The sequence below is a fragment of the Juglans microcarpa x Juglans regia genome, chromosome 8D (genome assembly GCF_004785595.1).
Source record: "Juglans microcarpa x Juglans regia isolate MS1-56 chromosome 8D, Jm3101_v1.0, whole genome shotgun sequence".
Lineage (NCBI taxonomy): Eukaryota > Viridiplantae > Streptophyta > Magnoliopsida > Fagales > Juglandaceae > Juglans > Juglans microcarpa x Juglans regia.
In genome coordinates, this window is record NC_054608.1 from 5,129,375 (window position 1) to 5,201,463 (window position 72,089).

At 37.3% G+C, this 72,089-nt stretch overlaps 2 long non-coding RNA genes and 2 pseudogenes across 2 annotated transcripts; 3 read left to right on the forward strand and 1 right to left on the reverse strand.

The window, feature by feature from the left end:
* Window positions 1-19,272: 19,272 nt before the first annotated feature.
* Window positions 19,273-26,575, reverse strand: LOC121242141 (annotated as a pseudogene).
* A 19,711-nt stretch (window positions 26,576-46,286) lies between these two features.
* On the forward strand, window positions 46,287-47,550 carry LOC121243053. The gene is made up of 2 exons (XR_005936055.1): window positions 46,287-46,347; window positions 47,222-47,550. It is a non-coding gene; the product is annotated as an uncharacterized LOC121243053 (long non-coding RNA).
* A 3,645-nt stretch (window positions 47,551-51,195) lies between these two features.
* LOC121242995 lies at window positions 51,196-52,968 on the forward strand. The gene is made up of 3 exons (XR_005936038.1): window positions 51,196-51,371; window positions 51,749-51,809; window positions 52,684-52,968. It is a non-coding gene; the product is annotated as an uncharacterized LOC121242995 (long non-coding RNA).
* Window positions 52,969-66,473: 13,505 nt separating this feature from the next.
* LOC121242142 lies at window positions 66,474-71,462 on the forward strand (annotated as a pseudogene).
* Window positions 71,463-72,089: the final 627 nt, after the last annotated feature.

A 72,089-nucleotide genomic window follows, 5' to 3' on the forward strand; every position in this document is an offset into this window, starting at 1 on the left:
GTCCACGAACTCCTCCTCTTACACTTCTCACCATTGTGATCTATGAATCAAGTTTTTCCTTAAGTTAGATATGCTGCATTCATACAATCATGTCAAAATGTCTGAATAATTTCTGAGATAAACATGCTTATCATGTAGGAACAACTTTTATTTAGCTTCTACCATTTTTATTGTAGTTTGTGTGATAATTATGTTATATTTCTAGGTTGAAGAATATCATGTTGCGATAAAAGAAGATGATTCGAACTATTTCAAAATATAAAGAGTTAATATCATGGTTGATTACAAATTAAAACTAAAACCTTTGCCTAATGTTCCAATAAAAGAAGATGATTCGAACTATTTCAAAGTATAAAGAGTTAATATCATGCTTGATTAGAAATTAAAAACTAAAACCTTTGTCCAAGTTGCATGTACATGAAAAAATCATACGCCTAACCACCATGTCTCATATGGAAAAAAAATATGACCAAACCACAATGTCAGATATGGAAATACATAGAAAAATCATACAGGAAATCAGCCAGGAAAAAACTAGAACCTTTGCCTAACGAGGCAGTATTATGGACTATTAAATCTTATATATGCTTAAAAATCATATGGGAAACTACCATCCCTACTATCTCCCAAACCCCATCAAGACATCTCCAGCAACAAACAATTAATATACTGCTGACTTCATGGTTTTGTCCTAGTAAAGCAACCCACATGGTTTTTCTTGTGCTGGAAAAATCCCTCACATGCATCTAGTCGGCATGTAGTAATTATCAAAAACTACTACCGAAATCGTATTGGATAGGGAAGGATATATAATGCGAAAGAAACATAAATCAACCCAAAAATATACAGCTTTTTCCTTCGCCGATTGTGAAGTCCATCAGCCGCACCACGCTTTGAACTTGAGGCTAGCTTGCTAAATCCCTTCCTGTAAGCAGAGGACATGATTGCAGTATTTCTTCAAGACACGAGCAAGCTAAAATGGAAGGTGCAGTAAAGATATTTTTATCTACTATGGGTCGGTAGGGAGAGGGAAAATGTCAATGCAGCCCCTAGCTAGTCCAATTGTTTTCCCTCCACGCGAAAATGTGTTCCAGCCTCTGGTCTACTATTTTCCCTCCACGCAAATGTCACCTTTAGGTCCATACACTACTAGTCAAAGCATAGCTTTTATTAAAGCTCTTGAATATTTAATGAATGGGAACACAAAATGACTTTCTAGTGTAGAATTTCTTGACACGTTTGTCAAGCATGCATGGACTTTGTAATTTCAGCTTGACACGTTTTTTAATTTTTTTAATTTTTTTAATTGAGCAAATTAGTTATTAATCTTATTTGCTATAAATACATTTACTATACATGCATGCACGAACTGTTCATAAATCTACCATGATGTTGCCAGTGCACAAATTATTTATCAAGTAGTGAAAATATTAAGAAGTAAATTAAGGTAAATGTTAAATTTTGATGAATTTTTTTGTGCTTTTGCAGCACTTATTTTTTCAATTATGAAAATGAAACAATTCAATGCTATTTTTTTTTTTTTTTGAGAAAAAGCATATTGCATTCATTCATGATAGACATTAACAAACTAAACCTGAAACATACATTACAAGCCAACTACAATATTAATAGCTCCCCAATAAATAGTCCAATGCCACAAACCTCTACAGATCTAAAATTTAAAATCTTATATTTTGGACCCTGAGTGGAGGCGAATGGGATATAGCGCTCTCTTTGGGTCGCGCATGTACGTGGCTCACGTGCTGCTCTGCTCAGCGAAACTCTTCGCCCATCTGAAGGATCGGCGCCTTGAGAAACCTGCTGTGGGGTTCGTGATGGTCGCTAGACGCTAGAGAGCAATAGATCGACCTTCCTCCATACCCGTGATTGAAAAAACACCCAAAATGAAAAAAGTGTGTAAAAAAAATAGAGATGAAAGGAAGGAGAGATGAGGGAGGGAGGAAGGAGGGAGGAGCCGAAACTCCTCCCCCTACACTAAAGGAGAGATGAGGGGGTTTCTAGAGAGAAAGATAAGTTTGTCTCTCTAAGAAAAACTAGGGCCGGGTTCTTCATTGTTGTTATATTCAGTCTCATTAATATAGCCTAATATTCATTCTTATTAATATTATGTCTATTGTTACTTTGCATGTGCACAATTCAACACATAAGAATTAAAAATTAAAGTTTGATGACATGAAAATAATTGGAAATTTTTAACATGGTCAAAACTTTTTTAATATGGTGAAAATTTTTTAATTGAAAAAAATATTAGATATTAAGGTGAAAACTTTTTAATATGGCTTCTTAGAATCATGCAAATCCAAATTAAATATAATGATTAATTCAAAAGGAATCTTATACATATTTTAAGTGATTACTGATAATTAATAATTGATGTATGTCTCCCTCATGCCTTGACACATCTTGTTAATGTAATAATAACTTTGTTCGCATATTCTTGTGAATAACTCAGTACAATTGTGTTGTAATAAGTGTTAAAGTGTGTAAAGTGAAAAGGGGTCAAAACGGCTTGAGCAGAACACAAATATGAGGTTCGCTCGACATGGCTCGACATTTTGCTCGAGCGAAATTCGAGTCAGAGACTACGCTCGACATGGCTCGACATTTCGCTCAAGCTACAATCAAGTCAGAGACTTTGCATGACTACGCTTGACATTTCGCTCGAGCTAAATTCAAGTCAGAGAATTCGCTCGACATTCGACAAGTTGCTCGAGCTACAATCAAGTCAGAGACTTCGCACGACTACGCTCGACATTTTGCTTGAGCTAAATTCAAGTAATAGAATTCGCTCGACATGGCTCGACAAGTCGCTTGAGCTTCAATCAAGTCAGAGACTTCGCACGACTACGCTCAACATTTCGCTCGAGCTAAATTCAAGTTAGAGACTTTGCCCGACATGGCTCGACAAGTCACTCGAGCTAAATTCAAGTCAGAGAGTTCGCTTGATTCGGCTCGACAAGTCGCTCGAGCGAATTTCAAGTCAGAAAGTTAGCTCGTTTCGCTCGAGCCAATATTCTGAAAACCTAATTTTTCCTTAGGTTTTTAAGTGCCTCTTTCTTGGGTTACTATAAAAGGGAACTTTCTTGTCTTCCCTTTGGGTGGAAAATCAGAGTAAAAATAGAACCCCTTTCCAAGAGCATTTGAGAGAAACTTCTCCCCACATTCAAAGTTAAATATCTATTGGAAATGATACCTCCACCATATCACACTCAAGATAAAACACCGTTGAGTCCATTGGAGTCTATGGAAGGTTTTCGGAGCTACTGTTGCTACAGAGATCGAGAGGTTCTCTTGGGATGCTATAGATCTCTGGAGTTCCGACACTTATACGTGCGTGTAGAGATCGAGTGGGGCACTCGTGGTGTTGCAAGCCAAGTTTAGGAACTACAAAGATTTTGTGAGTGTCTCTATATTGGTTGTAACAATTAAAGTTTCTATGATGGATTTGAGATGGTGTCTTACACCCAGAGTGATTTTAGATTTTGATTTGGTTCTTCAAATGAGTTTCCACTTCGTGCCCAAATCTCTGTGTTGATTATTTGTGTGATTTGTTTCATTGTTTAATTGCAGGTAAATTGAACTACACCTATTCATCTCTTCTAGGTGTTGTGTTGAGTAGAACAATTGCTTTTTCAATTGGTATCAGAGTGGGTTCACTCTGCTAGGATTTAGTTTCTAAGTGTGATCCTGCTGTAGTGGTTAAAATGGATAGGTCTCAATCACTCACATCGCTACCATATTCTGATGGTAGCAATTATGCCTATTGGAAAGTTCGAATGAGAACTTTTAACAAATCCATAGATGAACCAATGTGGGTTTCCATGGTAAGAGGATGGAAACAACCTATTACAGTTTGAAGAACTCTAAGCTTCAAATGTTGACTACCAACTTTGAAGAACTCAGAATGATGGATGATGAGACATTTGATGTCTTTTATGCAAAACTGAATGACATTGTCAACTCTCGTTTTAATTCAGGGAACAAACTACATGTGTGAAACGTGTAAAATTGAGGCCACTCTTCCATATTTTGATGTGATTTCTAGACTTCAAAATTGACTTCATTAATGCTTGGATCACATAATGAAATATTAAACCTAATTATTTGAGAAGTCTGGGATTTCGCTCGAGCTAAACCTAAGTTTCGCTCGAGCGGGAACGTTTTAAAAAGTTCATAAACCCTGTGTCGTTTTGTTTTCCCCTCAGACCTGTTTTCTCTTCCTGCGCCGTTTCCTCTCCCCTTCTCAGTGCGATTTTCTCTCTTTTTCCTTCTTCTTCGTGTGGTCTCCATTGAATCTCCACCATTTGAACTTCACTCACTCACGGTAAGCCCCTTGTTCTACCATTTCCGTTTTATTCTTATTTTGATTTTCATACCATTTCATGGGGGCTACGGTTTCTACATGGGAGAATAGTTTTTAGGTTTTTGAAATGGGGATTTTTTGTTGGGCATTTTGTTGGTTTGTGAATTGGGAGTAGTGAATGTTTCTCTCACCATTGTATTTAGGAATTTCGGGAGTTATGCATGCACTAAACCTTTGTGTAACAAAACAAGCACACCAAGTGCTTGATAAAATGCCTAAGTGGGTCATCTTGTTGCATTTACATTGAATTGCATTTCTCCATAGCTTAAACATGCGTACATGTTCATTGTGGAACAATGGGGATTGCTTGGTTGGTATGTTTGTAAATGCCTATTGGTAATAGTTATAGTGTGTGGGAAGAACACCACTCACAATTGAGTGATGTTCTGTGTAGCATGCACTCCACATGGGTTCTCAAACCAAAATGGCACATTTTGTAGCTTACTAGAGTTATAGCACTTGCATTGGGCATGTTGCACCTAGTGTATTGCATTGAGCACATTAGTCATACGTTTTCATGCCCTAATAATTTTGAAGTTGTGCATGCACTATAATCACACATGGCAACACACGCACACTAGGTGTGTGATGAAAAGTCTGAATCATCCATTTAGTTGCATTTACATGGTTTTTTCCTCATGCATTGGGCAATTTAGTTGCATTTACATGGTTTTTACATGGCATGCATATGTATTGGATATTTTAGATCTTAATGGTCATTGTTTTGTCTACAGCCTAAAACCTTGTCTCGTCGTGTGCGTCCTCGTAAGGATACTCCCACCCTAGCCCAGGATCCCCTTGCCCCAGCACAAACACACTTCCACAATAAAGGGGCTCAGGATCTTTATGATGAGAATTTTGGTACACGCAACCTTATTATTGAGCGTGAGGTCTCCTTAGGTGAGTTAAATGAGACCATTGTGCCCCGCATTTTTGAATCCTGCCAATGGCTTGGCTTGAACATTGGTCTTCCTAATCCTTATTTGGATTTGGTGAGGGAGTTTTACTCAAATATCCATGACATTTCAGATGATGACTCCTTTGAGGTAAGTCTCCGAACCATCCATTTCTGGATAACCCCTGCCATGGTGGCCGACTTGTTAAATGCCCCTCGGGTATCCGACTCGGTCTATCTGTATTTACCACTCCTGCTCCTCTCGTGCCAGTCATCGCTTCATGCTTGACTGGGAGGCCAAGTAACTGGAATGGTAGGATACCCTTGTACACGATTTTGTTTCCACCTAACCACATTCTTCTTAGTCGAATCGTCCTGACTAAACTCTACCCAACGGCACATCATTCTGATCTCGGGTATGATCGGGCACTTCTTCTTTATGCCCTGATCAATGAGGTCTCCATTGATTTGGGAGTCATATTTGTCAGGTCATAATCGAGACATTCCGGTCCAATAAAGTCCGGACAGGACTACCATTTCCTTGTCTCATCACCCGGATTGCCTTGGCTCACTCTGTCTCACTTCTTCCTCATGAGCCTAGGATTTTACTCAAGGCTCCTATTGGTCGTAAGACCATTCAGCTTAGCCGTGCTCACCTTACCCTTCAACCTTTAGACATTGAGCATCATCCGGCACCTGCACTAGCATCTCAGCCGTCGAGCTCTCGGCCTTCGAGCTCCTCACCATCCACCTCGGCATCTCTAGGCGCAACCCCATTGACCGAGCCCAGTCTACAGATGGTGTTGGACTATTTGGTCCCCCTTGATGCTCGTCTTGATGGCTTCCAACAGACTGTCACACAACACTTCAACGACATTGAGGAGCTCCTCCGTAACAAGGATGATAGAAGCCAGTCAAATGGTGGTGATTGAGCCCCTTGCATTTAGTGACAAAAAGGGTGAGTGTTATGTAGGGGAGGGAGCATAGTGGAGCACATATGTAGGGGGAGTGATAATATGCTTTAGGGGGAGCACTAGTGAAAGAAAATTTGCTTTGTGAAACACAAGTTTTTTTTATCTACTATTTGTATTACATGCTTCATTGAAACTCAATGTCATATTTTCTTAATGAAGAATTTTTTATGAAAAGTGTGCTTGTCATGTGTATACTTGAATTTTTGCTTTTAACTATATTGATTACACATGTGTGAATATTTTGGTACGCTTACCTGTTTGTCAAGTGTGCAGAAATATCTCAAGTAACTTTATATGTATTTGGTAATCCTGAGTCGAGTGTGTCAGGATTAGGTCCAAATGTATAGGTTAGAGGTTTTGTCACAGAAATGCCAAAGGGGGAGATTGTTAATGTAAAAATAAGTTTGTTGGCATATTCTTGTGAAAACCTTTGTAAAATTGTGTTGTAACAAGTGTTAAAGTGTGTAAAGTGAAAAGGGGGCCAAAATGGTTTGAGCAGAACACAAACAGAGGTTCGCTCGACATGGCTCGACCTTTCGCGCAAGCGAAATTCAAGTCAGAGACTTCGCTCGAGATGGCTCGACAGTTCGCTCGAGCTACAATCAAGTCAGAGACTTCGCTCGACATGGCTTGACAGTTCGCTGGAGCTAAATTCAAGTCAGAGACTTTGCTCGACTACGCTCGACAGGTCGCTCGAGCTACATCCAAGTTAGAGACTTCGCTTGATTCGGCTCGATAACTCGCTTGAGCGAATTTCAAGTCAGAAAGTTTGCTCGACTTCGCTCGAGCCAGTGTTCTAAAAATCAAATTTTGCCTTACGTTTAAGCTCCTCTTTCTTGATTGTAACAATTAAAGTTTATATTGTGGATTTGAGGTGGTGTCGTACACCCAGAGTGGTTTTAGATTTTGATTCAGTTATTCAAATGAGTTTCCACTTCGTGAGCACATCATTCTGTGTTGATTATTTGTGTGATTTGTTTCATTGTTTAATTGCTTGCTTGTCAATCTTTTTTATTAGACCAGAAAAATTGAACAACACCAATTCACCTCCTTCTAGGTGTTGTGTTAGGTAGAACCTCTGTTTTTTCAGTTCTATTTAAATATTTGAAAAACCGTTTATGATTTCTAGAGAAGCAGTACCTATATTCAACCACTGACATAACACCATGGGGATGGCTTTTGTGTGAAAATGCTATAATGTTCCATATTAACCGCAACAATTTTCAGTAATTCACACAATAGATCTGGTGCAGCATTGTAAATACAAACCTCTGAAATACCACTAGTAGAACATATAAATTACAATATTCCATCTCTCAGAGACTTTGCTCGACTACGCTCGACAGTTCACTGGAGCTAAATTCAAGTCAGAGACTTTGCTCGACTACGCTCGACAGGTCGCTCGAGCTACATCCAAGTTAGAGACTTCGCTTGATTCGGCTCGATAACTCGCTCGAGCGAATTTCAAGTCAGAAAGTTTGCTCGACTTCGCTCGAGCCAGTGTTCTAAAAATCAAATTTTGCCTTAGGTTTAAGCTCCTCTTTCTTGATTGTAACAATTAAAGTTTATATTGTGGATTTGAGGTGGTGTCGTACACCCAGAGTGGTTTTAGATTTTGATTCAGTTATTCAAATGAGTTTCCACTTCGTGAGCACATCATTCTGTGTTGATTATTTGTGTGATTTGTTTCATTGTTTAATTGCTTGCTTGTCAATCTTTTTTATTAGACCAGAAAAATTGAACAACACCAATTCACCTCCTTCTAGGTGTTGTGTTAGGTAGAACCTCTGTTTTTTCAGTTCTATTTAAATATTTGAAAAAACCGTTTATGATTTCTAGAGAAGCAGTACCTATATTCAACCACTGACATAACACCATGGGGATGGCTTTTGTGTGAAAATGCTATAATGTTCCATATTAACCGCAACAATTTTCAGTAATTCACACAATAGATCTGGTGCAGCATTGTAAATACAAACCTCTGAAATACCACTAGTAGAACATATAAATTACAATATTCCATCTCTCAGAGACTTCGCTCGACTACGCTCGACAGTTCACTGGAGCTAAATTCAAGTCAGAGACTTTGCTCGACTACGCTCGACAGGTCGCTCGAGCTACATCCAAGTTAGAGACTTCGCTTGATTCGGCTCGATAACTCGCTCGAGCGAATTTCAAGTCAGAAAGTTTGCTCGACTTCGCTCGAGCCAGTGTTCTAAAAATCAAATTTTGCCTTAGGTTTAAGCTCCTCTTTCTTGATTGTAACAATTAAAGTTTATATTGTGGATTTGAGGTGGTGTCGTACACCCAGAGTGGTTTTAGATTTTGATTCGGTTATTCAAATGAGTTTCCACTTCGTGAGCACATCATTCTGTGTTGATTATTTGTGTGATTTGTTTCATTGTTTAATTGCTTGCTTGTCAATCTTTTTTATTAGACCAGAAAAATTGAACAACACCAATTCACCTCCTTCTAGGTGTTGTGTTAGGTAGAACCTCTGTTTTTTCAGTTCTATTTAAATATTTGAAAAACCGTTTATGATTTCTAGAGAAGCAGTACCTATATTCAACCACTGACATAACACCATGGGGATGGCTTTTGTGTGAAAATGCTATAATGTTCCATATTAACCGCAACAATTTTCAGTAATTCACACAATAGATCTGGTGCAGCATTGTAAATACAAACCTCTGAAATACCACTAGTAGAACATATAAATTACAATATTCCATCTCTCAGTAGTAAACCTTTCAATACAAAATATAGATCTCTGAAATACAAGTAGTACATCATACCAAGTATAAAATGTCGCTGGTATAAACCCTTCAAACCAGAATTTGGAAATATTATAGTTAAAATACATAGCTTGGACTGTATGATAGCATCACACAAGGTCAGCATTCAATAGATCAAAAACTTCAATGGAATTGATTACATTCCCTCACAACCTACCACTCCATGACTTAGTTTACCCCAAAGTGTCTTAGGCTGGCCATTTGTAATCAACAAAAGAAAATGGCAAACGTCTACCAGTATAATGCAGAATCCACCATTGTTGTTGGGAATAGTAGTATGAGACATCATGTAAAGAAATTTAATTGATTAGTCTCATTTCTTCTTTTCATCTTCAAAAGCAGCCAATAATTGGATAAACTACTCCCCTTTAATTTCTTTGTTAAGTTTAGTAACATGATAAAAGGGTGTATCATGCTACATGAAAATTTCATAGATCAGAAATAAATTACTCAAGAATTTGCTGACAAAAGAAATTCATTTGATAATATAACTGGCAAGCTAGGTGAACAATAGGATATGGAAGTAAAGATATTGTGCAGTGGGAACACCATTCATTATACTGAATATGGAAGTAAAGATATTGGATTTTTAGGAAAGAAAAGGACAACATACTCGAGGTTTCAGTCAAATGTCACCTTTGAAAATATCTCATAACCACAATGTTATAAATTCAAACATCTAATAAGAGGCATGTGTTCAAATATGCAAAATACGAGCTAAAATAATTGGGATATTTCAAGAGTGTGGTGTACAACCTGGATGCATAATCAACCTGAAGCTATATTATAAATAAAAAGTGTATCGAAATCTTAAACATCCTCAGCCTCTACATTAGTGTCTCCAAGTGAGTCTTCATCATCAATGGAAGCAATGGACGTGGTATCAGAGTTGTCATCTGTAGAATCCTCCAAGATGTCGTTTATAAATTCCCGGTCGTCAAGAATGTCATTATTTCCTACGGTTAATTCAGTAGCAGGAACAGTTTGTGGGAGAACATCTGGCCTTAGCAATGAGGACTGAAGGCCATTCTCATCAAACTCGACATCTCTATAAATGTCAGAAGACAGTTCTTCCTGATATACATCACCCTCGCTAGAATAATCTCCGTCATCATTTATCTCCAACTGGGGAACATCATAGACATTCCTATATGTGATTTCCTATACAATGTGCCAAGACCCACATAAGTTTGTGTCTTTGAGGTAAAAAACTTGTGACACTTGGCAAGCCAGTACAAAAGGATCGTCCTTATAAGAAGTTCGGGACATATTGACACTTGTAACATGTTCACTAACATGTATCCCCCGAATGGTATCACTAACATCAAACCAATCACAACTAAACAACCAGACACGTCGCCATCCCATGTACCGCAACTCCAATATGTCATTGAGAACACCATAGAAATTTATCATAGTTTATTGGTGTTCACTTGTAACTAGCACACCACTATTTTGTGTTCTATGGTTTATTTCACGATACTTTGTATGAAACCTTATACCGTTCATTATACAACCAGCATATGATGCCACCCAAGGGTCAGGACCAAAAGCTATTGCATAAAGATCATCAGATACTTGGTCAAGGTCCCCAGCACGAAGTGCTTGAATCTAAAATATTAACCAAAAGATGAGATGAAAATATGCCAATAAGTATGAGATAGATAATAAAAATTAATTTTGGGTAGATATAATATCATCTTACACGTTTTTTGAACCACGAAGGAAATTTAGTTTCATGCCTCATTTCTATGTTAGTTAGGCTCTGGTCCTTCAGAATGTTGTAGTGCTCCCTACAGGAAAAAAAATAATAAAATGATTTTGTTAAAAGCCATTTAAGCACAATATTCCATAAGACATCAAAGATTAATGAGTATGGTTGAAGGTTCTTACTCCAAGTATTGCTCAATTTCTGTGCAATTATTGAGGACGTACCATCTAACAGTCTTAAATAATTTTTTCTCTAGTTGTGTAGGAATTGAAGTCCCCAATAGGCGCACTTTCTGTGAAAAAACTGAGAAGGAAGCTACTTCGGCTGTTTGAGCACCGATATCAATGTTTCGATCCTCATTAATGAACCTAGTTGGTACATCATGCAGATACATCGAGGCAAATGTCAAGCATTCTACATGAATATATGCCTCCGCAATGGATCCTTCTGGGCAGGCTTTGTTTTTTATGTACCGCTTAAATTTGCCCAAGTACCTCTCGAATGGATACATCCACTTGTATTGAATTGGTCCTGCTAGGTCCAACTCACGGGACAAATGGATAGCTAGGTGGACCATTACGTCAAGGAAGCTTGGTGGAAATATCTATTCCATTTTGCAAAGATTGAGGACAATGTCAGTCTCAAGACGCTTCAATATATCTTTCTTACACGTTCGTGCACATAATTCCCTAAAGAAAGTGCTAAGTTCCATCAACGCCAAACGTATATCATGTCTTAAGTACCCGCCGATTACTGCTGGTAGTAGCCTTTGCATGAATATGTGGGCATCATGACTTTTCATACCAGATATTTTACAATCACTAACATTAACACACCTAGAAATATTAGATGCAAAACTATCAGGGAATTTAACTCCACTCAACAATGCACCAAACTCTTTCCGTTCATTTCCATGTAGCAGGAAATAGGCATGAGGAATTACAGCTCGATCACCATCTTCTTTCAAATGTAACTCTTTTCTTATACCCAGTTCGGCTAAGTCTCGTCGAGCATTGATATTATCTTTTGTTTTACTTTGAATATTCATCAATGTACCCAACACATTGTCAAAAATGTTCTTTTCAATGTGCATCACATTGAGATTATGCCTAAGTTTTAGAGATGCCCAATATGGCAGTTCAAAGAAGATACTATGTTTTGTCCAATTTAACTCCTTAGGAGTGCGTTTTCTTCTTTTAGAACCTTTGCCAAAATGCACTTGAGCCATGTTATTTAACTGATGCATTATATCTTCTCCAGACAACTGTCTAGGTGGCATCCGGTGATCTTCTCTGCCATTAAAAATTATCTTCTTTGTTCTCCATATGTGACTTGAAGGTAGGAAGCGACGATGACCCATGTAGCAATGCTTCCGACCATGTCTCAACCACATGCTATCTGTATCCAGGTTGCAACAAGGATATGTCAACTTTCCCTTAGTGCTTCACCCAGAAAGATTACCATATGCGGAAAAATCATTGATGGTCCACTGTAAAGCTGCATGCAATCGAAATCGTTGGCCAACCATCGCATCATACGTATCTACTCCATTTTGCCACAAATCATTTAGTTCGTCAACTAAAAGGCGTAAGTAAACATCAATTTCATTTCCAGGTGATTTAAGACTAGGAATTAAAGTAGACAACATGAAGAACGGGTCTTTCATACATAGCCATGGAGGTAAGTTATATGGAACCAGAATCACTGGCCAAATGCTGTATGGTTTACTCATATTATTGAATGGGTTGAATCCATCACTAGCAGACATTACGAGCATCTTTAGCAAACCAACGTTGCTCTCTATCAAATGTGGTCCACACCTCAGAGTCCACGGGATGCCTCAAAGTGTTTTCATCCCTCACCCTTTGTGATTGATGCCATCTCATGGATACTGCAGTTTTCTTGGACATAAATAATCTCTGCAACCTTGGCTTAAGTGGGAAATAATGCATAACATTTTATGGTACTGGTCGTTGCTTAGGTGTGGTAGACAACCACCTAGATGCCTTGCACTTAGGGCACTCTTGCTTGTTGGAATTTTCCTTCCAATATAATATGCAATCATTTGGACATGCATGTATTTTTATGTATCTAAATCCGAGGCCTCGCTCCAATGACCGTGCCTTATCGAAAGAGTTTGGCAAGAGTGATTGGGGAAAAGCAGTTTTCAATAGTTTAAGTAACATGTCAAAGGACTTTATACTCCACCCACCAATTATTTGATGTGGAGCAACTTCACAGTGAATGATAGTTTAGAAAATGTTGTGCAGCCATCGTAAAGTGGACGACGAGCATCTTCCAACAGTTTCTCAAAACTGGTTGGTCTGGGTTCAACAGAGGAGGGACCCGCTATATGTGCAGCCATGTCTTCATCAACACCGACAGTGGTAGCAGCATGAATGTCACCTAACATATCGTCTATGTCATCGATATAAGAATCGTCAACATTATCATTATCATCATCACTATTAATGTTCAGGGGTTCTGGCTCCCCATGAAATATCCAATGCCTATAATTTTGATCTATCCCAGTAATAAATAGATGTCGTTCGACCTCACTTATAGGTACGAACACCATATTACGACATCTACGACATGGACACATGACACGATTGTTTCCATGAACATGAGCTTGAGCCATTCTCAAAAACTGTCTAACCCCTTCGGCATATTCCCTTGAGCTAAACCTATCGGTGACATTCATCCAACTTTTGTCCATCTGTAAAAAATTAGACATGATCAGAAATTGGAATGTCATCGAGTATTAACTTCTAAACAAAATCCATCACACTAATTCCAACTCTGTACCATGTTTCTTCACTCACCTTCTAGTTCTTGATCATTAAGGAGGCTTAGACAGTTGAAAAGGCTTAGATTGTAATGTTCAAGATTTAGTCAAGAAGATACACGGACAAAATTCCTCAATTCGCACACATCAACTCTGGAATAGATAAAATACTCGCAGATTATTCTGACACGAATATAAACTTGGATGCTAGGAAATCAGTTTCAAACCTAGAAAATAATGATAGCTAAGTGTAAAATAAAAACTATGATTTAATCACAGAGTGTAGATAAAGCAAGGGAAATCAGTTCTAGCAATGAAACCAAAAGTATTAAGGCTCACAATTTCTCTAAGAAGCATTTCGGCAAATAGAGGCCATACAGATGTGTGAGTGAAATAAATTTATCTCTAAGAAGCATTTAAGCAAACACCTTCTGAGCACTTGTACGTATTTCCTTTCTTCACTAAAAAGAGAAAAAAAATTGAAATCGATTACATGGGCCTACCTGTAATCATTTCAATATGTTTGTGATCAATAATCTTCTGAACCATTGCCTATGATCATTCTTCTCAAAATAAAACTAACGATGGAATGACTTGGGGAAAATATTGGAATGATGTGAAGATCTTCCACAAAATTTATTGAAATAACTTCACTAGAAATTTAGTATGATAGATGCTGGTTTGGTTCAGCAGATTTGGGGCAAAGAAAAAATTTGGTGTAAATTTGGAGAATTTGCTGCCAACGAGGGTATATAAACTATAGCAGAGGAATGATCGTCTTGGACAACAAGGGGATAAAATCACGCTGCAAACTTTTTGTGTCCAGTAAAATTATGAAAAAGGACCAAATTTGGACGCAAAAAAAAAAAAAATGAAACGGTTCGTTTTCCTGGATCTAACTTTTGCGATGGAAATATGCGATAGCTTTAACTTGGACGCAAAAATATTATCTATTAGCGTCACTTAAGTATGGATGGAAATAATATGGTCGCCAAAACACTATAATCATATTGCGTTGAAATAAATAGTCGCAAAAATAAACATATCGTCGCAAAATACTCATAACAGTTCGTTGTTCCCAAAATCACCTTTAACGTTGGAAACTAGTGACTAAGCAAAATTGGACACAAAAAAAAAATTTTAGCGTCGATTTATGTATGGACGGAAATGAATTGGTCGCAAAAGCCCAATATTCTTGTAGTGGAAGGTATTACCTATACTAGACCAGTGGCCAACACAATACGGTATTAAAAAACACTACGTACATGACCAAGCATTCTCTAGCCCCGCCAGCAGAGGGCCATAGAGTTGGAACGAGAGCGTTATCGTCTCGTTTGAGCCTATTGTCGCCCAGAGACAACCTAGGGGACATCACATCAATTTATTACGCTTCTGAGTAACCAAATAAGCTCCAACAAGATAATGTCCCGTCTTGACTTAGGGTTGTGATACGCACGCACCCACACGTTGCAACCAGCACATTTATATAAACATAAAATGCAAAGATGCATGATAAGCCGTATACTGGATGGCAAGGTAGATCACTCAACAGACATGCATAAAACACAACAATCTCAATCATCCAGTTTCACAATTCACAATCACAACTATACATGTTTTCTCATCCTCAACTTCTGGACCAAGGCCCAATTCCATCCCAACTACAATTCAATTCCCAACATTTCATTAGCCCAAGGCACAATTCAACCAACCAGACTGCAGAAAAATGTTAGTGTAATAATATTATTCAAATCTCAAAGCAGTCGCATCGGAAGATTACTTACAACGCGGTTGGGCAAATTTCTGGATGATGGCATATGCAGAGGTGTCACCAAAAGTGGAGGTGCAACGGCTATACAAGGGTAGAACAACGGCTAAATGTGGGTTTCTGTGAAGGGGAACTTGGGTCTAAGTGCAAGTGGGTGGTGGGAGGGTTTGCTACAGCAGGGAGCACGGCGGAGCTAAGCATCAACTCACAGGTTGGGTGGTTTTGTGGGATGGAGATGACGAGAAAAGAAGTGTGGAGCTCGAGAATGGTTGCACAAACATAGGAAGGTGACTGTCTGCGGCGGCTCACGATGGTGATTGGGAGGAAATTTCTTTAAAGCCATGGGAAGGGAAACTTAAGGGTGAGGAACACGATGAGACCTTGATTAAGAGGAGGAGATGTGATTTTTGGTGTGGTTTTGGAGAGGAGAAGCTTGAACTATTTATAGCCCGAGTTGAGGGCTCAGTCATCGCAGCACCAGTTGCGACTGGTGGGCTTGGGCGGTGCGAGATCTCCACGAGACCACTGCGTGGAACTCCGAAGCAATCCACATGCAGTAGCGAACTGCCATGGAAGAGAAGAAAAGCTCGGTTGCAGGGGAGAAAGTGGGAGACAACAATGCGTGGCTCATAGGCTAGGGGAAAAAGAGACGGTGGTGCAGGCCGGAGTGGAAAGATGTAGCATCGTCAGATACGTGGCGTGGCGGCGAGGAGACAACACACATCAAAATGGAAATGCTAAGCGACACATGGAAATCCATGGAGGCTCGGAGTGGGATGAAAGGATACAGTGACAATTGAAGAGGAAGAAGAGTCTCTACATTGCAATGGTTCGATTGGAAGAGGTGGGCGGCATCATGGGTTGGTCTGCAGCAGGAAGAAGAAAAAAGAAAGAAGAAGAAAGGAGAAGGTCTCGCACGGCGCAAGGAGGAAGAGATGAAACCCTAAGGGGTTTCCTACCAATGTTTTGAATACCATACCGAAAGCCGTACCGATCAAGGCACTAGAACAAAACATTTCAGTACCGGTACCGTTTCGTGTACCATTTCGGGATAGTTGATATATGCATAAATTATATATATAAATATATATAAATTATATTCCAAAATAATAGTCTATATATGAATAAATTATATATAAATACATATATATATATATATAAATTATAAATAACATAGTCTGAATTAGGGGTCAAAAAATAAGCTTGTAGTTTGAAAAAATGAAAAAACAAAAACAAAATTGAAGGCTGAAATATAGGCCGGTACAAGCCAAAATTGAGATCGGTATGACCGGTACTGGCTGGTGGCCGATATTTGGGCCGGTACGAAACGTATATGGTATCTGTATTGGCCTAGCGGCCGGTACGGCAAATATCGGCCGTACCGGCCAATACGGTTAGAAACTGAAAAATAGTGTTTCCTACAGCTACGCTCGAAACGGCGCCGTTTTACTCGGCTAGGGGCTGGGCTCACAAGGCACACGGGCTGAGCCTTAATACACACACACACAGCCCAACAGAATTTTAAACACTACAAAATACTACAAAAGGCCCAAATTCAAAAGGAAAAGAATAGAAATGAAATAAAATAGAACATAATTACTTAAAAATAAGATGAAACAACCATCAATAATACTAACATAAAATAAATGCCAACAATAATTAAAATAAAACAGCCAATAAGTATAGGTAATTAACTAATTAAAAATGCAGTAATTAGGGATCTCACAGTTGGAGTGGAGGTTAAATTATTTAGAAGTATATTATTGCTGTTTTAGGTTGATATTGGTTAGGGAATATGTAGTATTGTGGCTGTCCAGTTTTGTCCTATGGTTGTTATTGGGTTGATTTTGTTAGATTGAGTTGCGGAGGCTTGGTAGTATGTTGCATGAAGCTCTTTTATTTTTTTTTTTCAAAATAGTTATAAACTTGTTCCTTTCTTTTATTATGAAGGTAGGATATTGGTTAGCTAGGTTATATACTAGTATGTGGATTTTAACTTGTAAACAAATATTTTCTGATTTAGGTTACCGTAGATAATACGTTGCAAGAATCAGATAAGTGGGGTTCTTGTGCTTGGTTCTATACGAATTGTTTAAATTGAGGTTTTCTAAAAATTTTGCATGTTTTGTTATGAAATCATGAGAACTTGAGAAAAATAATCTCGCTCGTTTATTTGCATTACTCATAAAATCTATATGAAAGAGAGAAAATGTTTTATGGTATGCATTGTGTACACATGAGCTTTATTTTGTCATGCTGTCTCTGAAATGTGAAAAAAAGCGATATTGAAATTCTAAAAATTTGTGCATTGATTATAAATATGTTCTGACTTTTGTTTTCAGTATGTAAGAATGATTTGAATATGTTTCGATACTTTGTTTTGTTTTGATATAACATATGAATACCTTTGGCATGGTGTGCTGATTTTGTATTTGACTCAGTCTCTTCTCTGCTCTATTTGGGCTAGTACTAATTTCTCTATCTCTGAGTGCTCCACTTTGGAAACAAAGCAATTTTATGTGATCTTTCCTGTGTGCACATTCGGGCTCCTAGATTAATAAGAGAAAGATTCACCTTTATCTCTGCCCGGTTTGGCCACAGGGAATAGCACAACTCTACCATAGGGGTTAAACATGATCTTTGCTTTGTGAGATACTCTGTTTTGATGTGATGATGATGCTCAGGTTATGTTATGCCAAAGTACTCTGGGTTTTATGTGTTTTTAAAACCATCGTTCTGTTACATTTGAAAACATGTTTTGTTCTGCATGCTAACTCTGTAAAAATTTTTGCCCTACATACTGTACTTCATAAATTCTCATGTTTGTACACTAGTATACGTATTCTGCTTACTAAGTTGTTGATAAATCACCCATTATCTTCATAATATTTTTCAGCTGATGTGGGGGTCCAACTAAGGACCAGGAATATGAAATGTGGGCATGACTAAGTTGAGGAGAGGGTGTCGGGTACCCTAGGGTACTACTATTAAAAGAAGGGATTATGATTTTTTTTTTAGATATATTTATGTATTTGGTTTAGTAGGACTTAAAAATTTATCAGTTTGTTATGTTGAGACTACTGGGAAATTATGGATCCCTTGATTTCTATTATTATTGCAGTGATAACTTTGTGGAGTTTATAATGTGTCTATTTGAAAGATATGAGATTGTTTATTGTTTATGAAATTTTTAGAGATTTTAGATGTGTTGGGAGGCATATTTTTAAGTGACAGATAATAATTCTCTGACTCACGCGGGACCGGGGTGTTACAAGTTAAACAAAGGGAAACAGTGCGAAATGAGAATGACTATAGTTAAGAGTGTGAATGGCTGCTTTGAATGATATTTAAGAAAATAAGCTTTCACTCTTAAGAATTTTACTCAAATTCAGTGAGACTAATGAGAGAGATAATATCATAAATATTTCAAAGTCTTGTAGATTTTTAAACTTTTGCCTTTTCCCTCTTTCTCCGTGTTTTCTCCCCTTCTATTCCATTTTATTCTTTTTCTGATAATATGTTACTGGCGGTTATTAGTTGTTTACTGTTAGTTGTTTTTTTATTAGAGGCTGGAATTGAATCTGCTGGTATAAGTTGGAACCAAGCCTAGCACTCGAAATGTATTTGGCTCTCTTGGTTGCTTGCCGGTTTTCTGAAACTTTTGAATCTTTTATTTCTTGGCTTAAAAACGAATTTTGTAAACCAGAGTGGCGCCTTTTAATCTATTGGCTTGTAGGCGACCATTCAGATCATTAATTAATTGCATGAAGTTTTGAGTCGAGTTGTATTTATTGGTCATTTTAAATGTCGTGTAACTACAATTCACCAAATAAGCCCAATGTGTTTCTAGTGCCATAATGTAATCACTTTCGTCAACTTGTTTCTAATGCTCTAGAAATGTTGGATCTTTTCTGAGAATCAAAATTGCCACACCAATAAATCACCCTTTTGTTTTTGTTTCTTCTGGCAAGTACAAGCAGGAAGAAAGCTGTAGATGAACTGGAAGAAAGTTTCAAATAATGCAGGCAAGGGAAGCCATATCTCCTTCAGAAAGGCAACAGTCTGGAGATCCTAGCTACTTGGTGAATGAAGTATATGATCTTGAAATTAAATTAACTGGCCTTCTCTACTCCGGCAATGGGATGTTGGCCAAATCCTCTCTGTAAGGGATCCGGTCAAGCTCTGATCCTGGCCGATCAGCACTGTATCGGCCATGTTCCATATTGTTTTGGGCTGCTGGGGTATCCTTGGTGGGTTCAATATATGTTATAGCAGTACTGTATTTTCGGAAGGTTAGGTAGATGACTGCTAGGATGTGGATGGCCATTGGGGGAAAACTATGATCCCCACGAACACATTTGCAACCTTTGGTAAATGGTTGTGTAGTAGCCAACCCACAAAGCTAGTGGTCAGCTAGTATATGTTGATCCCAATGATCCGGCCAGCCCTAGGACACATGAGACCACTACAATCTGCATGAATAAATATTTGTTCAGATGCTTCGACAAATGATCCACGCCAACAGACGTGATTGAGGATGACAAAATCTAATACAATGGTCATTTTTCATAATGAAAAGCTTTGATGTTATACTTGTAAATTTGCACTTGGAGGTTTTTGTTACATTGACCAGACATCACAAATGAGACTGAGCATATGTTGAGTTCTTGTGTGGTTCATCTCAATGTAATGGACAAAGAATTCGAAAAGAAAAAGAAAACAACTCACATATATTGAGTTCTTGCGTGGTCCCATCTTGGTGGTACTGCTACTGAATTTGAGGAGAGGGATAAGAGCAAATGGAAGCTCAACTGAGAGAATTATCTGCAAAACAGGTTAAATTTATTGCAATATGTATAGATTTGAGAATTGATATCAACATTTAGAAAGATAACAGTTTTAAGAGTTACAAACCGATGCTATGATGATGAGTCTGCCTGCACCTGAAGATCGACCATTGATGGAAACAATAAGACTAGGTGTAATTGCAATGCACCTAGTCATCAGGTTCCTAGTCCACTTATTCATCTTAAGGTCCAAAAAACCCTACAAATTAAATCAAATAAAACTAAATTAAATAGCAAATTTATTCTTACAGAGAATATATATTTAGGTACACTATTATTTAAGATCACCTGCATGATGAATTGCCCTGCATAAGTTCCTGTGATGGTGGAGCTTTGCCGTGAGGCCAGTAATGCAATGGCATAAATGGTTGAGCTTGACCGACCCAACACATTCTACATACATACAACAACCAAACAAAAAGAGATTTTTTTTGTCAAGAATTTATGCTTAATATTGATCATATGGAGTACTTAAAACAACTTCAATATTTGATGAATTTGAACCTTGAGAAGGAAAGAGGTCGAGTTAAGGTTAAGATCATTGCTACGATTTGCATTGTCATCTGTGAGGTTGTTGGCTGAGCAAACAACACCAGATAAAGAAACAACTGCAACATTGATTAGAAATGCAACAAACAATGCGAATCCGCTCTCTTGCAGGAAGTATCGACATGCATCCTGCAACAACGATATTACACCAATCATATTTTAATTGCAATAACTTATTCTAATTCTGTTTACCATTCTAACACTCCTCACCAACCAAACTCTACTCAATAAGTTGGGACCAATGCTATGATCATTGAAAAAGATTCCTTGTATACTTCTGCAGAAAAAGGAAGAAGAAACTCCTGCAGCAGCAATCAATGGCCATGGAGATTTTTATCAAGCATTCAGAATCTAGAAGTATTACATGTATAAAGAGATTTTATAAAAATAAGTTTATGAACTGACATTACTTAATGTCATATGTTTGATTTAATTTACTATAAAAAGAATTATATATATATATATATATCACATCATACATCATATTGCATCAGTTTCTAATGTTCATGATTTCATAAAATATTTTTGTGGAGCAAGCATTTTCTTTCGGTATCTCTTTCTCTCTATATAAGATCACAGGAGGGAGGGGATTGTACGGCATGACGAGGGCACCAAAGAGAGATTTATAACCTTTTTCAACTTAACATATCTTTATACGTGAGATCCACAATTTTTTTTAAATTCTCATAAAAAGTACTAAATTCATCTTAATATCTAAACATATTTTAAACTCAATTTAGATGGACTCACGTAACTTCCTCCACTACTTAACTTACTACTATTTATAAAGAATTAAGCTCAGCTCAACATCTAAATGCAGCTCCACTTCTTGTACATATTCTATACCATTCTAGGAATTAGAATTCGGCCAAGAACCGTAGAAAATCAAAATCCAGAGAATATTGCTTCTTATTGCTACAATATTGCGACTTATTCGGTTCTCTTCCTCGCTTCCGTCTAGAGTTTAATTATGGTCATTTTGCTCATTTATAATTATTAAATTTTTCGTTGCATTTAATTCCTAGCAGTTTCTCCCTTCCGACTTCCTCTCCTCCCCGTTTCTACTTTCCCTTACGTCTCTCAAACTCCCTCTCAAATTCTCTCATTCCCCACAACTGCTCTCCGTGCCCCACTTGCTTAGATGCCATGTGATTCCGTGGGGCCTCACCCCTCTTCCCATGTCAAACATACATACCAACCGTAATCTCCCTGTTTTTCATACATACCAACCGTGATCCTGCTCTGCACTCACTACTCTCGCTTGCTAACTTCGACCCGCTTCTTCTTGGCTTTCCATGAAAAACAGGGAGATTACGGTTGGTATGTATGTTTGACATGGGAAGAGGGGTGAGGCCCCACGGAATCACATGACTCACCATGAATGAGTTGAATTTCTTGTACTATTGCCTCGGCGCTTGAGGCCATAGAGACTCTTCTTCAGCTTGCAGATTAAGTGATCTTTTCCTAGAGATTCAAACCTTTTTGGCTGCTCCATATAGATTTCCTTCTCCAAATCTCCATGGAGAAAGGCTATCTTCACATCCATTTGTTCGAGTTCCAAATTCAAACTAGTTATCAATCGTTTTGACATCATCTTTACCACCGATGAAATTATCTCGTCAAAGTCGATTCCCTTTTTCTATTGGAATCCTTTGACAACCAATTTGGCTTTGCATTTTATCAGTTTTCCTTGGCCATCTTGCTTCAGCTTGAACACCCATTTGTTCTTTAGGGTTTTCTTTCTTTAAGGAAGTTTCACCAATTCATAGGTTTGATTTTTCTGCAAATAACTCATTTCTTCTTGCATGACCTGCACCCATAGGCTTCTATCAGCATGAGTTTGAACTTACTGGAAATTCTTCGGTTGCCTCTCATCAATAAGTAGAATATAGTTCAATTCCAAATATCTCTTCAACGAAATCAATAGGTGGTCTCTTGTCGAACTTCTTGGTTGAGCTTCATCAACCAAAGGAGGTTCCTCACCATATAACCCTTGTGGTGGTACACTATCTTCTAGTGGAGAGGGTTCTTGCTCCCCCTACTCAATACCCTGAGTTTCTTCTTTTGCTTCTAGATCCCGTTCCTGCATATCCTCATTATATGTAGCGAACTATAATGGTACATGATCTGAAGTATAGGAACTAAGCTTTCTTGGCATTAAGGAAGCTTCAGTTCCTATGTGTTGGTTTTCATGGAACATAATGTCCCTACTTCTGACAATTCTCTGTCACTGGATCCCATAACTTGTATCCGAATTCTTCATCTCCATATCCAACGGAGATACATGGAGTTGACTTAACATCGCGCTTCTATATGAGCTCCTTAGATACATGTGCAAAGGCTTTGCACCCAAACACTCTCAAGTGTGAGTAAGAGACATCTCTTCCAGATCACACCTTCTCAAGAATTTCAAATTCCAGTGGTGCTGAAGGTGATCTGTTGATCAAGTAACAGGTTCTGTTACCTCCCAATAACTCTTCTTCTATGGGACCACATTCATTAGAATGTACCACTCTCAACAACTCTGATCTCTCTTTGTAGAGGATTTAAACGAGACTTTCTATTGTTTGCCAAACAAACAGTACTCACAAGGGTTTAATGCTATCTCCGGTACTTGCTCATGTGTCCAAGTCTCTTATGCCCTAGATTCGGTGATGCATTTTCTTCCACTTCATTTAGGCTATCAAAACTAATCTACACGTAGGTCTTGTACGATGTACCGCAAATGTATCCTCGAGCGACAACCATGGTACCTTGTGTCAGCTTCCAAGTGCGTTTACTGAAGTAGCTGTCATAGCCCTATTGATCAAGGGCTGTCCCGGAAATCAGGTTGAGTTGAAAGTTAGGAATGTGTCAAACATCTTTCAACACCATGGTGCAACCAGTGTTTTTCACCATCTTCTTTCTTCAGCTTACTACTTTGACCTTGCTTCCTTAAAAACTTGCGGTAGTTTTTCTTCATGTGGCCTTCTTTGCCACAATAGTAACTAGGAGTGTAAATTTAAACCGAAAAACTGGACCAGATCGGACCTAACAGGACCCGTTGGTCTGATTTTGAACCGGTCTGGTCCGGAATTGGTTCCTATATTATGAAAACTGGCCGGACCCAATCCAGTTCCAGTTTCGTAGTTTTTGGGACCAGATAGGTTGGAAAAAAATATATAAAAATTAATTTTATATATATAAGTTTTATATATAATATATAATTATATATAAGATAATGTTATTATAATTTATAAAATAAAAGTTTAATCTTAATGATGAAGATTTAATTGATCATATGCTTTAAACATAAAAAATATATATTAAATTATTAATAACATTTTATCATAAGAAGTAACACTTTATTATATGTTTTTTACATTTTAAAAAACTGAAAAAGGGGACTGGACCATACCGAAAATAAGTAAAACCGGAGGTACTAGGAGGGTAACTGGGGCGTAATTGGTTTTGAAAAATGCAAAACGGGTACATGCTGGTTCGGTCTTAGATTTTTTTCAAAACCGGATTAGACCGGACCGGTTACACTCCTAAAGGTAACACTTCATGTTACCCATCTGCTGGTTATTGCTGGACCTTCCATGTGGTTGAGACTTCCCTCTGTTTCTGCTTCTACTTCTCCCTTTGTGATTACCTTGAGGCCTTTCTCTTCTCACGACGTCTGGCCTCCTCATTGAATAGGTATCCTTAACCATCGTCATGGTAAGTTTGCCATCTGGAGTAAAGTTACTTAGGGAGAGACCACCAGCATTTTTCAATTTTCTAGTAATGAACTGAGAAGTAGCAGGGCTTGTTCTTCATCGCCAAGATTCAACTTGACGGAGCCTAGTTGGTTAACTAGGTTTTGCAACTCACTAGTGTGCTCAACAATAGAGGTGTCATTCTTCAACGTTAAGTTAACAAGCTGTCTCATCAAGAGGGCCTTGTTTCGAATAGTCTTCGCTTGATACATATCCTCCAACTTCTTCTAGAGGACATATGCATCCGTCTCTTGGGCCACGTGGTGTACGACAATATGGTCGATCCATTGCTTATTTGATCGATAGTCTTCTTGTGCATCTTTTTCCACGCCTGATCTGTAACTTCATCTGGCTTTTCCCCTTCATTTTTAAAGGGGTCAGATAGATCTTTATAGTTCCAGAGATCCTCTATTTGAGGTCTCCAAAGACTGTAGTTTGAGGCAGTCAGATTTATCATGGCGCTCGATGCTGAATCCTCCATGGACTCAAATTGATTCTAAGTTCAAAGTGTAAGTACAGGCATATCAAGGTGGAATATCGTAAAACGGACAACACTGCTGTGTCTAGAACGCCTCAGATAGCACAAGGATGAGCAAAATATCAAAACAGGAACTCTGTCGGGCGTGCAGGGCGTGTACTGCATCAAAAAGCGTAGGCGCATGTGAGTCACGTGCTTTCTAGGGTCTAGATGTGTGGATCTCATGCACTTAACCCTCTCCTAGGCGCCTGGGGAGTGTGTCGAGAGTGGGCGCACGCTCCGATCTTCAGGTGGCGAGTGGGGCGTGTGTGGAGTGTGGATCGCACGCACTTGACCCTCTCTTGGGCACGTGGGGAGTATGGGCGCGTGGGGAGCATGTCGAGAGTGGGCACTCTCTCTGATCTTCAAGTGGCACGTGGGAGCATGTGCAACGTCCATTCAGCCTTTGGTTTACATAACTCTCTTTGTCTCGATGAGACGATCACAGTGGTATGCTCGAATTTGCAAACTAAGCAATTCACTAAAGACGAGTTTTCTACACAAAAAAAAAAAAAAAAAAAAACTCCTCCCAACAATCGCTCTGATACCACTTGTTGGGAAAATCAACATAGTGGAATGAATAAAAGCAAAATTAAAATAGCACACCCACGCACACAGTGACACCAGGAATTTAGCATGGTTTGGCAACTGCCTATGTCTACAGAAAAGAGCTTCACTAATAATAGTGGAACATAAGAAAATATTATAAAGGAGGAGGATCACACTCCACTCCACTCAACTCTCTTCTTTTCTCTCAGAGCTCTACTGGCTCTCTCTCCTCTCTTCTTCCTTGGTGTGTTTGAGGCCCTTGCTAGGATCTTCAATTTATAGGCAGAGGCTGGAGTGAATGGCATGAAGGATTGCAGTTTTCGGCACCCATATTCATCTTATGGCCAACAAATCCATGTGGTGAGACCACTGGGTGGGGAGACCACTAAGTAAGTGGGCGTGTACCCCATTAGAATGCTGAGTTTTCTGGAAAAATGATTTTCCCATTACTAATTATTAGTTAGTAGGATAGCATTAAGAATCTATGCTTTGAATTAATTATCAAATGCTTTCTTGCATGTAAGTAATTAGTTTTCTTGTTCTTGCTTCACTATTTTTTATGTTTTATTTACCTCATATTCATGACTTGCTCGAGCTTGCAAATCAGTCTACACTGTGACATGATACCATATATCCAAATGATGTCAACTTTTCAAATAAATACACACACGCGCGCGCGCGCGCGCGCACACACACACAGAGACTCACAATTGCTTGGGTCAAGATAAGCTAAGGAGACAAGGAATCCAGGACCTACATATGATAGAATCTTTCTCCATCCAGGTTTCTAGAACATAAAAAAAAAATCAGAAACTGTATTAATGATATTTGTACTCAATTGTTTATCCTCACAAGTTGGTAAGCTCTAAAAACATACAGAAGGTCAAAGGCCAAACTTAAAAAATTGAGAAATTTAGTTGAAAAAAAACTAATGAATGCATGGAGGAGAAAGAAAAGAGAGAGACCTGATGATCATTAGGGTCTTCGTCATGATAAAACTGTTTGTCATTGTTAGTAGTGATATCAGGATCGACAAAAGGTGGGACATCTCCCTCCATATCAAAGGCTGCTATACGGTTAGTCCCACCACCTCTTGATGATCGAATAAATAGGCATACAGTGTAACCGTAGGAGAGTTTTGTTGAGTGAATTGTGTGGCAGGATAGTAACACATGTTAATTCTTCTGTTGCGATCTTTAGATCCTTTGTTGAGATAGGATTTCACAAAATCTTTTTTCTTCTATTGAGGAAGATTTTTTTAGTATTCTTCAGCTTCCTATATTTCAAAATGGATAACAGTCTAACAAAACAAAAAAAAAAATCTTCTAATATTTGATATTAACGGCTACCGGGATGCAGACTTTGAGAAGTGGCCGTTTACTTGCTTTTTTTTTTTTGTTACGAAAATCTAGTACCTACCTTGGGGATCTCAACAAATAGAAAATCTAGTAGCTGTTGGTTTTTTTGTTACTAAAATCTAGTGGCCGTTGGGAGCTCCCGCTCCCATTTTTTTTTTTTAGTTTTCTTTTACTTAGTGATAAAGAAATATTGTTTAATAATATTATAAATTTTTTTCTTATTTTAAAGTATTAAAAAAATGATGTTAAAAAAAAATAAAAGAAAAAAAACTTTGAAATGGCCTAATGGAAGCTCTCAGCGGGAGGTGTAGACGCACCCTTGTTTCTAAAGTGGCTTATGAGGTAGCTCAGGACGTACGGCAGAAGGAGAAAGAAAAAAAAATCATTTCTTTTTATCGCTATACTTGTAGTGAAAATAAGATAGTGTTTTAAAAACATTATTTGAAAAATTTTCTAGACAAAAGAGATGTGTTATTTTTAGAGGAGTTTTGGGCTCAATAACATGTGCAGAGTTGATTCGAACTATACGAAAATCAGCTGGACTATTATATCCTCGACGGGACAAGTCAAGAAAAGATCTAACTCTCAAACTCCCTCTCAAATTCTCTTATGAAGGATGTGATGTGATAGCGAATAACTCTAATCACCTGTCCCGTGTACGCATCCTTCATAATCCCTTATTAAATGGAGCAAATCACTCCAATTTTGTAGGCATTATCTCGCTTAAGATGATTGTATCCAGCTGTGGGTTTTATCTCCAGCTCAATGGGAGTTATTTGTAACATGGTTGTGGTTACGAGCCCCCTAGTCGTGGGGTTCCTAACCCTAAGCATTGGGCTAACTTTCTTAGTCTTAGAGATGGGCCCGAAGCCCAAGGGATCCAAATATCCCCTCAAGTTACCCCACTAATTTCCTTTGTGCTGGCACATGGAAAATTAAATTTTTGATTTTTCATACTCACTTCCTACCCTTCTGGTTTAGGGGCACTCGTTTGTACTTTTGCCTCACCAGGTTGAGGCCTATGCTAGTTTCTGTTTTCAAGCCCATACTCTTTCTTCTTTGAAAAGACGTGGCTTACGTCAATCGTAATTGTTCCCACTAATTTAATTGTTTTCAAAAGAAAAGGCAACCGTCAGTGTAGCCAACCTTTGGATTTCCAAGAACCCTCATGATTACTTTCCCATATTTTCTTTAATCCGTTCACTTTTGCCCGTGCTTCCTCTTCCCACTTTTGTTCTTCTTTGTTCATCCTTTCTCTCCCAATCTTCTTCACACTTTTCTATTCGTGCTTCCTTCGCATCCACTTCTTCTCTTGCCTTCGTGTCATTCTCAAGAATTTCTCAATGGCTAGCTGTGGTTCTGCGAAAGCCTCCCCTCAATCGAAAGGTGAGTTCTCCCTTGCTCGAAACCTTGCCTCATTTGACGAACATTCATGGCGTTCGGCCTTGAATTTGGTTCACCTCATTGATTTGAGGGAGTCTTTCTGTATCCCTGAATCAGTGGACCTGACCATTCCAAAAGCAGGATGCGTTGACAAAGAGGGCTATGCTGGAGATGTGGCTCTCACAGTCTGTTCCCTAACTAATGGGTTACACCTTCCATTTATTAACCTTGTTCATGACATGTTGTTCTTTTTTAATCTTACTCCTGCCGAGCTCCACAGCAAGACATGGCGGGTGCTGATGTGTGCTAGTGTGGTTTGCCACCGAGTGTTAGAGCCTCTCGGGGAGAAGTACCCAGACTTGATGGTGAAAGAATTTCTTTCTTTCTATAGTGTGGTGTCTCTACCTGGTAACATTTGTAGTTTTCGTGTCCGTGGGCAATGCTTGGCGGCCTTTGAATGACGATATTCCAACGCTAAACAATGGACAAATAAGTTCTTCTTTATCGTTGGAAAAGGTTGGGAATACCCCGCCGATGAAATGCATGTGAAACATTACCCTACGAGGGCCAATTAGGGGCGTGTCCCCGATGTAAAAGTTTGTTGTTGGAGCTGATTGATAGTCAGCATTCCCGTATTGACCTTGTCCATGAATGGTGATAAGTGCTATTTTTATGTAATTTTTATCACTTTTTTATTTATGAAAAGTGTCATTTTCCCTTCAATACTATGGATTTTATTTTCTTTCTACATATTTTTATTTATTTTCTTGGATTTGAAGGAATGAGAAGCTTTAGTGCAAAAGGAGAGCATTTTGGTATAAAAGAAGAGACTACGGATCTATACCGGTGAGAGGTAGCAAGATCTGAAGAGAGTCGATGAGATTTGAGCGAGGAGCCTTGTCCCGTAGGCAGCAAAGAGATTTCTCTCTCCCAAAGGCAAGAAGACTTACCTCTCGGTTGGCGAGGAGATTTGCGACCAGAAGGCGTGTCTAGAAGGTGCGAAGACTTGGTGACAAGGCTCTAGGCAGTTGGATTGGGTGACTAGTCTAAATGACCAACTTAAACGACATCGTGGGCATCAACTAGAAAAAGTGAGAGGAGTCTTTCATCTAGGCTGGGAGTCTTTCCACTTGGTAGGCGAGGAGAGGGCCGTATAGTCTTTGTAACCTCCACTCCTGTTCATTTGTGACCTCCATGCCAGTTATATTCAACGCATGACATCTACCCATTGGGATAATTTCTCCTGACCGGGATCAATATGCTACTGACTGTCTTGAGTTCCGCAATCAATCTGTTGGTGTCCAAATCCTCCTAAACTCCACAATCCAAGCCACATATCATTGATCCATTTTAGATAACCCGTGATTCTTAGGATAATTCCTTTTACATTAACATTTATCTTTAGAAATTAACTTCCAGATTTTCAGGCTAGATTGTAGCTACATTTATCTTGTTTTCAGATTTGAGTTTTGACATTTATTTAATCACGTCTTGTGAATAGAGAGTCTAAATCGGGGTCTAAATCTGAGTTTAAGAATCTAAGCTTTAGAGTTTGAGTTTAGAGTTCTAAAATTTATTCTTCAAGTGTTCTTTCGAGAAGGCGGAACTAGAAGATAGAGGCAAGAGTTGCATGCTTCATCAGCAGATTTCAATAAAGAATACCAGTTTTATTCTTTTTCTTTTTAATAAACTAATTTTATTTTCTAACACTTTGATGTAGCCTAGCATTGAACACACAATTTATATTCCAAGTTATTTTATTTTTAATATTTCCATAATTGAGTGTTTTTTCCTTATTCTTAATACTTACAATTTTCTAGCTAACTATTGTTCGATCTTTTGGATTACAATGAGACTGAAAGGTGATTTGTGATTAAAACTCTAGGATTAAGCAACATTGGTTGAGTGAAAGTAGAGATGCTTTATTGCGATTAATGTGAGTTTCAAGAAAAATTCAAAAAATTTAATGAGTCTCTAATTAGTTAAATTCACATAGAGATATTGAGTTATTAGTTGGAGATATTCTTGATATTGTTCGAGAGAAAATATTGAATAGTTAAGGGATTTTTATCATCAACTTGGGATAATTGAGATTCTATAACAACGAAGAATAAATTGTGTGGGATTTGCTAGGTGAAATTAAATGCTCTAGATTTATTCTTATTATTTTTAAAATCTTAATTTTAATGTTCTCTTCTTCAGTTTAATTTAGATAAACCATTTTTCAAATTTCGGTTTTCCAAATAGTAATTAATTTAGTAAATTTCAATACTCAATAGCATAATTCTTCCCTGTGGGTTCGATATCCATTTCTTGAAAACACTTTACTACTTGTTACGATTCTATGCACTTGCAGATATATATTTTCAAGAAGAAATGGGCTAAGGAGCATGACCATGATGGTCTATGGTCAGATGACCTCCTTTCTCCTTCCAGTATAGATAGGTTTCCTATGGTGCCCAGTCGTGCCCATGTTAGGGGGCCAAACTCAAATTAGTTCCCTCCCTGCGAAAAGGAGTGCCCCCAAACTGGGGGCCAAAAGTAAAGCATCCCCGTGGTGAGGGTGCGAAGGCTGGTGATTTTTCTGACCCCACTGTGGAGGCGACGTAGGGAATAACTGTGTAGGTCGTGCCGGTTGTTTCCCCTGATGTAACTGTTCTTGGGGAGGTCATGCCGGTCGGTTCCTTTGTTAGGGTTCATTTGCTGTTGAGCCCAAGTCTTACTGACCTGGGCGCCTTGATGAATCAGGCCATCGAAGAACTTTCGTTGGCTTATGACTTAGAGCTGCCCCTGAGGGGTGAATCCGTGAGGACCTCTTCTTTTGAATTTCCTGTGGTTCCTTCGCTTGTTGATGGGAGTGACTTGAGTGACCTATATGTTGACTTTGCCTTGGGCATGTCTAGGAGAGAGGCTTCAGATGTTTCTGCCCCTGTTGCTAGCGGTGTTGAAATTAAGGCTGAAGGCGGGGACGCTTCCCCCTTTCGTTACCTACTACTGCTTCTGGCGTTGAGACCTCGCCTATGGATCAAGATAGGGTGTCCAATCTGTTGCCAAGGCCTTCATCGTTTGGTGGGGAAGGGAGTGCCACTCCAAGTGAAAGTGAGGTTTTGGTGGGTGGCCATGACTCTATTGGAGATGGCACCTCTGAGAAACATGTGGCTGAAGAGATGGGCCCCCAATGAGATGAGCTAGTGGGCAAACATATCTGCACCTAGTGTGATGGTGGTCCCTCTAGAGGAGAGTCAACGCCCGAGCTTAGGGCACCTGTGATTCCGGAACTGAGTTTGGGGCAGCCAGTGTCGACTAAAACTAATGTATCGGGGGTTGCAAGTTGGGTAGAGGATGTTGGGTCTCGCTGCTCTCCACCCCTATCTGAGGCAGTTGTGGAGATGGCCAAGCGCTTGAAGAAATTGTTATCTCTGATAAGGCTCTTTTCTATATCTTTGTTGGATGTGGGGTGCCTGTTTTATTTTTTACTTGTACTTATTTTAGTTAATCTATTGCTTGTGCAGAGTGTGGATGCTTTGGCATCTTGGATAGGGGATCAAAGGGCCTGTCTGGAGGAGGAGGGTTCATGAGTGGCATAAGTTCTCCTATTTTGCCAAGCAGAAGAATGATCGCCTTAAAGCCGAGAGGAACTATCTACAATGTTGCTTGGAGCAATCAAATGGCTATGCCCACTCCTTGGAGGCGGACCTTGATGTTCTTCGTGAGGAGGCGTGCAACTTGCGCTTTGAGCTTCTCCATGCCCAAACTCTCCACACCTGTGACAACTTTGCTTTGCACATGGCGGAGATGGAGAAGGCTACGACTAGGGCGGACTTGTTGCACATGAAGGGGCATTGGAGTCGTCGGAGCAAGCCCAAGCTAATGCTGAAGGGAGGTGCTAGGAGGTGGTTGCCGCATTGGTTTCTGTTGAAGAGGAGCATGCGAAAGTGGCTAAGTAGTTGGCGTAAAGGAAATATGTGTTCTGGCAAGAGCGTCGTGAAAAGGACGCGAAGATAGTTGATCTGCGAGCGAACTTGTTAAGTGTAAGTATGATAAGTACAAAAAGGAGCTCGAGGAGATAGACGCTCGCCAAGATCAAATGCTAGCATCTGTGATCAGGTTGGACAAGCAAGTGAAAGAGTTGCAAGCAGCATGGGAGAAATTTGAGTCTCAGTTGGTTGTTGCGAACAATGAGATTGTTCAGTTGCACCCTCAGTTGTCTGTCACATGGGTTGTTCGAGACCATGCTTTTAGATATGGTTATGGGGTAGAACTGGCTCGCCTGCATGTGCACCTGCTAACTAACCTTTGAACCATTTTGAGGGGCTTAAATCTGAAGGAGCTGGAGCCAGATACTGCCACATCTAGTATGCGGACGGCTTGGGGCGCAACATGATGCCTGATGCCTTCCCCCTTCCCCACGTTCATAGTGAATTATTTTTTATTTCTGAGGATGTTTGGGCTCAGTTTTGGGCTTTTATAACTTTTGGATGTTGTTCTTCAACACTTTTTCTTTTCCTTTGTGGCCCTCGAATTGGCCTTACCTTCTGTATGGGGTTTTTTGGGTTCATACTGTAAATTTTATACTATCTTGTTACTTTATGTACTTACGATTTAGGCATCTGTTGTAGATGTCCACGCATTTGGGCTTGTCTCTGGTGAATGGTTCATTGTCCATAGTTGGCTACAAGGTCATTTGGCTTCCACGCCATTTGGCTTGTCTTTGGTGGATGATTGTTTGCAAGTTTGAAAGTCGTGGGGTCTTCTGACCTCCACGCCCATTTTGGTTGTACCGCGAGCATGTAACTTGTCTTTCGATGGCTAACTTTGGAGAGTAAGTCATGGGGTGTTCTGACCTCCAAGCCGTTTTATTGGACCACGAGTATGTAACTTGTCTTTCAATGGCTAACTTTAGAGAGGGAGTCGTGGCGTCTTCTGACCTCCATGCCCATTTTGGTTGAACCGTGAGTATGTAACTCGTCTTTCAGTGACTAACTTTGGAGAGGGGGCTATGGGGTCTTCTGATCTCCACGCCCATTTTGGTTGCACCGCGAGTGTAATACTCGTCTTTCAGTGGCTAACTTTGGAAAGGAGGTAGTGGGGTCTTCTGACCTCTATGCCCATTTTGATTGCACCGCGAGTGTGTAACTCTTCTCTCACTGGCTAACTTTGGAGAGGGGGTCGTGCGGCTTCGGATCTCCACGCCCATTTTGGTTGCACCGCGAGTGTAATTCTCGTCTTTCAGTGGCTAACTTTGGAGAGGGGGTCGTGGGGCTTCTGACCTCCACACCTATTTTGGTTGAACCGCGAGTGTGTAACTTTTCCTTCAATGGCTAACTTTGAAAGAGAGGGTCGTGGAGTCTTCTGACCTCCATGCCGATTTTGGTATAGTAATGGATCAAATACTTACCCACTTTTATTGCCTTGTGTCTCGAAGAAAATATACATTCCAAAAAGCAAGAAACAAAAATTGTCTCTGAAATAAATGTAAATGCATAAGGAGATAAACTTTCTAAGGATTGAACCTTTTTAGGTGCTTGGCATTCCATGAATGCTGTAACTCTCTCCCCTCATTGTCTTTAAGCTGAAATGATCCTCGACGATTGGTAGCGGTCACTACGTAAGGCCCTTTCCAACGTGGACCAAGCTTCGCTTCATCCTGGGTGGTCACCCCTGTTTCTCTCAGGACTAGGTCGCTGACCTTAAATGACTTTGGTTTGACTTGTTTGTTCTAGACCTCTGCTTCCTCTCTTATCTCTTCAAGTAGGTCTAGTTGCTTGCCAAGAGCCTGATCGTTCTCCGCCTGATCCGGTATGTTGGCAAACTGAGTTCTGTGGGGGCGACCATTTCACTCCCAAACGCCAAAGTGAAAGGCGTCTCCCTTGTTGGGGTCTTTACTGAGGTCCTATAAGTCCACAAGACTCTTGGCAGCTCCTCTGCGCACTCGCCCTTCTGGTTGCCTAATTTCTTCTTCAAGATTCCGAGTAGGTATTTGTTTGTTGATTCTGATTGTCTGTTTGCCTGAGGGTGCCCTGGTGATGAGTATTTTACCTTTATCGCTACTTCCTGGCACCACGCCCTATAATGCACAAAATTGAACTGCGTCCCGTTGTCTAAGATTATAGTTGTGGGGATCCCAAATCTGCACATGATGTTCTTCCACAAAAACCTGGTTACAATTTTAGTCGTTATGGTGGTTAGGGCTTCTGCTTCTACCCACTTTGTAAAGTAGTCTACTGCTATTATCATGTACTTTACTCTGCCCTTTCCAGGTGTGAATGGTTCGACCAAGTCGATTCCCCACGGGGTGAAGGGCTATGGGGAGGTTGTGGAACTAGGGTGTATGTCTGGCATTGAGTGCATGTCTTGGCAAACTTTTTGGCGTCCCTAAAGGCGTTGTGCCAATAGTACCTTGTCCTTAGGGCTTTCCTTGCTAACGCTTTCCCACCCGAATGGTTACCGCAGACGCCCTCGTGTATCTTTGTCAGAACAAACTGTGCTTCCTTGGGTGAGATGCACCTTAGTAAGGGCATTGCGAAGCCCTTTTTGTATAAGATGCCGTTAATTTTGACAAACCGTGTCACATTCCTATTAATCTTCCTTACCGCCTCCTTCCCTTCAAGGAACTTCACTGTCTCCAGGTAATCTTCTATTTCGATAGCCCATTCTGGCATCCCAGGTCCTACCTGTGCTACTGAAAACCCAACGACTAGTACTTCGATCAGCCTCCTTTGTACCTTCCACATCAACTCTGTGTCATCCTTGGCCGATGCCGCCCTTGCTAACCTATCCGCCACTGAGTTGTCCACCCTTGAATTTGCATTATAGAGAAGTATTCGAACAGGTCGCGTAGTGCCAGTATCTACTTGAGGTACTTCTTAAGCTTTTCCCATTCGGTAACGTAGGCCCTTGTTACTTGGTTCACCATTATTTGGGAATTAGTTTTTACTTCTACCTCTTTGGCGCCTAGTGCCTTGGTGGCAAACAATCCTGCTATTAAGGCCTCATACTCTGCCTCATTATTGGTGGTTCTGAAGATGAGCATCGCAATGTAATAATGCTCTTAACTTGCTCTTGCGACAATATGTACTCCTATGTCACCCCCTACTTGGCATGCTGACCCATCAACGAAGACTGTCCAGGGTCGGCCTAGAGGGGGTGATGTGATCTCTGTTGGGAACCCACTGAACTCAGCCACAAAATCTGCGAGGGCCTGGCCCTTGACTACGTTTCTAGGTGCATAGTTGATTTCGAACTTGCTGAGCTCTATTGACCACTCGATTAGACTCCCAGAGGAGTCCGGTTTTTGTAGTACTCTCCCATGAGGACATTCTGTTAGTACCTTTATGGGATGGGCTTGGAAGTACGGTCGTAGTGTTCTGGTGGTTACTACTAGTGCAAACGCTAGTATATCAATTCGCGGGTTTCTAACTTTGGAACCCCGTAGAGTGCAACTTGTGTAGTATACGGGCACTTGATTCCCTTTTTCTTCCTTTACTAGGATGACAGATACGGCTTGAGGGATATTGCCAAGTATACGTACAAAATTTCCCCTTGATTGGGCTGCTTCAATAGGGGCGACTTGGTCACACTCTTCATTCCAAGGGTGTACCTGCCTTAAGACTCGAAAAAAAGGGAGGCATTTTTCCTTGGACCTCAACATGAACCTGTTCAAGGCTACTATTTTTCCTGCCAGGCGTTAAGTGTCATTGATGGTTCGGGGTGGCGCCGTATTCAAAATTGCCTCTATCTTCTCGGTGTTGGCTTCTATTCCTCTATGTGAGACTTTGAATCCCAGGAATTTGATCAAGTTCACTCCAAACATGCATTTAGCTGGTTCCACTTCATCCTGTATTTTCTTAATACTATGAATGACTCCTTAAGATCTGTTAAGTGTTGGGTGGCTTCTTTACTTTTCACCAGCAGATCATCTACATACACCTCCATAAATGTGACGCCCCCAACCTCTTTTGGGATGGAATGAAGACTTAGAGTGTTGGGACATATAACACAAGGTTACATACCCTCGTACATGACAGTTAATATGCAATGCATACTAATATGCAATATGCAATAATCGTAGCGGAAATAAATGTGAAAGTATAACTTATTCTAGAATAACTAAAAACATCACAATTTTATTAGTAATCTTCAAGTTTAAAAAACCAACATAGCATAGACTTAGTACAACTAAGTGTTAAAGTCAAATTATTCTCTTCATGAAATCTAAAGCATGAACGAGTTGGGCCATTAACATCAGGATTAAATCCGATCTATTCTCAAGGTCCGACTCCTTCTCAATTTGTTGGATCCAACACTTTATCTAACTCGATCTCCTCAAGACCTGACACAACTTCTACCATTCCAAGTAGAATGATAGTGGTCCCACAAGGGGTGAGATTTACTCTAAATCTCAATAAGTTGAACAACCAAAGTGCACAAAGATAAATTAAGCAAGAAGAATGATAAATATGCAATGCATGAAATGGAGAAACAAAAATCAGTATGCATGTGTCCCATCCAGATTCCTCAACATTTCAGAAAATGGAGACAGGTTTTTCTTCAATAAACATTTTTGTCATCAATTTTGAAAACATAATTTCATCATAAACTTTAATCATTATTAGCAATTCATAATTAACATCATAATGTGTGGTAACGTCACAGGTCCCCATATGTACTGTGAATACCTACCAGTGATAGTAGTATAACTCTCGTTGAAACTACGATGTCTATACACTCGTTCTCAATACATTGATAATTCAACATAACATTATAAAAATTATAACGCGTACACCTACAAGCGTTAGGTGTCATAACATGTTGATTTTGCTCTGGCATTCTTTAAAAAGGCCCATTCGAAACCTGTTAACTGTTTTTCGTTAATTCAAGGGTTAACACTCCATTCTTAAACAATCTACAGTGGACAGAGGAGTTTCATGAGGATAATTTTCTATCCTATCCTTTGGGGTCATGACAAAAATTATTTTTATACTATACTTAAAAAATATTTTTCATGACCTGTGCATATGTGACAAGCTTTCATGCAAAAATGACATTTATAGATGCAATATGCAAAGATGGCGATACATATCACATGTCATATAAGTATGCACTCAATGTATCATATAACATGATATTTTATGCCCAAAATGACAATTGAAATATGAATGAAACATTTATCAATAATTCATAAATAATCTATCAAGGTGTAAGTTAGAGACCAACTTACAAACTTCCTGAGTAATTTGAAAATAACAATGTAGAAGCTGAAATCAATTGCATACTAAGTTAGGATTAATACTTCTATATTTGAGGTTCAAAACAAAGGCTTCGAAAATTGGGTATTTATAAAAATACCCCTAGACTTTCAAAATTACCATTTAGGCCCTAAATTTTCACTAATTGCAAACGAACTCCAAATTTGACCAAATTTTATGGACATCATATTTTTGACATTCTAAAACCATCTATGCCCTTTTATTTTCAAAAATTAAGGTGGAACTTGCTTAAACAGTGCCAACCTGTGGCATTCATCTTAGTTGATGCCTAAGTGTGTTTTCAACTATTGATTCTAATGAATGCATGCATATGAGATTTTCTTTAATAAAAAATGATCACTAACATCTTTAATGACATATTTAAGGCTAATACTTGGGCAATCAAGTTCATCTCAACACTTAATAATGGCTAAAATATCCTTAATCACCAATATGTTGAAAACCGATACATGCTTGATGATCAAAATAAGATAGATTCAAAACCTACCATAGCATGCTTCTAACCACAATTTAAACCTTCTATAATCATGTTTATACAATGATAAATCATATCAAATCATGCTTAGGACATGCCATAGTTAAATTCTCACTTAAAATCAGTTAATCATTCAAATCATCTCTTAATTGACCCGGTTTTGAACTAAGCATGATAACCTTCTCAAAACTCAACCAGATTTCGTACCAACACTTGGAAAGAAAGTCTGACCTGCTAACCAAGATCAAAATCAAGAAAAATTATAAATTTCGTGACCTTCCAAGCACTCAAGATAACTTTGCATAAGATCACTCATGAACTTACCAAAAACTCACTTAGTTTCACTATTTTGATCTTTAAGAGGGAGAAGTGCTCTCAAGGTTCAAGAGGAAGCATGGAGTAGAGGTGTGAAGGAAATGAGGAGGTGAGAGAGGTATTTATAGGGTTCATGAGGGGTGGAGACGTTGGCCTTGGTGCAAGGTGATTGGGTGAAGTGAGAGGTGCACAAGTCTGGAAATTTTCCAAATTACTTCCATTGGCTTATGTCACCTTGTGCAGAGGGAATAGTGGCCTGAAACCACCATGATTTCCTTCCTAATGTAGCCATCATGGCCCTGTGGAGGTGTCTAGGTCCTGGCGCATGTTTTAGATGACAAGAAGTCACTCAAACCACTCTTGCAAACCGGCGGGTATAGGTGGTTTTATTTAGCAGATTTTGGACTTCGGTTTTGGGAGGGAAAAACTGAGTCAATTTCTTCATTATGGTCATGAAAACTCTTGGGGATTTGGTGGTGAAGGAGGTGGTATAGGGTGGTGGCTCAACCATGGCAGATGATTGGTTAAATTCCAACTCAATCGGTTTCTACACAAACTAGACTAAGGTGTACCCGGTTTGGTCATTTGAGTTGGTTTGTGTAGCCAATTTTGTCCAAGACTCAAACTGGGCTTGAAGGGGTCTCATGAAGTTTTTAAGGACCATATTATTCTTGGGGACAAGCCACAAAAATGTTGAAACTAAGGGCAAAACAGTCCAAGCATACAATGGACAATACACAAAGTCGATTGATGCAAGGTTTGGGTTTGATATGTCATTTTCCTTAATGACATGTGGGGAGTTTTAGCTAGGGTATTAGCAAGGTCTAATTATGATGTAATGATGTAATAATTCAAGAAAATTTGAATTAAAAGGTTTAAGAAAAGATTAAACACAATTAAGCTTCAAAGCATGGCTTAAAGTTCACTAACCTCAAGTATGATGGTTAATGGTATTAGCCAATTTTAAAAACTTAATTTGTGTACTTAGGGTATGATTTGGGCTTAAGAAAACAAATGGTACGGTGTATTATGTTTTCGGTCTCGAATGGTGAAATAAACTCAAACATGGCTTTGGGCCTAGAGGGCTTTAAAAGGGCCAAGTGTGTGGGTTCACGTTTTATGGGCTCTTGAGCTAGAATGAAAGGGGCCTCATTTCCAGACTTTTAGGGTTAAATAAAAATCTCAAGATCCACTAAGATGGACTTGAAAAGGTTTGACTTGGCCTAATTGGGCCATGGGTCCATTCTACACCAAGTTTGGCCCAAAGGCCTTATACCTTCCTTAAGCTTGGGTCAAGGCTAGCAACCAAGTCTTGAATTCCCTATAGGTTTGGTTCAAGGCTTCTTGGGCTAGTCCCATGAATGCTCTAAGGTCCTAAAAGTCTCACTAAATTCACTAATGGACTTACTTCTCTAATCCTTATTTTAATGATACTAAGTGTCAAGATTAAGGCTAACCTCACTATCAACTTTAATGTAAGTAATAACACAAAATTAAAAACCTAATCTAATGCGTTTAAGGGTTAATCGTAATGGTTAATTAGGCGGGGTGTTACAATAGTCTTCCTAATCTAGTGCTTGAACATCCGATTAACCAACCTCTAATATGTTGCCCCAACATTCTTTTGCCCGAAAGGCATTACCTGATAACAGTAGAGTCCTTTGTCAATTATGAACACTGTCTTCTCCTCATCTTCCTTATTCATCCTAATTTGATTGTACTCAGAGTAGGCGTTTATGAATCTAAAAAATTTATGCCCGACTGTGGCATACATGATGATGTCAATCCGGGAAAGTGGAAAACTGTCCTCGGGACAAGCCTTATTGAGGTCGGTGAAGCACATCCTCCATTTGCCATTGGCTTTTTTGACTAGCACTACGTTGGAGAGCCATCCAGGGCAGTGTGCCTCCCATACTGCTGCTAAAAGTCTATCAATCTCCTCAGCTATGGCCGTGTACTTCTCTGTGTTGAACGACCTCCTCTTCTGCTGTACTTTCTTTGCCTCTCGATTAATGCAAAGATTGTGCTCTATAATTGAATTATCGATCCCAAGCATATCTTCATGGCTCCAAGCAAATAAATCTCTGTGTTCAATCAACAGTTGCTTCAAGGCCTCTCGGTACTATAGTGGGAGCTTCGTACCAACTCTCGTTGTGGCGATTGGGCGGTCTGGGTGCAATTGTACCATCTCTGAAGGTTCATTATCTTCATCTTGTAGCAAATTGCTTTCATTCCTGGCTTCCATGTCTGGTTCCTTGTTTACCGGAGGTGGTGGCAGCGGGCACTCCCTTGAGCTACCTACCACACATACTATTGGCGCTCCTGTCTTCAACTCTTGGACATAACATTCTCGAGCTAATATCTGCTCACCTCAAACTTCGCCGACTCCCGCTTCTGTTGGGAATTTCATTTTAAGGTGGTACGTGGAGGTAACAACCTTTAAGTTATTGAGGGTAAGGCGTCCTAGTATGGCATTGTAGGACGACAGGACCTTGACCACTAAGAAGTTTTTCATGCTAGTAATTGTGTGGGTGCCTTGCCCTACTGTTATTGGGAGTGTGATGGCATCGACATGTTGAACAACTTCTTCTGAGAACCCTTTCAGTGGAGAAGGTGATGGTCGCAGCTTGTCAATGCTGATCCCCATTTTAGTGAACACGTCTTAGAAAAGAATGTCAGTAGAGCTCCCATTGTCGACTAAGACTCATCTGGTCGTTGTAATTGGCTATCAGCAATGTGACAATCAAGGTGTCATCATGGGGGGGGGGGGGGGGGGTACATAACCCCCTCACAATCCTCGTCCATGAACGAAATGGTTGGGGTTTTCTGAAAGATGTTGTGGTGCCGCCCCCAGTGAATCTACCTGTTATTGTGCGAATTTCACCTTAGGGGCCTGTTCTTGGTCCCTCTTGGGGCGTGGAGAGTTATTTCTTCTCTATCCCTCCTACTTCTTGTGCTTGGGCTTATGCCTCGCCTGTGCTCTCTCTCGGGATTTTCCTCCCTTTGCGGCCTGATGTAATCAGCCAGCATCCTTTCCAGCTCCCCACTTCTAGACATTTCTTCAACCCGCTTCTTCAAGGTGATGTAATCTTCAGTCCAATAAGAGTAGCTTTGGTGATAGGTGTAGTGGCGTTGGCCTATGCCTGGCGAGAGTTCTTCCTTCCTCGTGGTCCTACTATTCTCCTATATGTTGTGGTTATTATAGATCAGTCGGCGCCCCTGGTCTTGGTGGCTGGTGTATCGGTCACGTTTGTCATCTTGGTGGCTTCATCCATTTGCTTTTTTGTCTGTCTTTAGAATTGTTCTGGTTTCTTTTTTCTGATTTTGCCTCTTACTTTCTCGGTTCTAGCAAAGCCTGCAGTGTGTCTTTCGCGTTAACAAAATCATCTGCTTAGTCCATGAATTCCCTTAACGTAGACAGAGTTAGTCTAGCCAGCTCGGCCATGAATGGATTTCAAGGCCAGATTCCTCCCAAAAGTGCTGCCAAAGTGATCTTTTCATCCTGATTGTTTATGGTTAGCAGATAAGCGGCCGGCTTGCTGCGCCTTCTGCTCGCTTTAAACTGTGTGAGAAACTGCTTAGCAAGCTCCTCAAAACTGCCAATGGATCTGGGGTGCAGGGTCTCAAACCACCCCCATGCTATTCCTTTCAGTGTTAATGGGAATGATCGACAAGCCACTTCCCTGAGGAAGCTGTGGAGAGTCATGTGCACCTTGAAATTCTAAAGGTGATCAACAGGATCTTTAGATTTATCGTATAGGTCGATCTGTGGCACCTTAAACTTAGATGGTAGAGGAACCGCCATGACCTTCTCACTGTAAGGGAGGTCTGTGCATGTGAGGAGTTGCTCCACGAAAGAGGAACCGCCTATCCACTTCGTCATCTCCTCGTATTTATCCACCAAACTGCGCAGCTCATCATGAATTTTTTTCTTTTCTATTTCTTCACTATTAACCCCCTATGCGTTGTGTGCATCTCATTCAGGTTGACTGTTATGGGCTGGGAGATTATCCCTCTGTCGCTTTAATTCCTTGTTCTCTTTTTGGAGTTGTTCAACGACCTCTATTACTTGTTTCAATCATTCCTCTGTTTCTGCTAACCTTACTTCTACCTCCGTCATGCTCGTTCCTAGATCACGGTCGACCTCTGATCTAGTGACGATTGGCATGTAAAAATTACGTTGAGATATATGAAGATCCCACAGACGACGCCACTGTAAAAGATGTGTTTCACACCGCTAACCGTATGGATAACCTACAGTAGTGAAGAGATGGCGCTGATCGCCCTGGGTAAGCTCTGATGTTTAAGGCTTCGTTTGGTATGTAAACTCATTTTAATTCATCTCAACTTATCATTACAACTTTTTTAAATTCCAACAGAAAATATAATAAAAAATTCAACTTTTTCAAATCTCAAAATAATAATAATATTAAAAAATAATATTCTAACAATATTTTATCATCTCAATTCAACTCAACTCAGCTCAATATCCAAACGCAGCCTAAGTCAATAATAGTATAAAGATAAGTATATATAAAATGAAGATGGAAGATGTTTGTTACCTCTAATAGGTTATTTATAGAAGGATGTGACGTGATAGCGACTAACTCTAATCACCAGTCCTGTGTGCGCATTCTTCATGATTCCTTATTAAATGGAGCAGATACCTCCAGTTTTGTAGGAATTATCTTACTTAAGATGATTGTATCCAGCTGTGGGTTCTATCTCCAATTCTTTGGGAGTTATCTGTCATATGGTTGTGGTTACGAGCCCCCTAGTCATGGGCCTTCTAACCCAAAGCATTGGGCTAACTTTCTTTCTTAGTCTTAGTGATGGGGCCGAAGCCCAGGAGATCCAAATGTTCCCTCCACTGCCCACCAGAAAAATTAATTATTAAAATTAAAAGGAATGGATGCTTTAATTAATGAGCAAAGGAATTGTGAGGATAATGACTAATAATTATATATTATATATATATACATATATATAATTGCAACTCTGCCCACAGTTCCACGAATTATAAATGTAAAATAAACCAAAATGGAAGTCACGTACGCTATGGTTAATTCAAAGCAGATTGAACAGAATATATAATTTGAGTCTTAGGTTCCTAATCGTTTGAAATAAATATTAATGTCGTTGAAGACATGGTTTTTATTTTAATAACAATACTATTTTTATTAAGATCGAAGTTTATTTACAAGTATGTAATTTATTCGCATTTTTAACATCCTCAGTCACTATCTTGAAAAAAAAAAAAAACATCCTAAGTCAGTAATTTATAACATTGACGGTATGGATTCAATAATGATAGTACTCCTCAGTACCACTTCACACCAAAGTCTTGGTTATCCTTGTGCACCCACAAAGTAGTATACGGATGATTAGGCACTTTTCGGAAAATGAGGGACACAAATAAAGTTGGAAGAAGGTGAGAAGAGGAAAATGAGAAAATGAGATATAGAAGACGAAGAGACGAAGAGGAGAGGAGTTGAGTTGCGGCCGCTGGAGGAGAAAAATGAGGTTACCTGAAGTTTTTTTGGGGCGTGCGGGTACCCATGCTTGCTCCACGCCTGTTTTTTTCTTTTTTCTAGTTTTAATTTGCCTACCTATTAGGTAATATCCGGCGGATAGTCCACCTGATACTCAGCGGATGCTGGCGGATGGGCTACTGGTCCCGCCCACCCAGGCCTATGGTGCGTTCGAATGCAAGTGGTACGTTCGGAGTTTGTTCGAACGTTAATCGTTTAATCGTTCGAACGGTTTGGTCATTTGAGTGTGAGTACGTTCGAACGTATAAGCCTATGTCCGAATGTTACTATAGAATTTTATGAATTCATGTTCAAACGTTGGTTCGAATGTGAACCAACGTTCGAACGATTTTAATTTACATTCGAATGTAAATATCAGAAATACTAATTTCATAAAATGTAAAAACATAATACCAATTGTATCATATTACATACCATCAATTAACAAGTAACAATGTCTTATAAAAGGATAAAATTAGATATTAAAACTAGCCCCAAATACTGATAAAATTTATTTCTTCTTTTTCCCTCGTCCACCGCGATTCTGTTGCAACGACATAACACGCTCCATTTGCACCATCATCTCCCGTTGCACTTGCTCTTGCACTTCACTACGTATTCTTTCCTCCTAGTCTCTCTGTTGGTCCTGCAAACGCGTCTCTAAATGAGACTGTCGTTCTAAGAGATACTCTAACTCTTGCTATCTCAACCTCATATACTCATTCTCACGCCGTGCAACTTCTAAATCTACTGTAAGATTATTAATTTGTGAAGCCAATGAGGTTGAGGAAGATGAACATCTATACTTGATAGATCGTCCCAAACATCTTGCCATACTAGACTGCGGCCCGAGCACTTGCGTGAATATGTCTATGTCACTAGGAGAGGATTCCCCAGAAGCCAACTGCATCTCCATCATTTTTGCCTGCAATTTGAAAGGTAATGATCGTAAATAATTAGTAACGTATTAAAAGAAATAGAAATAAAAAATAAATTATTCAAATGTTACATAAATAATTTATTTAACAAAATTAACACTGCTAACATAATTATCTGCAGCGACAGGATCCATTCATGTAACACCCCGTATTTTAGTGTATTTTAATGAATGAATTATTTTTATTGATTCAGAATTTATTCTCTTGATTTAAAATTATTAGATTTTTAATTAGGCTATTTTTATGATTTTTAGTTTATGAAAGTTATTTTTTTTAAAGTACTTTCTTTAAATTAATTATTGTTATACGTTTAAATTTCTTCTCAAATTAAATTAACTTATTGTTGGGTTTAATTATTTATTTTCAATTTAATCACTGCGTTTGAATTATTTTATTCACTTGCAGTTTTAAAATCGTTTCTGTTAGATCATTTTTATGACTCAAGATGTGAGGATTGAACCTCATTTCTTTTCCTACATTTTCTCTTTTCTCTTTCTTTCTTTTTCTTTTCTTCTTTTCTTTTCTTTCTTTTCTTCTTCCTCTCCTGGTTCCTTCCCGCGCACGCACGCACGCCAGCCTTCTCTCTCCCTCGGTCCGATTCTTCTTCCCCTCCCAGCGCCGCCGTGAGCCGACGGTGACCGACACCGCCCGGCCCACCGTCTTCCCCAGCCGCCGACGAAGCCACCCCTCCATTTCCAGCCCCAGCCGCGCCGCCGTTAGCCACCACGAGCCCATTGAAGCCGCGGCACCTCTTGTGCCGTTGCGCCGCCGTCGCACCACCATTGGCCACCATTTCTTCACCACTTCATCCTCGACCTCCAAGCAACCCATTGGACCCAACCCCACCTCCGATCCGTCACCGGTGAAGCACATCCAACTCGATTTCCTTTTCAAATATTTTTGGCCTGAAGCCACCCTTTGCGCCGCCACCCACAGCCAACCATCACCACCACTATCTTCACCGACACCCTTATGCCCTACCCTATCAATCTCAGGTATTCGTTTGCACCCGTTGAAAAGTGGGTATCTGTGACCCACGGCCATAGTGTATTTTGCACTGTTCTGCAGTTGTTTTTCCACTTCTTGTGCCTCCGTGATCCTCCAAAAATTATTATATAGCACTGTAACTATTTTCCAAAGAATTCTCGTGAATTTAATGTATTTTTGCACTAGCACATTACACTGTATTTAATTGCTGATTGGTTTTGCCGGACTGAGTCCGAGGAGTAACGGGGTTGATTGGATTGGGTGATGGAGTTGTTAGTATGATTGGTTTAGACTATGGGATTTGTTGGCTGTTCGGGTTTAAATATTAGTGTTTTGTGTATGACGTGGGTTGTGGTGGATATTGGTGATTTTAGGAAGTAATGATATATTTTGGGATTATGAAGGTTTTAAGTTTTGAGAAATTTAAAATAGGTTATTTAAGAAGCTTAGCTTAAATATCGAAATATGTGATCTATTGGAAACTTACAGAAATTACGTGATTATTTTTATAGGTGACGATTTATAGTCGACTCGACATTTTTGAGGAAATTTTTGAAAAAGTTAAGTCGTCCAGGTAAGCGGTGTTCCTATGCTAGATTTGCATAAAAAGAAATGAACTGAGGTTGGTTTGTAAAAATGTGCATGTTGTTTTAAAAAGAAAAAGTGAAAAACAACCTTAGTATATGTTTTGCATTCCCTCATGAGATACGTATGAAAGAGAAAAGAAATGTTTTTGACATGAAATGTGTAGACATAAGCAATATCTGACATGTTTCTGAAATATGCAAAAGAGCGAATATGATATCATTGAAATTTTTATGCATGTGATATGAAATGATTTGGATATGTTTTTGATCAAATAGAAATGATATGAATATGTTTCGCACGTGTTTTGATATGATATGGATATGATAAAACTTTGGCATACTTATCTGTTCTGAATATGGTTATGATATGATGATACTGTTCACGTGATATGGTTGGTACCACCATGCTATGATATGAGTGCACCCACTTTGGAAACAAAGTGGTCTTTTTACGTGTTCTTTCCTGTGTGCACACTCGGGGCTCCGAGATTGAAAAAGGGAAAGTTCACCACATGATACTGCCTGGTTTGGCCACCGGGGATAGCACAACCCTACCACGGGGGTTAAACATGGTATATGATATGATATGATAAGATGAAAATATTCAGTTATGTAATGCCAAAGTGTTTTTGAATATGAAATGGATTCTTAAATATGAATTGTTGATTTTGAGTATGAAAAGATTGAAAAGTCGCTCTGATTTTCTGATAACATGTTTTTATGAGATCTGCATATAAAAATAAAATGTTTTTGTTTCTACATACTGAACTTTCTAAAAAGGCTCATGTTTACATACTAGTATATGTTCTCTGCTTACTGAGTTGTTGATAACTCACCCATTATCTCCACCATCTTTTTCAGATGATTTGAATGTTTCAGTTGAGGATCAAGGATATGGAGCATGGGTGAGAAGAGTTAGAATGATGGTTTAAGCATAGAAGATTTATATGAGTATTGAAAGTTTTCATTCAGTAAGCTTGTTGGGTTCTGATGTTGTGATTTGTTTGGAGATTGATGTTTATATTAAGACTTTGTATTGTCTTAGAATAGTTATTCTGGAGTAAGTGATGTAAATATATGAGTATTTTGTGCGATAGAGAAAAATTAGAGTATGTACTATGTGGAAGAAAAATGATTTTTAAGTGACATGAGTTAACTCTCCGGACCCTCGGGGACGGGGCATTACAGTTGGTATCAGAGCCAGGTTTGAGATTCTGCAGACTATAAGGTGAGGTTTTGGATATCTGTTGGTTTAAGGAGTAATTTCATACTTAGGGTATAGAAATTTGAGGACAACAAGCTAGATGATTATGGAGAAATTCCAGGTTTGAGATTCTGCAGACTTTATGGATTGAAGTTTTAAGAATTTAAGGTTTTAGATTTGATTGGTTTATTTTGAAGGCTGTAGGACATGACTTGGAGATCTAGATTTCAATGTTTACATAAGTTTGAGCGAAAGCCAGGTTTGAGGTTTGCATACTATAATAAGATGTTTGATGATATTTAAGGTTTTAAAATTTTGAAAGCACTAGGACATGATTTTAAAGATATTCGGTTTGAGCTTTTGCATACTCATATTGGATGGCGTACGAAATCTGAGGTTTTGAATATCTATGGGCTAGGAAGTTAACTCAGATTGGAGGTATGGAAATTTGAAGATTATAAGAGATGATTTTATTTGTTTTTAAAGTTTTAGAATCCGGCAACATTTTGGAATATATTCTAGGATGTTTGAGGTCTTAGATGATGTGGGTTTTAAAAAGAAGATTTTGAAGAGAACTAAGGCTTTAGATTTTAAGAAATGACTTTCTTTACATTTGGAATTTTAGATTAGGTAGGCATACTTTGTTGACTATAGGTAAGGATCGTTTATAAGATGTAAGGTTTATATTTTTGAAGGTGCATATAAGTTCAATTGTACGATAAGTTTGAGGTTCTACAGACTATAATATATAAGGTTTTGAATATCAATTCGGTTTAGGAAGTAATTTCATATTTGATATATATAGAAATTTGAGAACTAAGACATGATTATGAGAATATTTCAGTTTTGAGGTTCTGCAGACTAAAAACATTTAAGTTTTGGATATCCGTGGGTTTAGGAAGAAACTTCAGATTTGATGTGTAAATTTGTAAAGAATAAGAATTGATATTGTAGATATTTAAGGTTTTTAAATTGGCAGACTTTATGATTGAGTTTTGAGATTTTGAGATTTAGGGATTTTAGATTCGACAAGCTTACTTTGTGGATTATAAGAGATAATTTTTATAAGATTTAAGGTTTAGATTTTTGTGGTTTAGATTCTAAAGATGTACGAGACTTTATAGCAATGTTGGGTTTACAATATTAAATCGTAGGAAGAACTATATGAGTTGGTTAAGATATAGCTAAGAATGGGTAAAACCATATTTGCGGTACCAGAAAAGTTTAAAGGTTTAATTTGAAATTATTATTTTTATTTTTATTTAAATTGAATTTATTTCATTTTATTAGATTTGATTTTATTTGAAATGAAATTATGTATTTTATTTATTAAGTTTATTTTATTTTATATTATTTTGTTTTAGGTTATTTTGTTCGTTTAGTTCGAAGTTGAAAAGTGAGTTAATGATTAAGTTATGGCAGGAAGATGGTATGACTGAGAATGCTAGTGTTAGGTATAAATATTTAGTGTAGTTGGCTTGAACTTTTATTGACTTGGTTTGCTTTTGTAATCTTGAGGCATGAAGGGAACAGTTTGGTTTGGATGATCTCCTTGGGGAGTAGGATAATTGAGGTTTTTGATTTCGTGGAGATTTGACATGAGCCTTTAGAATAGGAAGTTGTAAGTTCAACAAACTTTTAAGGGTAGATTTACGAGAATTTTACCAAAGGTTTAAGGTTTTGCAGACTTTAGGAAATGATTTGTTATCATTTAATGTTTTAGATTTTGAAAGCTTCGGGAGTTGATTGTTTTATTTTTGGATATAAGTTTGTCAATTTTACAGATTTCAAAAGGTGATTCTTTTATAATTTAAGGTTTTAGAATTACAGATTTGAAGGACTGATTTATAATAAGATTTAAGTTTTTAATTTCGCAGGCTTGGTGTGCTAGCTTGATTTATTTTGGAGGTTGATTAGTCTGTGACCGTAAAAATGAGATTGATCAGAGTTGAGTTATTGATATAGAGATTTTCAAGGAGATCATTTCTTTGGGGATTGAAGGTATTGATCTAGTTTGGATAATGATTGTTATTAGTTTGGGGTTATAACGGCAGGTTTTGGAATTTGATCCGTACCAAATTTAAGGATGATAGTTGGTGTAGATTTAGGAGGGCATTCTTGGTGATTTTGAGGAAAAAGTGTAATAATTTTTGGGAGATCAAGCATTTCTCTACCAAAATGTGGTAAGAGTTTTCTGGTTAGTAATTATGGAGTCATCTTGTGCTCGATGGTGTTGTTTTTATGAGGACATAAATTTTATGCATGTGGCGAATTATTAAAGGGCGCAGCAGGATCATAATATTTTGGTTGTAATTAGGAGTTCAAATTTTGTGCTTATTTTGAGGAATTAGTAATGACTTGAATTCTTGAGACGATACTTGTAGTTGGAGTTTAATCACTCAGTTGTACCAATTATATTATTGATGATTCACTTTGGAAGTGGCCGTTAGTTTCCCAAGGGTAGAATACAATGAAGGTTTGGAAATTATAACGTAGGAGTCGATTGAGGTTAGTATAGATTATCGAATAGAGCTATTAATCATTGGGATTCTTTGGGTGTTGTATTAAGGCTCTTGTGGAAACAAATGAGATTTTGGATATCATAGCCACCCTAGGAATACTGGACGTGATGTGCCATTGGGAGACTAATACGAATATGATGGAATCGCCTATAGGAATAGACCTGAGAGAACATTACTCATACTTGTTGGGAGTTGTTGATTGTATGGTCTTTTCGAGTGTGTTTTGAGTTGTATCTTGTATCCTGCGTTAACGTGAAGTTTGACCATACAAATTTCGAGGACGAAATTTTTTTAAGGGGGGGAGGATGTAACACCCCGTATTTTAGTGTATTTTAATGAAGGAATTATTTTTATTGATTCAGAATTTATTCTCTTGTTTTAAAATTATTAGATTTTTAATTAGGCTATTTTTATGATTTTTAGTTTATGAAAGTTATTTTTTTTAAAGTACTTTCTTTAAATTAATTATTGTTATACGTTTAAATTTCTTCTCAAATTAAATTAACTTATTGTTGGGTTTAATTATTTATTTTCAATTTAATCACTGCGTTTGAATTATTTTATTTCACTTGCAGTTTTAAAATCGTTTCTGTTGGATCATTTTTATGACCCAAGATGTGAGGATTGGACCTCATTTCTTTTCCTACATTTTCTCTTTTCTATTTTCTTTTTCTTTTCTTCTTTTCTTTTCTTTCTTTTCTTCTTCCTCTCCTGGTTCCTTCCCGCGCACGCACGCCAGCCTTCTCTCTCCCTCGGTCCGATTTTTCTTCCCCTCCCAGCGCCGCCGTGAGCCGACGGTGACCGGCACCGCCCGGCCACCGTCTTCCCCAGCCGCCGACGAAGCCACCCCTCCATTTCCAGCCCCAGCCGCGCCGCCTTTAGCCACCACGAGCCCATTGAAGCCGTGACACCTCTTGTGCCGTTGCGCCGCCGTCGCACCACCATTGGCCACCATTTCTTCACCACTTCATCCTAAACCTCCAAGCAACCCATTGGACCCAACCCCACCTCCGATCCGTCACCGGTGAAGCACATCCAACTCGATTTCCGTTTCAAATATTTTTGACCTGAAGCCACCCTTTGCGCTGCCACCCACGGCCAACCATCACCACCACTATCTTCACCGACATCCCTAGGCCCTACCCTATCAATCTCAGGTCTTCGTTTGCACCCGTTGAAAAGTGGGTATCTGTGACCCACGACCATAGTGTATTTTGCACTGTTCTGCAGTTGTTTTTCAACTTCTTGCGCCTCCGTGATCCTCCAAAAATTATTATATAGCACTGTAACTATTTTCCAAAGAATTCTCGTGAATGTAATATATTTTTGCACTAGCACATTACACTGTATTTAATTGCTGATTGGTTTTGCCGGACTGAGTCCGAGGAGTAACGAGGTTGATTGGATTGGGTGATGGAGTTGTTAGTATGATTGGTTTAGACTATGAGATTTGTTGGTTGTTCGGGTTTAAATATTAGTGTGTTGTGTATGACGTGGGTTGTGGTGGATATTGGTGATTTTAGGAAGTAATGATATATTTTGGGATTATGAAGGTTTTAAGTTTTGAGAAATTTAAAATAGGTTATTTAAGAAGCTTAGGCTTAAATATCGAAATATGTGATCTATTGGAAACTTACAGAAATTACGTGATTATTTTTATAGGTGACGATTTATAGTCGACTCGACATTTTTGAGGAAATTTTGGAAAAGTTAAGTCGTCCAGGTAAGCGGGGTTCCTATGCTAGATTTGCATAAAAAGAAATGAACTGAGGTTGGTTTGTAAAAATGTGAATGTTGTTTTAAAAAGAAAAAGTGAAAAACAACCTTAGTATATGTTTTGCATTCCCTCATGAGATACGTATGAAAGAGAAAAGAAATGTTTTTGACATGAAATGTGTAGACATGAGCAATATTTGACATGTTTCTGAAATATGCAAAAGAGCAAATATGATATCATTGAAATTTTTATGCATGTGATATGAAATGATTTGGATATGTTTTTGATCAAATAGAAATGATATGAATATGTTTAGCACGTGTTTTGATATGATATGGATATGATAAAACTTTGGCATACTTATCTGTTCTGAATATGGTTCTGATATGATGATACTGTTCACGTGATATGGTTGGTACCACCATGATATGATATGAGTGCACCCACTTTGGAAACAAAGTGGTCTTTTTACGTGTTCTTTCCTGTGTGCACACTCGGGGCTCCGAGATTGAAAAAGGGGAAGTTGACCACATGATACTACCTGGTTTGGCCACCGGGGATAGCACAACCCTACTACGGGGGTTAAACATGGTATATGATATAATATGATAAGATGAAAATGTTCAGTTATGTAATGCCAAAGTGTTTTTGAATATGAAATGGATTCTTAAATATGAATTGTTGATTTTGAGTATGAAAAGATTGAAAAGTTGCTCTGATTTTCTGATAACATGTTTTTATGAGATCTGCATATAAAAATATAATGTTTTTGTTTCTACATAGTGAACTTTCTGAAAAGGCTCATGTTTACATACTAGTATATGTTCTCTGCTTACTGAGTTGTTGATAACTCACCCATTATCTCCACCATCTTTTTCAGATGATTTGAATGTTTCAGTTGAGGATCAAGGATATGGAGCATGGGTGAGAAGAGTTAGAATGATGGTTTAAGCATAGAAGATTTATATGGGTATTGAAAGTTTTCATTCAGTAAGCTTGTTGGGTTCTGATGTTGTGATTTGTTGGGAGATTGATGTTTATATTAAGACTTTGTATTGTCTTAGAATAGTTATTCTGGAGTAAGTGATGTAAATATATGAGTATTTTGTGCGATAGAGAAAAATTAGAGTATGTACTATGTGGAAGAAAAATGATTTTTAAGTGACATGAGTTAACTCTCCGGACCCTCGGGGACGGGGCATTACAATCCACTCACTATGCTCATTAGTGTGAGCAGCAGCATAGACATAAATGAGGAAAAAGTTTTCCGGATCATCACGTTTTTAACAAAGTGACATTAGAAATCTTAAAAATATAATTTTAATACTCCAATAAAAGAATATCAGGAAAATAAATGAATTCTATAATTTTTTAATTACTATTTTTTAGCAAGACGGTGGAATGACCTTGAACCGGCACGATGGTGGACAGTCAGAGCGGATCTATTCTATGCATTTGTAGAACTCAAGTGTACAAAATATTTTAAGAATGTTAATTGTAATATGTATACATATAATATATAGAACGAATATGAATGTAAATAATTAAAAGATATAAATGTAAATACCTGATAATCTGGAGATACGAAAAGATCACAACACTTTCTCCAATCATCTAACTTCATCTACTGAAAATGAGACTGCGCAGCCTCTTCCAACATCTCAAATTTCTTGAAGTGGTCATGACATCGTCCTTTGTGACATCATAATAGTGTAGCTATCAACTCATTCACGGTTCTCAAATCCTCGCTATAGCCAAAGTCAAGGTCGAATTCATCCTAACAGAGAAATCAAGTCAAAAATATGATATACTAATCTAGGTGAAAAAAATGTACTCTCAAAGTAAACTCACCAGCACACGACTTCGAATGTGCTCCTTAATCTCATTTGGAACATCTCGCCATGAGCGCACATAAAATGAAGCATAAGCTCGAACTACTGTGCCAATATAGGAGGAAAGCGCTGCTGCACTATCATCCACTCCTCCAGTGGAATTATCAGGAATTGTGATCTTCAGTTTTTCGTGCCTTTTATTTTTTTCAAGAGAGATACCACGTGTATAACCACGACGGCAACGTACAGATACGTCAAGTACATGATAATAGATAGTATAATTATAAATTATATAGTTATTGAGACAAAAGTATTAACTATATGATTAATTATCAACGACAATATTTTCTTACTGGTAGGTGTCGATTGGCTGTTGTTCTCTTCTGTATTAACTTGATCTTCAGGAACAGATTCCTCGAGTGGGAAGTCCTCAATGGGTTTAGGATTTGGACTTAGCAGAGGCACATTTCTTCGTTGTCGTTTTGGCGGGCATTCTTGAGAATAATTAATTATATCAAAGGAAATTAATTAGAAGAAATTATGAAAATTCAAGATATTTTATAGTCACCTGTATGAATTAAATATTTAGTACTTTTATTCTTCATCTTCGGATGAATTTTCCATGCTTGTTTCAGAATCTCCATCAATAACATCTTCATCATCATCATGCACCTCTTCTTCATTGTCCTTATCCACCTCCTGTCTGGATTCTGATTCGTCTTTATATTCTGACTCTTCCTCTTCTTCTTCCTCCTCACTTACTTGAATTGTATGATCATTTAATATAGACGGGTCGAGATGGATGGGTGGGACATCATCTCTACACAAGGGGAGCAACTCGAGTGCACCGAGGTTAACAAACAAGTTAATACCCTCTTCATCTTCCTGGTATGCCTTTACAATCAGAGTGTCATGATCTTCATCTCCACTATTCTCATAATTTGCACTCGTTCCTGCTTCATATATATTTTGAGGGATAAATTTTTGTACGACTCGCCAAGCTATCTCTCCACTATCTTCATCAGCACTTTTCATTGAATCAATCAAGTAATAAACTTGGGTAGCTTGACAAGCCAATACAAATGGATCATCTTCATACCATTTAGATGCTGTATTGACACTCGTAAAGTGATTATCCCTATGTATCGAAACCCGACCACCGCCTAGATCCCACCAATCACATTTAAAGACATATGTTATACACCCACCCAGATATTTCAATCCGATAATATCACGTATGACACCATAATAGTCAATATCATCTATTCCACGACTCCCCTCGACCAACACACCACAGTTTTGAGTCTTTCTGTTACGTTCACGGTCCAGAGTATGGAATCTATAACCTCGAACCGTGCATGCAGTCTATCGAAGTGCTCTATTTAAGGGACCACGGGCCAATGCATACAATTCAGAAGAAATTGATCCGGGATCACGAGCACGCTGTTCCAAAATCTAAAAATTGAAATAGTATATATTTATTATTTCATTATCCAAAGTTAAAAATTTTAAAATATAACATATATTTAATTTTAGTTCATACATGTTCTTCAAACCATCCGGGAAATTCTTCCTCGTGTTTTGCCTCTATATTTTCTACGCCTTGCATCCTAAGTTTGTCCACGTGCTTACTGTTATAACATGTTGCAAAAAAAGTATATTTTGAGCACAACAATTATAGTTAATTTTAAGAAAACTATAATTATTCGCAACATAGAATGACATACTTGAGATAATCATCAATCTCCCGAAAATTATTTAGCACATACCACCAAACTTTACCCAACTCTTCGTCAATTAAATCGTAGCCTGTTTGTGCACCCAAGGGTTGTACATTCTGGGAAAACACTGATAGCTCATGAGGAGGCAGAGCAGCAAGATCAGCATTTCGCTCCTGACGATTAAATCTTGTCTCAACACCACGAAGATATAGAGAGCAAAATGTTAACCATTCATCGTGTATATAGGCCTCTGCTATTGAACCCTCAGCTCTAACTTTATTCCCAACAGTGCGCTTCAGTCAACTTAAATATCTTTCAACTGGATACATCCAACGGAACTGCACTGGTCCACCCAAAAGTACCTTTTGCGGTAAATGTATTGCTAAATGAACCATAACATCAAAAAATAATGGTGGAAAGATCTGCTCGAATTTACATGTATAGTAGCAATGTCTTCTTCCAATTTCGACAACACATCTCGATTTACTGCCCGAGCGCACAAATTTTTAAAAAACATACAGAGTTCAGATATGGCGACATGTACATTAGATGTGATCTTCCCACGAATTCCCACAGGTAATAACTTTAGCAAAAATACGTAATAGTCATGATTTTTCAATTCACTGATTTTCCAATCATCAGGACTCACGCATCTACCAATATTTGAAGCATAACCATCTGGCAACTTCACACCTTACAACCATTTGCAAAAATCCATCCTTTCCTCCGTGGTCATCGTAAAACATGCATGTGGCATGACCACCCTATTGCCTTCCACCCGCAAATGTAGATTATGTTTAATTCCCATTCTCTCAAGATCTTTTCTCGTCTTGATCGTGTCTTTTGTCTTTTTGTTAATACTCATCAATGTACCCAGTATATTATCACAAATATTATTCTCTATGTGCATTACATCCAAACTATGTCGCAACATGCATGACGACCAATACGGCAAGTAAAAAAAAAATACTACGCTTTGTCCAATTCAATTCTGCTGCGCCTTGTTTTCTCTCCCCTACTTTTGCCAAAATTGTTCACTTTAACATGTTACAGTTGTTCCACTATCTCTTCCCCAAACAACTCTTTTGGTGCAATTCTATCGTCTACTCTCCCATCAAACTTAGCATATTCTCTTCTCCATGCATGATTTGCTAGTAGATAACGTTGATGACCCATGAAACACAACTTCTGAGAATATTTTAGCCACTCACTAGCAGTTTCTTTATTACACATCGGACATGCTAACTTCCCTTTCGTACTCCAGCTGGAAAGATTCCCATATACTGGGAAATCATTTATGGTCCACATTACTGCAGCATGCATCTGAAAAGATGTCGACATGGATGCATCATAAGTTCTAACACCTGTTTCCCATAACTCTTTCAGCTCTTCAATCAACGGCTGCATGAATACGTCAATGTCATTCCCAAGTGATCTCGGGCCAGGGATGAATAAAGTTAACGAAAAGTTTAGGGCCTTCATGCACCTCCATGGTAGAAGATTGTACGGAATCAATACTACGGGCCAAGTGCTATAACTTGTACTCATATTCCCAAAAGGGTTGAATCCATCTGTTGTGAGTCCCAGGCGCACGTTCCGAGCTTCTATCCCAAACTCTGGATATTGATTATCGAAAGACTGCCATGCAAGTGAATCAGCTGGGTGCCTCAGATATGCGTCATTCTTAATTCTTTTTTCCTCGTGCCACCTTATATCTTGAGCTATTTTCTTAAACATATATAGTCTTTGCAACCTAGGTTTCAAGGGAAAATGATGCAACACCTTAATCGGCACATTTTTCTTACCCTAACACCTCGACTCTCCGCATACAGGACATGCTTGTTTTTCCTTCCAGAACAAAACACAATCATTCTTGCATGCATGTATGGACTTGTACTCAAATCCTAATCTCTTTCTCAACTGTTTCGCTTCATAAAAGTTCTTGGGCATTGCAGACCCTTTGGGAAGCACCTCGTTAAATAAATCCAATACCATGTTTATTGCTTTCGTCGACATCCCGCACAATAACTTAATGTGAAGCAACCAAACAATAAACGACATTTTGGAATGTTTTGTACAGCCTGGATAAAACTCACGCTTCGCATCTTCCCACATTGAAGTGAAATTATCACAATCAGTCCCTTCGCCACTTGAGGCATTGTCGTCAACCTCATCCATAAACATCCATGCTCCAATGTCACCCAACATCTCCTCCATCTCATCCTGCTCATAACCATCATCCATGTGCCGTAAATAATTGTGATGATCGACCAATACATTTGCTGACTGTTCATACCGCTCATCATGCAATACCAATCGGGTATACCCCAGATCTATACCATTCACAAATATATGACTTTCTACTTCATCCAATCCTATCGCACACAAATTTTTACACCCTCGACATGGACACTTAATGTAACCACGACTATTAGCAGAGGCCCGTGCAAAATCAATTAAGGTTCTTACTCCACGTGCATAGGGTATGTAATCATTTCCAAGTCTATCGCCCAGACGCATCCAAGTTTTGTCTATTTCTAAAAGCATCTATCTATTAATAATACGTACATAGAAAATTCACATGCATGTCATGCTCCAATACGAAGTTGCTTTTTTGATAAAGTAGTTGGTCCTATTCCATTCGAGATTATATTATCCATATTGTACAAATCTCGTCACTCTATTACTTTCTATGTTAGTAGAAATTTCAGCAGCACCTCCCCATAGTTCTCCAAGTACACATGTTCAAATAGAGGGATTGTGACCTTACGAACAGTATACCCGAAAAACAGAAGAGGAAGACACTGAAACTTCATATTAAACGTGGAAAGTAAGAGTAACAAAAATGTACAATACAAATAATATAATATCAAACTATCCACACTGGACAATTCAGGAATTAGTGGACATATAAATGTACACTAATTCCCAAACGGGTCTAAGGTTATTTATGCAATGTCACACTCATCTATAAAAAAACATTACAAACAATATCTTCATGCTCTGTATCTAGATTGTCAAACAAATAGTATTGCATGTTATATTGTTAAACTAGAGAGAGATAGAAGAATATATTCACAAGTTTCGTATCATGAGTAGATGCGAGGGAGAATGATCTTGAAGAAATATCTATATTTTAGTCTAATTGCTTAACTATCATAGACTCTCCAGTCCTGACAACTCACAATTAATAATTGTCAAGACCGGAAGAGAGTAGTCAAGGCCGGAAAGACTATAACAGTCAAGCAAATTGATAGACATTTCTTCAAGATCATTCTGTCTCGTTGTTATTATATAATTGTTATTATAATTGTTATATATAATTTTAAACGTTATTATATAATTATAATTATTATCATTCCACAATTATAATCTTAATTGTTATACTTAATTGAGTGAGTTATTTATTTATATAGACAATAAGTATATAATATTTATATAAGCATTTATTTGATCCTTATTTACTTACTCTTTAGTTTATAATAAATAAGTATATTTATTCCAACTCTACTTATTTGATAGGTACAAAACTTTTTTATTGAAGAGTATTTTAAAGGTTATAATATAATTTTAATTATTATCATTCTTAAAGTATAATTTTAATTGTTATACTTAATTTCAAATGTTATAATATAATATTAATTATTATAATTCTTAAAGAGTTATTTTAATTATTATACTTAATTCCAAATGTTATTATAACATTTTAATTATTATCATTCTTAAAGTATCATTTTAATTAAGTTATATACTTTTTTTTTCTTTTTTTTAAAAGCAAGTTTTATACTATAGTTATAATTAGAATAATAATCATATACTAACTAAATTAGTATGAATATATTATATATACTTATTACATATTAGATATTAAATCTCATATTAAATGTTTTTAATCTTTACTTAAATTAAAATCCTAAATTTATAATTTTCTTGTCAAAGAACAAATTTAAAAAACATAAAAAAATTATTATATAAAAAATTCACATAAATACAAAAAACTAAACACAATATATTTCTAACAATATAAACATATATTCACACAAAATTCACAAATAATAATCATAATTATTTTAAGAGTAAGCATAAAATGATAACAGTATGTATAAACATATTCCTAAACTTGAGTAAGCAATAACCATGTATTAACAAAACCTAAAGACAACATATTTCTAAACATGTTAACATATTCAAACAAAATTCACAAATAATAATCACAATATTTCAAATCCATATCACAACATATTCACAATAACTCACAAATTATTCACAAACAAAATTGACAAATAATAATCACAATATTTCAAATCCATATCACAACATATTCACAATAACTCACAAACTATTCACAAACTATACAAACATTAATCACAATATTTCAAAAATAATCATAAAATGTATAAACATATTGCTAAAGTTTAGAAATATACCTAGCACTCACAATATCCTCTTACAAATTTGAAACTTCCAACTTGCCAAAACAATCAATCCTTCAAAAAAATATAACACTAATTTATTATTTTGTATTATATAACAAAAACACAATACAAATATCATAAAATTAAAAAAAAAAAGACAAAAACTCAATATTTTTTTCTTACCAAAACTCAACGGGACTCTCACTCTAACTCTTGCTCTCCCTAACTCACGTCCCTCTCTCACTCAACTCTCTCTCACTCAACCCTCTCTCTCTCCCGCAGAAGACTCTCTCTCAACTCTCTCTCTCTGTCGTGCACGGGAGAAGCAGAAATGAGCCGCTTCCTCCCGTGCGTGAATTCATTAAGTCTAAAATTATTAGATCAGACGTTCGAACGTTATATTATCCCACTCAATTTTAATATGGCATTCAAACGTAAGAAAATAGGATAATTTTTCCGCGATTAAGGTTCGGACGTTTTATATAAACATTCAAACGTACCCTTCGTATGATAGGGCATGAAATCAAGTGGAAAATTTCCCGCACTTTTATTTTTATGTTCGAACGTTAAGGAATTTGTCGTTCGAACATTCATAGATTTTCACCGACTAACGTTCGAACGTACAACTTGCACGCCGAACGTTCATATCATCAAAGAGTTACCATAATCGAGCGGGAAATTTTCCACACTAATTTCCTAACGTTCGGACGTTCAGAAATTTGCGTTCGAACGTTATAATTTTCTAGTGATTTTCAGTCACTAACATTCGAACGTATAGTATAAACGTTCGAACGTTTAGATCATCACCTTAATCGAGCGGGAAATTTCCCGCACTTTTACTTTAATGTTCGAACGTTATAATTGAAACGTTCGAACGTACCCTTCCTAACAGATATAAAAAATACAGTGAGAATACATTATTAAAGTTTGAACGTTAAAAAATCATGGTCGGGCATAAATTTTTATTCAATAGTTAGTATTCCTTAATATAATAGTTATATATACCTATTATTTTCTAGATACTCACAATATTTCTCTTCATTATAATTTTTTTTAAAAAAAGTTGAAAAAAATACCAACTTTTTCTCACTATTTTCTTATTTCATACAACCTGGTTGTTCGAGGTATTCTTTGTTACTCCATAAATTCTGCATTATATACTATATTATAGTGTAGTATATATACTATATTATATATATATATAGTATGATAGCATAATACTTTAGATGAAAACATAATAATATAGTATATATACTATACCATATATATAAATCAATAATATATAATTCTTATTAAATTCTATATTATATACTATATTATAGTATATAGTATATTCCCGACTTAATGGACACCGTTAAGACAACATACCGTTCATAAATATTCCCGTTCTATAATAGTATATTATAGACAACATACCATGTCAAAAATATTCCCGACTTTCAACAACTATCAGCTGTTGTAGTACGGCTAGGGCTACCACTTAATGGACACCTGTCTCAATGTCTAAAGATACTACGACTCACTTCATAGCCACAAACGCAACAAATGAAGGTACGCAACTACAACGTGATCACCAAGCTAGCCAGCTAGCTAGTCGGTCCTCTATATATTTATTACTTGTAACATACACAATCATAGAGGATATTTGAACGTTACTTTGAAAACAAAATGGATCGATCCTCCCCAAAAAAATGCACCTTGCTATTTACTGATCCAATGGCCAGCCCCGTCTTTGATCTCCTTCTATATGAAAAAAGTATTATACTTTATATATAACTAAGTTATATATATATATATATATATATATATATATATTTTAAGACATAATTTACACTATACTTATAATTTGAATAATAATCATATTCTAACTAAATTAGTATGAATATATTATATATACTTACTCCATGTTAAATTTTAAACTTCATATTATCTGTATATTAAATGTTTTTAATCTTTACTTAAATTAAGATCATAAACTTATAATTTTCTTGTTAAACATATTCATTAAAAATTCAAAAACAATAATCACAATATTTTAAATCCATATCACAACATATTCACAATATTCTCACAACAATATTTATACACATATTAATTCATCAATGAACACCATAAACTCACAAACTATTCACAAAATTCACAAACAATAATCACAATTATTTCAAGAGTAAGAATAAAATCAGAATAACATATATAAACATATTGCTAAATTTTAGAAATATAACTAGCACTCACAAATTCAAAAAAACCAATTAATCTAATTGTCATTCATTAGGGAGAGTAATTTGATTCCAATCAAATTATTTAGGAAATTGTACACTATAATTTTGGGTACTAGATTGTAATAATAAAGTATTATTGTTTTAGACAAGTAATAAGAACATGTGGTTCTAATGTTAATTTCATTAGTTTATAATAGATCATATATATAATATATAATATATTATATTATATAATATTAGATATATACTGAACTATATATATATATTATAGTATAATATTATATATTATAATGCTATACATAACATTATAATATATAACATATATTAATAATATAATATATTATAGTTAATATTTTAGAAAATAAATCGAAAAACGTTCAAATGTATCATGAATTACGTTCGAACGTTTTGTGTATATAAGGTGGAAACAGAACGGCATCCACGTCATTTTCACCGTTATCATCGTCATTCTGTTGCACGCCGCTTCTCCTCCATCGCCGCCGCCTTCGAACTCCGCTACAACCGTCACTAAAAGGTAGGCATTCATCTTTTAATCAAATAACATGTATTTTATTTGAGATTTGGATTGAGTTTTGTTTAAAAAGGGATAAGTGGTGGCCGGATTTTCAACTCCATTTTCCGGCCATCACGGCTTGCCATTGGCCAAATAGTCACCGTAGAAATGTTTCTTGAAGCGTATACTTCATTTCTACGGTGGCTTTCGACATTTAGAACGTTGTAGATTAATTTTCGAGATTTCAATAATGGCTGAGTCGACTCAGACATTCTGTCTCGTAACGTTCGAATGTTTCACCAAGACGTTCGAACATATGACGTTTCAATTACATAGCCGTTAAGGCTTATACGTTCGAACGTTAATTTTTTACATTCGGACGTTATGTTTCATAAATTTTACGTCCAAACGTTTAATGAATACATCCGAACGTACTACTTTTTTTAACTTTATTTAAGCTTCAACGTTCGAACGTAAATCCTTTACGTTTGCATGTAAAACAATACCATGAACGTATAAGATACACATTCGATTGTATGTCGTTTAAATTTATTTACTGTTTACGTTCGAACGTTTTACCAAGACGTTCGAACATATGACGTTACAATTATATAACTTTTAAGGCTTATACGTTCGAATGTGTATTGTTTTACATTCAGACACTATTTTCATAAAAGTTACGTCCAAACGTTTAATTATAATGTCCGAACATACTACTTTTCTACTTTATTTATGCTTCAACGTTTGGACTTTCATATTTAAGTTCGAACGTATAACATAAACGTCCGAACGTACGTCAGCCAATATTTATTTACTGCTTATGTTCAAAGGTGTATGTTATACATTCGGACGTATGTGTTTTTTGCTTGTGAACGTAAAAAAAAACGTCTGAACGTTTTATCTTAACGTTCAAACGTATATTTTACTATTTCGAACGTTAATATAGAGCAGCTTAAAATTAATACAAAAAATGCATCAATGTAAATAATTTTTTTTCTTTCTTTATTTTCAGGATATGGCTCATCCTCTGCATACTAGAAAACGAGGGAGGGAAGGAGCCACTTAGGACACTGCTCGTATCGGGGCTCGTACTGTTATGGTAGAGCGAGAGGTCCTGATTAATGAGTTTGACGAACTCATTTGGGAGTAAACGAACCTGAGAGATGTTTTCCTCAATACAGGCTGGGGAAATATCTGCACATCCTCAATGGTTTAGGAGTTCTATATGGGGATGTGTACCATGCCTCAGGACACATCCTCTCACATCGTGACTGTACGCGGTGTTTCCATTGAGATTTCACCAGATGTTATCGCCGAGCACCTCGGGATTCGTCGAGGAGTTGAGACATCTGCACACGCTACATCTCGTGAGGATGTAGCCACTTCTGCATCATCTATGGGCCGCCCATTTGAGCCAGCATCAATCAGAGATGCAGACTGATCAGAGGCCGAGGATACTGGCCTCGAGATGATGACCGAGATGAGGATTTCTACATCCTCACCGGGAGGGACCGCATGCAGATCGAGAGGAAGAACGTATTCAACCATAACCATCTGCTGCCTTTCTTCTGCATGTTGTATTTTATTGTTACAACAAACGTGGATCCTGTGGCACATAAAACCACATTTAGTTAGCTTTGGGCACAGTTTTTGATACGAGTGGCGCGTGGAGATCCCATAGATTTGCTACTTCACATCTTTGAGAGGATCTGTTATGAGGCGAGCATCGTCTCCACGGATAATCTCTCATACGGTGTCCTGATCAGCCGGCTATTACTTGCACGAGGAGTGCCAACTCAGCCAGAGGAGCAGGTGAAAGATCAGATGAGCCCCCTCGACATGACCACGCATCGACGTAGCATTGGATAGGCTAGGGGACGTCAACCACCCCCTGTAGAGGATCTAGTTCCTCCGACGCAACTTGAGCCAGGTCATGTGGGGAGTAGTAGTTAGCAGTCGCCGAGTACATCTGCGGGAGATGCACGGCCTGCTTGGGTTGATGCGGTGATCTCACAGCTGACTACGCATATCGATCATAAGATCAATCGATCGCTCGCGGATATAGTGGCGTCTATATCTGAGATCGCCCATCATGTAGGTATCCTCAACGACAAGGTTGATACCTTGACTGAGGAGGTACGGAGTTCGAATTTCGCGAACAACGCTATCATCTGAGTGTTGTTTAAGAAATTCGATCATATTTTGTATTTTGATTTTTTTATTTATAAAGAAAAATATTATTTAATATTTCTATGATTTTTCACCATTCAATTCTCAATCTTCTTTAATGTTATATTTTCCAACTTTAATACTAAATCGCTGCACTTCAACTATATATAAACATAAAAGTATATTTATATATTACAAATTGTGTATATATAAATATATACAAGTCAATTTTTTAGACTTGTTCACAAATTATGCACTATAAAAATCACATAATTTTTAAATTAAAGTCATTTAATTTAAATTTACAATTAACGTTCGAACGTTATTAATTAACTGTCGAACGTTGGCGCAAAACATTTAACGTTCAAACGTTAATTACTAATGTTCGAACATTAGCGTCAAATCATTTCACATTCGCATGTAAGTTGCCAGAATAAATTTCCAATACGTTTGAACGTTAAAAGAACTCATCTCTCTCTAGTGACGGTTTTCAGAAACCGTCACAGAAAAAACCTTTTAGTGACGGTTTGGGGACTGTCACAATTTCCCAACCGTCACTAAAGAGCAATTGTGTTGTAGTGTGTGTTTTAATTTTTCTGCATCTACGAAGCATCCTTATTGGAAAAAAACAATTGATTAAAAACAATTCCCAAATTATTTTATTTAAATCTTTTTTATTTATCTTTTTTGTTTGCAAGAGAGGAATGTTTTCAGTATTTTGAAATTGTTGTTATAATAAGATTTATTGTTGCTGAAAAATAAAATAAATAAGCCAAATTATAAATCATTTTTCCTAAATGACAAGGAATTTTGTAATGCACATGTCAATTGATAATTGAAACAGTTGTAGACTTCTATTCAAACCCAACACGTCCAACGTTCTTAATGTAAGTATTTTAGAAATATTTTAGTCTTTTTGCATTACTTAATTTATTACTGAGAAGTTTCTTAATGGCACAAAATCGCAATCATAATGAAAAAAACAAAAAACTCACATTTTCAGCTGATGTTTTTCTTAAACTTGAATTCAACTTGTGCTAAACAAGTTTGCCAAAATTAGCAATATGATGAATGTGCATCAGTCTATGTTGAATTTTGAACTAATATTTTTCTTTCTTGATCTGTGCAAACATGTAATTATTATAGTACACTTAACTATTGTTATCCAAAAATATTTGCTTGAATTTAGATTTTTTTCCCTATACATTAAATTTTTTATTAAGGTCAATTTTTTTTTAAAAAAAAAATACTGTTTTTTCCTAAAATAACCAATTCACTCAACTAGGCAAATGTGTTTTGCACGTTACTCTTGTCCTAGTATAATTAAATATATAAAAGTGAATCCCGTTATTAAAAAGTAATTTTTTTTATCTAAGAGTAATACTAAATATAATTTTAAGATGTATAAATCTTGCACATTCTTTTTAAAAAAAGTAGATTTATTATTTAAAAAATAATTTTTCATGTAAATCACATATTTATACACTTTTTTCAATGGAAGTGAGCGGAATTTGCATGATATTTACAGTTTTAAGTTTAAAGTGTATAAATCTCGCTCAATACTCAATTTGAAAAACGTTAATAAATTTAAAATCTAATTAAAACCCAATTTTTTAAAAAAGAAAAAGAATACATAGAATTTACAAATCCTAAAAATAGTGAAAAGCATTTAAATGCTCTTTTTTTTAACAAGTGGGAAACTTTCAACTCTACGAATGATTTTTTATATTCCTGTCGAATGCTGCTTCTTAATTAATTACCTGCTTCTTAATTAATTACCTTTCTTTCGCACAGGCACCATTTTCCTTTCATTTCATATAATTTTCGGCAAACGAGACGTCGTTCCTTATGGCTGGGCAAGTAGATAATTAAGACGATCGAGTTTCTTCAATGGGGAGCATTGCCAACGGAGACGACGAGGCTCTGATCCATCCACTCGTGTCAGAATCGTCAATAATAGATGGGGCTGAAAATCGAGATGCTAAAGAACTTGCATCAAGGTTCTGGGTCGAATCAAAGAAGCTATGGCACATTGTCGGCCCAGCAATCTTCAGCCGCGTCGTAAACTACTCCATGAACGACATCAGTCAAGCTTTTGGTGGCCACCTCGGCGTCGCGGAACTCGCTGCCATTTCCATCGCCATAAATGTCATCCTCGGCTTCAGTTTCGGCCTCCTGGTAAATTCCAGTACTCTGTTCTTGTTGGAATCATCTCTTTTGTATTTGAACAAATATTCTGAGAGCTGCGAATGAAGTTAGGGATGGCGAGCGCATTGGAGACTCTGTGTGGTCAGGCTTTTGGGGCGAAGAGGTACGACATGTTGGGCATATACATGCAAAGGTCATGGATTGTGCTCTTCCTCTGCTGCATTCTACTCTTGCCCATTTACATTTTTGCCGCTCCGATTCTGAAACTCTTAGGACAGTCCAACGAAGTTGCAGCGTTGTCGGAGTTGGTGGCTCTCTGGCTCTTACCGTTGCTCTTCGGCTTTGGGTTTCTGTTCCCAGTGCAGCGGTTCTTGCAGTCCCAGCTCAAGACCTTTGTGATTGCTTGGGCGTCTTTGGCAGCTTTAATAGTTAATCTATTAAGTACACGGCTCGTCGTTTATGTGTGGGATTTTGGGCTTGTTGGTATTATTGTTGCTTTGGACATCTCTTGGTGGGTTTCTGTCCTCGCATTGTATGGATACGTCTTGTTTGGTGGATGTCCTCAAACTTGGACTGGATTCTCTTTTCAAGCCTTTTCGGGTCTCTGGGAATTCATCAAACTCTCTGTGGGAATCATGCTCTGGTACTTTTTCTCTTAAGCTTTCTGCATTGATGATTTTGTTAAACCCAATATTTGTAAAGAAAGTCCAGTTTCCTTCTCCTCCTCCTCCATTGATGCTGTTTTTAGTGATGATAGTTCTGATTAACTTGTCTTTTGCTGGTGATGAATACAGCTTAGAGAACTGGTACTACAAAATACTGGTGTTGATGACTGGATACTTGAAGAATGCCACTCTTGCCGTGGATGCCTTGTCAATCTGGTAATAGATTTTCCCTTTCCCCTGTTTCCTGCTGTTTGGTTCAAGTCAAGATTAATATGCTGTAGTAAAACAAGAAAAATACAAGTTTATGGAAAAATTGCACTTTGATTAATGTGCACTGCTAATGATTTTCTTGATAATTTAATTCGTCTCTTGCAGCATGAGCATCAATGGGTGGGAGCTGATGATCCCTTTGAGTTTTTTCGCTGGTACCGGGTACCCGTTTGTCACCCTCCCCTTTTCCCATTTTCTAGTTTCATAATCAACTTCAGAGACTACACATTACAGTTTACACAACACAGAATTAAAACCAAATAAATAAATAAATGCACGAATATCTAGTGTTTTCCTTCACAAGAACAGGGATATGTCAGCACACTTGGAATTTTATAAAGCATTTTTCATTCGATTGATTCGTAGGATCTGAACATATTGTCGTATAGCAATGGAGTGTGCATCTTTGCATATCTATTTTATGCCAAGACAATTGTGCTGCTTTATTAATAATTATTTCCTACTCCATTTGACTTGTCACTTAAAGACACGTTCCCAATAGGACTTGAAAGTGCACAACTTTTAAATTGGTCGTTGAGATTCGCAAAGTTGTCAATGGTTCATGGTGAGAATTAATCTCACATTATCTGTGGATAAGATCTTGGCCACGTTTATAAAAAATGTACAATTCTTTCTTGTAGAACCGATTTTATGAGATAAGTTAGACTCATGAATTTCTTCATGATATCATAACCAAGTTACCAAACTTGATTTATTTTAGTATAAAGTGGAAAAGCATGTTATAAACAAAACTTGATTTATTTCTTGAAATGTCACAGGGTAAGGATAGCCAATGAACTTGGAGCTGGTAATGGCAAAGCAGCAAGATTTGCAGCTTTCGTCGCTGTGTCGTATTCCATTCTAATCAGACTCTTTTTCTGTATACTAATCTTGATAGTTCGCGACAAGATTGCATACATATTCACATCTAGTAGTGATGTCGTCCAAGCAGTCGATAGTATGTCATACCTCTTAGTCGTCACCATTTTACTTATAGTGTTCAGCCAGTTTTATCAGGTGAGTTTTTACTCTGTATTTGTTTCATAAGTTTAAACCAATCAAAATTTACAATGTTGATTGATCTTTTTCAAAGAGAAGAAGATGTTGTACCTCAATTTTATGAATAAGCTCTCAATTATGACGGATGAATATACTTTATGCAAAAAGAGTTTGGGATTTCAAAAATCCAAGTTCGCTATGCATCTTATAACATAGTAATTAGTATAGGTTTTATCTTCAAATTACTTTAGCAGAGTTTGTTAATCAAATCTGGCTACACTACCAGCAAGCCATAGTTTCCAAATCATTTATTTTAAAGTATTTTGATGATATTGTTCTATTTACAATTTTTTCTTGATGATAACAGGGGTAGCCGTTGGATCGGGATGGCAAGCAACCGTTGCATATATAAATTTGGGATGCTACTACACTATTGGACTTCCTCTTGGAGTTCTAATGGGATGGATCTTCGACTTGGGCACTATGGTTTGTATAGCTTCCATTTCCCTATTTTCATTGCTAGTCCTTTTCTTTTCCTCTAAACAAGTTGATCTTGAATTTGCATGCAAGCAATCTCGGCATCTTGGTAGCATTACCGGTTGTTTCATTTAATATAAAATTGGAAGTATTTTAATTATTGTCTTCTTAAAAATCATTAAATCAATAAGTGAAACAACCTCTAGGGATTGGTTCAAGTGATGAAAGACTTTGATTTTGGTGGTATGCTTCTTTGAAGATCCAAAGTTTGAATTTCACTCGATGTAAACAATCTTTTAAAGGCTATTGGATTGAGGAATTTTTTCCTTGAATTCATGAAACTCTTTTCTGAGCGCTTATATACTTCTAGGATTCGTTAGGACGCTGTTTCCGGATACTCGGTGACAATAAAAAAAAAATATATTCAATATTATTTGAAATATTTTAGTTTTTGTCTTTTTAATAGTCATTAAATTGATAAATAGATACTATTAATTTCAAATAAAATTAAGAGGATCATAATATATTCCCCAACTTTGAGGCCAGGGTGAATTGAAGACCACGTGTTTAAAAAGATATAACTAAATATGTAGTATTCATTTAAATGTGAAAATGAGAGATGGGTAGGATATTCAATGGTTGGGTCCCGAAGCAATCATGGCACGGCTGGACCTTGAACTGTGATAATACGAATAAATTGTGTCTCATATGATAAATAAACCTGGAGAACAGCTAGACAACCTAGCAGAGAGATTACTTGGTAGGACACCTTTTTTTTTAAAAGGCTTACGTAAAATTTGCAGACCCTAAAGCTGATACAGCATTTAGCTTCAAACTAGCATACATTTTATTTTGAGAAATGATTCGTAGAATGCGTAAGCATTATACATTCGTTTTAAAAAAAATGAATATATATGATACTCAGATAAAATAATTAAATTTTTAATGATAAATTTTACTTTTTTTCAAAAGAAATGTATAGTATTTATACAACTCGTGATTGCATCTAATAGAAATGACATTGCATTGTTAAACTAATAAAAAATTGTAATCTACAACCTCTTTCCTTAAATATTTAGTAAGTAACTTTTTGAAAGGTCCTGAGCTTGAGCACTCTCATTGGATTGGCTAAAAGTTAAATCTAATAAGTATTTAGCTATTAGAGAACTAAATATGCTCACATTGGATTATGCAAATTTCAAATATTTAGAATTTGGCTACAGTGACTTTTAAAAATTTTTTCAAATTTAAAGGTTACTGTACATACATCAAATACATGTTTTATTAATTATTTTCCTCTCCATTTTTTTCTATCACATATTTTTATCACAATTGATATATTAATTTGAGTTAGTGATAAATTAATTTAATAAAAATATGATTATTAATTAATATATAATAGGTAGAATAGTAAAATATGATAAAATGAAATAAATTAATAATTAAAAAAATTAAATATTTTTAAAATTATTAGTTATTCATTACTATATAATGAATAAATGTATAATTTAATGTAGAAATTTGATGTGAATAACTAAAACCAAATTCATCTTATATTATTTTATTATTATATAATAAAAAAATAGCTATTTCAATGTGGAGATTTATGTTAATGAAATAGCTAAAAGTTAAATTTCTCTTACATTCATAAAAAATGTCCTTTAACTTTGACTAATCCAATAAGAGTGCTCAAAGGGGTTTTGCTACTCATCATCTTCACACTTCACACTTATTTTAATTTTTTTATTTTATTCTACCTAAATTAATTGAATTCTTCTACTCATCATCTATACACCACACATCTGGTAAGAGAAAAAAATAAAAAATAAAAAAATTATGTGTGGTGTGTATTGTGTGGGAATGATGAGTATAATTTTTCTTCTAATCTATACAACTATCTTGATGCATATAAATCATTATTATTTTTCTCATTTCTATATGCTTGTGCAAAACGGTGTGACAGGGTATTTGGGGAGGGATGATCTTCGGTGGGACTGCCATCCAGACTATAATCTTGGCTATCATAACGTTACGAAGCGATTGGGATAAGCAAGTAGGATTACCTATATATATTGATCTTCCATGTATGATATCTTTTACATACATGAGCTAATTGATTGATATAGAGCTCATAAATTTGTACTTGGAATTGCAGGCTGAGGAAGCTAGCAAGCGAGTAAATAAGTGGTCAAAACCCCAACAAGACGATCATTCGGAGGTTTATTAATGCTAATTAGTAAATATGTTAATTAAGAACTTATTTGTGTTTTTAAGAACTTTTGTCAAGTATGTCATGGGCTTTTCACTGCAGGTCAAAGATGTTAATTAATTACTCCATCTAATGATTTTGATGGTATGCATGAATATCTTTGAGATCATGGAGGAGTACTTCTTAATTCAGCTTTAAGTTATATATCCTAGATTCTTTACTATTTCAACTTTTTTTTTTCACAACTATTAACAAAATATCTGAGAGTATTTCACTATCCAAATGCAATTTTAGAGACCCATCCACGAAGGAATGTCAGGGGTGATCCAACTTGTGGTCTAGAGTCATTGCTTATGGTTTGAAAAATTTGCTCAAAGTTTTTATGGTTCTTAAATATTAAATGGTTTTGTTTGTCCAAGGCATTCATGCATGGCTTTTCCAAAAACAAAAAAAGAAGGGTAATGCTAGGGATTCCACTGGGGAATCCCGCTCTCATTTTTTTTTTTTTTATTTAGTGATAAAGAAAATATTGTCTAATAATATTATGAATTTTTTTCTTTTATTAAAAATATTTAAAAGTGCTTAAAAAATGATGTGAAAAAAAAATATTTTAAACTTTTTTTCACATTATTTTTTAACACTTTT